Raw genomic sequence first — 72,089 nt, 5'->3', positions numbered from 1 at the left:
AGTCACTCTGAATGAGGACGTTAGAAATACTACAATATTTTGGTATAATCAAAATAACATTGTAACCCAAAACAGTTGAACTGATGCATATTGCCTCCAGACTATTGACACTGACTGCAAATGCAAAAAGTGACAATATGTACGTCAAATCCTCTCAGCCAATGTAGCAAACAGGAAAAGACACAAAATGGAGGAAAGAAATAAGTATATTGCCTACTTTTCCCACACAGAATTCAACAACTACACTCTGAAGTAGAATTCCAATGGTGCACTGCAATTCCTCACACCGTGGGCATAACACAAATTACAAAGAAATCTCCATTTCTGAGCAACATTTATTATGTTACATCCATACTCTTTCCTTATATACAGTAAAAGCTGCATAGTTTAATCATCATTTGAATGAATTTCTATTCAATTCTGTTCACTTTTCAATATTACACAAAGATTATTTTCCTCAAATACATATCCACAAGTTACATAAATGAAACAGTGCACAATGAAAAAAGGAGGACTGGTAAAGCTTTATTCATCAAGTACCACTCTGAAAACTCTTTTGGAATCAATGTCCTAATACAATCGTCCTAGTAAACGGAATCCAAGTTCTTTCAAGGGTTCAAATTTTTGTTTGGTGAACTTGCACCTCTGCAAATACTTTAGAATACTCACACAATAAATAAAGACCAAGATGGGTGATCACATTAAGACAAAAGAAGATATTTCATCTCGTGGCCTGTGTGACAAACAGGAGCATAAAAGCAAACACAAATCATGGGAATTTGAATTTTACTGTGGCATTCCTGGAAGTCAGATCACCCTGTTGCATAACAAACATGGCATTAAGGTGACACTAAAACTCATACAAACAGCAGTGGGCAGACTAACTTTACAGTTAGACATGTGCTGATGGATATCAATTCAATTCAGTCACTGGGCATTTAAGACCAGTCTCTATGGTGCAATTCTGAAAGGTCTATGAAAAATGTGTGCTTATAACACTGAATATTTACTTACCTAATCCCCCAATTTAACTTGTTACACTACAGTTAGGCTTTATTGTAGTGGCACAGTCCCTACATAGATCTGTATGAGCTGTTTAACAATTAAACACCCTTAATACTGCCAAAAACAGTTCATATGAAATGCATTTCATTAGTGTCTGTATGACAGAAGTGCAGTCTTATGGCTCCTCATCCTTTTTTTAGTTGACTATGTACTGTAAGCTGGGTTACATGATCACCCTGATAGGTACTTTGAAAAAGTAAATTCTATGATCTGAAAACAGACAATAGCATGATACATGTTACATTCCTTAGTATAAACACAAATACTACAAAACCAAATCCACACTAAATCAACCATGGGAGTGCCATTCATTGATGTTTCTTGTCACAGTCTGTTTTGTGTACCATTATGAAAAACTGCAGTCAAGAAAAGTGTATCAACTTTCAATCAAATGTACACGGCCTCCCTCTAATTTTGTTAGTTTTAAACAACTGTAAACGACTGTAAACGACCACTTCTGTTAACTAACACTAATGGCCATGAAAAGGGATAATACGCAGGTAAAAAAATATGGCCCATGATGATCCAGACAAATGCTGAATGTTGCACAGAAACCACTATTCTGCTGCACCAACTAGATGAAACCACACTATCAGTTACTTCTATAAAAGAAAACCTTAGGGGCCACAAGGTACTGCCTGATTGCACTGCTGAAAAGTTTAGCTGGAGAGCTGAAATTAGAAGCTCGATTGCTCATGTAAGGCCAGCAGGAATACTCTTAATACTTTGGCTTATTGGACAAAAAAAAGGATAAAAAAAATCCCGATGTAAGAAAACTGCTTTTACACCTAGCATAGAGCACGCCAATCAGTGTCCCATTTGTCTGACATTGTAAAATATGAAAATAATGGGACTTTTACTTCTGACAGCATGTTTGCTATCTGTGCTGACTGAAAAATGTTCTGTGAAAAACTCCCTAAATTCTCTCTTTATTTTCTTTAAAAAAAAAAAAAAAAAGGCATAAAAGTTTCTAAAGCCCCACTAAAGTGTTCAGCCACATTAGTTTTGACTGGGATATGCATTGCACTTAATAAAAAAAAAAACAAAAATAAAAATAAGATTCATTATATACATTTACGCACTGGCCACGGTTCTATTGCATTCTGACATACAAAACATTTCACATATGGCACAAACTGGGTATCATTGCAGAACACACACACATGAACCACAAAACAAATCATATTCAACCAAAACTGCATAAAAGTTACAATTGTTCACAGTTAGGCTGCTTTGAAAACATGTTGAAATAATCACAAAACCAGGACAAAATACTGACAAAAAAAGCACAACAGATGATTGAAAGTATAATTGGACAGTTTACTAGTAATAAGAATACAAATCAAATTTAGAGCTGTCCAATAACCCTGGCCTGGGATACTGAAGAAAAAAGATAGCAGAACTCTTTGCTACCATGCTGACTGGCTACATAATTAAAAGGTTATAAAGCTTAGATATACCCAGCAAAAACAGAGGGTGACGTGGGACTGGGCTGTGATTGTTTTTATGTTTTGCTGAATATTGTCAGTTACCACAGACCAGTGTCAACCACTCACATTAGCAGTGGCTGGCATTCGCACTGCTGAGATGTTTGTCTATGGGAACACAGAACAGCTGTAATTAAAAAAGGCAGTAATATCCTGGAAATCATATATATATATATATATATATATATATATATATATATATAAATAAATAACTTTTTTGGACCTCTCATTAATTGATGTCTTCAAAAATATCTTTGTAGTCCATGGCTTCAATTTTGGGTGAAATAATCCTCAAAAAAACAAACGGTCGTACTAACTAATAAAGGTAAAATATGGGTCTCTGGTCTAGCATTAACATTCAACATATGTCAAGGTAAAACTAAGCAAACAATTTAGAGTAAAAAAATTATAATGACCTTGGCAAAATACACTGAACTGAAATGTAATTTTTTCTCATCTAAACTGAATTGATCTCATTTAAGGCTCTGTGGCTTTGTGCAGTATACATAAAACTCTGACTAAAATCTGATTTCAAAGGTAATGAAGGGAAAAAAAAGAGAAACACATTTGCTCAAGTTACATAACACATAATAGGAGCGTTGAGACCATTATCTTTCATGACTATGTTTGTGAATTGTCCATGTGCAGAGTGCTCTTGGCGTCTGTCATTCTAAGGCTTGCTGTAGAATTGTCTGAGGTAGTGAGAGAGACATTGACCACATTGTCCTCCATACCAGATGTTCCATGATTTCTGGTTTTAAAGTACACCATGTAGAATATTGGTAAGACGATACCTATGAGCAGCATTGCCACTACAGCATTCCACCACTGGATGCCCCAATCTGCACCGTAGCTACCCAAGCGTTGACCCCTAGAACCCAGCCGTAAACCCTCAGACCTGCCTGGGTACACCTCTTCTGGACCATCTGTGCTTTGGATGAGTCTCTCAATGTCATTGTCCACCTCTCTGAGGAAATCTGTGTATTCCTGTGCCTGAGGAATGGGTGAGGGAGAAAGTGCAGCAGAAGTTGGGGAAGGACTGGAAGAAGATCTCGGCTGAGGCTCCTTTAACTCTGCGTTAGCTTCTGTTAGCAGTCCGTATTTCTTCACAGGGATTTTGATCGATTTTAATGCGTACAAGTCCTGCTCTTGGATGAGGTTGTTCACACGCTTTATGTCTGCCACCTGTGTAGAGTTGACAAAAATGAATTCTTAGTATTTTAAAATAAATCTTTTGGCCGCCAACATTGAGACAGACAGACAGGCAAAGAAAGAAAGAAAGAATGAAATATAGAAAACCTACCAATGTGTAAGAACAGGGGGGTGTTTCAGAAAGCGGGTTTAGTGAAAACTCAGAGTTAGTTAATTGTTTTGCTATGAGAATGAAGCCATAGGGCTCTTCTATTAGGAGGGCTCTTCTATTAGGAGGTTTACTACTTATTGTGAGTTAACAAGCTCTGAGTTTTCACTAAACCCGCTTTCTGGAATACCCCCAGGTGTCCTCTGAATGTTTTTGATTATGTTGAAATGTTTATGTAAGGGTGTGGAAGTCTATACTGTACACATGTGTACATGTTGTGATGTATGACTAGGCTAACTGTAAGTGAGTGTATTCATTTCTGGCTAAGGAAACATACCTTACATCCATATTGCAAAGCCAGTTTATTTAGATTGTCACCATGAGAGATGTCCCTTTCAAGCAGCATCAGATCACCGACCCTTTCACGCTCTCGTTCCTGCGAAGACACCTCCCGGCTTCGAGGCCTGAGCTCCATGACATTTAACTCTTCATCCTCAGATAACGCATCTTCCTCTCTGTTCATGAACATGTATACCTGTCCGTCCGCACTGGCATGGACATCTACTGGAGCCTGAAAGGCTCGTGGGAGAGGTTCCCCACGCCGCATTATCAAAACTAGGCAAAAACAAAACCTCGCATTAATTTAGGCTCTGTGGAATATACTTGCAAGGCAAGCTGTCGGGGTTCAGTTTAAATTCCAAAGGTGATCGGGTAATCTGAGGTTGACAACGCTTAGTTCAGACAATCAGACAATTCCCTACAGAAGTCTTACTAACGCTAGGGATACACGGTATATTGTGAGATTTCGGTGCGATATCACACATATAAAACCACTAATCGTATCCCCTCGAGTGATCTTTGCCACCCACTGCCTTTGACACTTGCTTTTCATGACTCTTCGTCCTCGCTCGTGTGCAGTTACACAATGACAGTAATCAACTAGTTTGGCTGAAGTTACAAACACGAATTCTTGAAACACGAATACAAATATACACAGCACCTTAATTTAGGCTGGGGAAAAAGTTCCGAAATATGTCAAATGTGGCAAGAGACATGCAAGCAACATTTCGCTTTCCCAAAACTTTCGTAAATTTCACAGCATACATGAAATATTATGAGTATATTTAAATTAGTTTGTAACCAGATATTTAGAACTAAATTTAAACTACATAGTTGCTATAGCACTTCAGACAATACTCACATTAGTGTTTTACAAAAACAGTTACATGCTCCTGACAAAAATACCCTCAAGTCTAATTAAGGAAAGCAAAGGAAACTTTCAAACATGATAGTCATAACAGCTGCAGCCGCTGGATTGACAGGCATTTGAGCCTACCAGATTTCTGGACTCAGATTGCTCGTATGGCTCACAGAGCTCAATGATCGATAAAATAAATGAAAATATTAACAGTGACTGTCATGTCATCGCTTATTCTCTGAAGAAGTTTTATGAATTTGCACATATGGGCCTGCATTTAAAGTTTACGACGATCGACTCGACCAGTTGGACAAGAAACGAGACGTCATGGTCAAAAAACTTCCCGTCACTTCCCACTTTTCCTCTCTGGATCAAGCTTGGTAGACCTTAAGCGTGGACGGTCCACGTGTCATAGCTAACGTTACTGCCTTAAAAGGTTTAGAGGTAACATATGAGATGACGGTTATATTAAAGCTACGCTATGCTAGTGAGACTGCGCCGGTCTTATAGCTATGATTATCAGTTGGTAATGTCACGGTATTAATAACGAGTGAGGCGTGTGTACTGTTTGACTAGTTAAGGGAAATCAGTACCTCTTTATTGATTAATAACTAAATAGGGATATATACAACATGAACTAAATTTAGAAAATGAAACCTCTTACAGATCACAGTAAACCCAGTTTAAAGCAGTCCCTTCCATATCCACCAGAGACTTAGCGCAATGGTAAATCTGATTTTCGGCTACATTAGAAAATGTTCGCTCGCGCACACACAGACACAATCTCTCTCTCTCTCTCTGTCTTTCTCTCTCTCTCTCTTAAATTTTCACAAACCGACAGAAGAACAACAATAGAATTTAAGAACTGAAAGATTCAGGCCAAAGCCCCTATGCTGATCAGTGGCAGATGTGAATACATTCAGTTGTGTGTGACAGACATGACAACTAAACAGTGGGCCTGTATTTGCCAGTATAAAAATAACAGCACTAGCAGAAAAAGGAAGTGCCACCAGCTGAACATCCAACATATGCCCTCTGAAAAGGAAAAAAAAGAGATTAAAAGTGAAGAAAAAGATAATCAATACAAAAGGGGGAAGAAATGTAATAAATAAATAAAATAAAATAAAATTGTACACATATATGTGAATGACACAAAATGTATGTTACTTTTTATATTGACAACTTGGAATTAATTAGAAAACCATGAAGGAAACAGGGAAGCAAAACACGAAACTGCCCCTACTTCTCTTAACTGGGGAGGCAGGGGTACTATAGAACACAAGTAGCTTGAGTGGACCACTAGATGGTGCCATTTATCTTTCAAAAATTTCCATGTTTCTGTTCAAATAGAATTCATCATGAACGTTTGAATTACTCACTTTTCAAAAGGTTATCCACCTTCTCCACAGTGTTATTCCTTCTTTTTTGACAGATGTGGCTGGTTTAATTTCTTTCATCATTAAACAGTGTCTCACCTCTGGTTGCTCGTGAGGACTATTCAAATAAGCTCCCTGCAGAGGGACAAGGTTGGGTCGTGCTGCTTAGTTATGACAGCGATGACTGTGTTATGAATGTGCTTATGGACAGCTATCGGGCTGTCTAGGTCAGTCCCACTGAACCACAGGTGACTGAGCAGGCCTGTTTGGACTGTGGAGAAGAACATGAGCCTGCCTGGTCTAATACAGAGTTGGACACTGATAGAAAGTGCCCAAGGACAGTTGTCAGTCCTCTGTAAGCTTGTCCTCTGTCTGCTTTTCTGGTTTGTGTAGACATGTGCTCTCTGTTTTTGATGATGGGGCAAAGGGGCAGTCACAGAGTCAGGTTAATGCCAGTCTGTGTGCAGGTTTTATATATGTACTCCCTGATTATAGAGACAGTTGGCTGTTGTTGTTAGACGATGATGATTAATGAGAATGGCAGAGGATACGTTCTTTGAAAGTTAAAGACTTTAAAGCCAACATCGAGGCTGAATGCAGCATTAGAACATAGATAAGAGTATGGATAGTGAGTATTTAGGTAAAGGATTCTGGACAACATAATGATGGAACTCACAAAAGTTTTCAGTTGAAATAATTCATTATTGGAGATAGTTTGCAAATTGATTTTAACTGTATGGGAACGTTTCAAAGAGCACGAAGAACATCATATCTCTCAGTTTCGTTTTCCAGTTCATGACAGGGGAGAGGAGTTGGAAAACCAGGCGAAGTTGAATGTTTGAAAATGAAGAAAAGCAATGAAGTGAAGCAGATATCACCGTACGGCTCACTAACCAGACAGAATTAGACTGATGGCAGGGAATTATAAAGCACAGAAGAGAAGTGGAGAGTTTACTGGTTTTCATCAAGTGTCCAAGGTTGTCAAGACCTGAATGAATCAACTGCATCAAAGGAGAGTATTGTCACGGTGCTTTTCTGTTCATTAAAATGATTCAAATGCTGCAGATTTGACTTAGGTCTGAACTGCTCCTGAAAGAGGAGATTGCATGTGTATAATTCCTAGTAGAAGTATTGGACAATGTATGCACTATTTAGTCCACAGCAAACTCTGACAAAAGCATACAGTGCATTTTTATTTTTAAAAGCTTTCCCTTTTTTTGGAAAGCATGTTATTCCTTCTAAAAATATCAGTAATCTGATATAATCAATCTGTTAAGTGCTTTTCTGTGAACAGCATATAGTTATACGCATCAGTAACATGCACGGTTCTTTGATTATACAAACCAAAAAAAACATCTTACAGATGATTCCAGAGATTAAGAGGAAAACCATTACATATACCAGAACAGAAAAATAATAAATCTACAGGCAGTGTTTTTTAGTAAGGTTCAGCACCAACTGAACATGCTGTTCAGTGTCCACATTTAACCTCTCCAACACAATCCTTCCAAGAATTTGGCATATGTACATTCTCAGTGGCAGATTACGCAGCCGGCATGATCTGATGAGTGAACAAGCTGTCATCTGGGTCACGGCTAGTCTCCAATTTCACGCCCTGAAAGACTTATCGTATCTGCATTGTCCCCATTCACAGATTATTCTTTTATTTCTCTTAAACAAATAAAGTACACCGTCACCAGCTCTCCCTCGACATTCAGGCATGTCTGTATCTTGGTTTTTATATTTTTTATATGGACTGTAAGATGAATGCATGGTAAGGGCAGAGCTGACTTCAGTAGAGAACTGAGCTAAGTGATGTCATGCATATTTTACTGTGTTTTTCCCTCCATACTTGGAACACACATCCACTCAGCTGGAAACCACCGGTGACCTTCATTTGACCCTATCTTACATAGCGGAAAAACTCAAACAAGCTATACAAATGTAATTGTTTCATTCTATCCATTGAAGAAGCTCAGTGTATTATTATTTCTTTTTTTTTAAACGCGTCCTATTAAATCTGATAGGAGTTTAATTTATAAGGACTTTTCTGCCTGTCTGAGAATTATAAGTGCATCAGAATCCCCTTTGAGCTTCTTAAACCCGTCTCTTAAATTGTGTTCATCTGTCGCTGATCTGAGGACAGGGGGACGGGATCATTTCTTTCTTTTTTTTTTTTTTTGTTGGGTCTTTATCTTAGTCACCTGTTAACACCTCATGCTTGTGAAAAAAAAAAAGCCTGCTTAAAGGGAGAAGTGCCATAAATATGAACGACTCCTTATAGCTGTGAATCATATCATTTACATCACATTCAAATGCAGTGTGCAACTCTGAGTGCTGATCAACGGAGCGGCATAACACGCTGTGTTTCAGGGCCACTGAGCAGCATGTCCAACTGACAGGGGAAGGTGGGGGGGGGGGGGGGGGGGGGAGTGGGTCAAATCAAAGTGTACAGTGTGTACATTTTGCCTGAAGAACAACAGAATTGCATCCTTTTAAATGATTCAACGCTAACCTGAAATATTGATTTACATGACAGATGCAGGGTGCACCTATGAGTCTAACTAAATAGTCGCACACCTCATGTTCTTACGACTTTAAGGCGTTGAAGAAACCACGGAGAGTGTTTTTGTTCATTCTTTCATTGATGAGATGCGAATTCTAGGCTGTGTCACTCAGCGCTGAAATATCTTATGTAATGATACTTTTCTGTTCATAATCATTTTCTAGAATATCATAGTACCTTGTTTACTTATCTCTAAAAATGTTTTGAGTCTGAGTTGCAAATAGCTGTAGGTGGCAGTGTTGCATCTTGAATTTGCAACAGACTCTTAAACCAGACTTAAAAAAAAAGTTTATTTCATCAACGCACTGGGAACCATATTATGTTAGAGGGAATCTTTAAGCATTTCTCAATAGTGTTAATAATATCTAATGTTGGGAAACTTAATATAACTTGCTTGAAATTTATTCTGTGTAACTGCAAAAGTCACTGCTAAAGGGTCAGTGAATCAAAAAGACCTCTACGAAGAGTGGAGTTGATGTAACTTTGAAATCCTCAGAGAATCAGCTAACTATCAACAGCTGCTGTCTCTGTTTGATTAATGCTTTGTTTATTTGTTTTGTAAAAAAAAAAAAAAAAATGAAATGGAGCGGAATTGTTGACATTTTTGATTGTTTCGGTGAACTACATGCACACATGCCCACATGCTAGCTAGCACAGGTGATTTGCTGATCAGCTTGAAGCCAGTCGTTATGACTGCAGGAGGTCCATCAGAGTCAGTGTGGGAAAACAAAATTAATCCTCACAGCTCTGGGTCATGGCAACAGGTCAGGAGTTTATTGATTAAACGTCAACTCACCAGGTGAACATGATTCATAACTCCAAGGAGGCCTCACAGGATAATTCGTCAGAGGACATCGAGAGGAACATTAAAACCTAGTCCAGATATGACTACATAACACTTTAAACCACATGTAAGAATCAGCCTGATCTATAGCAAAAGAACATCTCTCCAAAGAGCTGTGCTTTTGCATTATTTGTGGCGTATACCGGTTAGTGGTTAATAATGGTTGTGACTAATTCCTAGAATTTTACTTGTGCTCATTGTTAAACAAGCGCAGATCCTTAAGAGGGCTCAAGACTGTCCACATCCACTACACTGACATGCACACACAATGTCAATAATTTATATAGGAAGTGAAGTGTCATTGATTTACATTATTCATTTCTTGTGTGTACCGTTTCCCTGGGAGACATATAACAATATGTCTCATGTTATATTCTCATACCTTCTGTTGTATGTTCTCCTCACAGCTATAGACTTATAAAAGCAGGTCAAACAATCACTGTATTTGCACTTCCTTTGAGAACCGCAGGTCTAAGCAACAGCAATGTCCCTGAATGTGGTGCACACATATCACAGTTCCAAATGTTCCACGCACAGGAGCGGAGCTAGATGTGTGAGCTTGGCAAGAGCATGACTGTTTTGACGAGTCAACGTATCAGGCATTAGAATCCATACAACTGACCTTCTACTGTCTACACATAGCAGCATGTAATCGTGTGTAGTCACTGAATGAGAAAACACACAGCACTGAGTCCAGGTGGATTTGATCAATCAAGAATGAAAAACAGTTGGCGTGCAATTTGCTGTAGTTCTTCTGGTTGATTTTTAATCACATTTCATCACGTTCATTTGAGATGCTGTCTCCTTTAAATCTGTAGATTACAAAATACTGATGGGAACAGGGATGGAACAATTTTTTTTTCCCAGTAAAACAAAATTACTTTGAATGGAATGTTGCTTCAGAAAGGAACGTAATTAGGAGTTATGCACAGCTTATCTTTCCTTATCAAATTTATTGCGTAAAGATGTGATCAGGCAGCAGCGCCTGGAATAATGTTTGCAGGGCATCATTATATATTTGATTGGCCTTATACACTTCAAGGCCCAAGGTTAATGGGGTTGACAAGGCAACTGTTCGTAAGGTTAAAGGCTACGACACAGCTGAGGATACCCTCAGTACTCACAGACACTCCTCCGCTTTCCTTATCCCCCGAATTTGGGCACTAATGGTTGTGGAAGGGGAAGAGTTACAGGCAGCTGAGGATTCGTGGCATCCAAACAAGCTGCGGGGATGTGCGTAAGCAATCTACTGACTCCACATAGACCACCGCGGGGGCTAGCTGTGTGTCTGTTCAGACCCCTACAGGATCTCCCAAGTCCATGTTGGATGATCTTTGCAGGTCCTGGGGGAAACATTAGCAGTACTGGACTGTGTGGTGGCTGGGAGCAGTCAGTGACACATAACCTTGCTCTGTCACCACCCTCACTCCATGTGTCAACTGATATTAGACTGATTGACGCTGACCGGGCGCTTTCAATGTGTGGGTTTTGCGGCTCCGTATAACCTCGTCTTGACTGCGTTCACCAGGCTGAGGACGTTTGGAGCAGGGGCGTGCTGGGGCCACGTTCAGCTGTGGCCTGTGTCCTATCTCACAACAAGGGCAAGCCACTTCTGCAGCGTTATGGGGATTACGGATGCATTTTTTGATTTGAAGGTTTTGAGCGTCTCTGCGCTATTGCGGAGAACACGAGCGCAGCAATTTTTTTTTTCTTTTCCCCATTTTTTTTGTTTGTTTGTTTGCGTGTTTGTTGTTTCTTGTATGCTGATGAACTTTGATGTAGTTTGACGTTCCATCTGATTCAGAGGACACAAGCTTGTAGGGCCTGACATGTTTTAGGCTTCCTGTTTTGACCTCTGCCGCTTTTCGGCGATGCTCTGCTTTCTTTTTATTTGTTATTTTCCACTTTGGGATTTTGCTTAGTTCACTGGATTTCTAGAATATGCTGTCTTAGTTGCCGAGTAACTTTTTTACTCGGATAGTTGCTTTTGTGAGTCTTAAAAAACTGTAGTTCAGTTTGCCCTTATATTACCATTACTCTATATGTAAGAATTTTAAATGTGAACCACATGAAATATTTTACGTTTATTTTCAAAGTATTGTAAAGAAACATTTTCACTACTTTGCTTTTTTAAAACGAGTATTGAGAAATTTAATAAAAAAGTATTGCTGTTATAAGTTTGGTTTGTGGGCACAGGAAGATTTCTGCATTTTAATCCTTTATAGTAGGTTACGGTGGGTATAGTAGCTTTTAGATATTATCTCTATATTCACACCATTTTGTCAGCTTTGTTTATCTTCCAGAAAGCTTCAAAGTAACACAGAGTTTGCTGCTGTGGTAACCCAGGGCACAGCTGAATTAAACATAAATGACAGCAAAGAGTAGAGAGCTGCTGTTTTCATGATCTCTAGTCTGTCTACTATTAAAATATGCAGTGACCCGCACTGCATACAAAAATGATATCATGAACATTAAGTTCCAGAGTTAATGTTCTGTGCTGCAAGTGCACTTAGAGCATGCTTTAAATATGCTGCATGCCCCCACCTCTTCTCTTTGCTTTCCTGTTGGGACTTTTTCACTCTAACAGCCCATCATTGGGCATGTTTCTTCAGATAGGAAAGTTCACGTCCTGAATTAAATTTCTTTGAAATATTCGCACTGAATGCAATTTAAGCATTGCCTTCACACTAATATTATTGCCATACATGGCCAAGAGAACTCCAAGAAAGTGGATTTTCCAAAGGCAACATGATGCCAAGCACCAATAAGAATGGAGGGATACTGAATGTGTTTGTTTCAATGTACACCACTGGGGAAATAATATGAATTGCCTCATTGACCACTGAACATCTGATTATAAATTAATACGGCTTGCATAATGCTGGCTAGAAGTGTGAGATGACCATAATGAAACAATCGATGCAATCACTGATTCAATTAACATTTCTGAGAATTGCTTACTATACACAGAGTACAATTTGATGAACTAGATAAATGTCATCAGATGACTCATAACTGTGCTTTGGATTTCTGTGCGTGCCTGTGGAAACTAAACGGCCATCCAAAACCAATTCCCACTGCCAGGAAATCACCAAGATTTCCAAAACAACTATCATCCAAAACTAATACTTCAGAGATTCAGCTGCTGCCTGAGATACTTTATTCATTCCTGTATGCAGCTCGTTCATGAAGTTCATGCAAGTGTCCATAAATGGCCAATGGTAATAAATACCCTTAGGAAGAAGCAGAGAAAAGAACACCGTCGCATAGTTTCATCCGGAAACTGAATGATTTTTTTGACATTTGTCAGGTTGTTTTGGTGATTGGTCGTAGGCCTACTTTTGGAAAATTCTTTTCTTGTATTCATACCCATGTGTTGTTGACGTGTATTGCAAAATGTAAAAATAAGTTAACAAAATTTTTAAAACAAACAAAAAAAAAAGTTTGGACTCAAGTGCAAAGGTAACCTAATACATTCAGTTTTATGTCTCTTTGATTGTTAGTTTGATCAATTATGAAACATACAGAATTATGCATGATGAAGTGGCCAATCTCTTTCTCATTTTAAACACACAAATTCATACTGAGAATCAGTTTACGTCCTATTCATTTAAGAGGCTACTTGAAATGCTTTATTTGAAAAGAGGCAAGCTATGAAATGCACGGTGAGAACTATTGAACCTATAATGGTTTTGTATTCTCTGCGTGAGTTCATGTAGGAGTCAGAGACGTCACTGGTTTCTTTTTCCTTCTGATAGGACATGAGGTTGCTCCTGACCTGGGGATTTTTAATAATGTATGCCTACCGCGTTCAAGCTCAGCTCTGTGAGGGTTTCTGCCTTAGTTTAACCACTGCACGACCTCAGCACCACTAATTCTGAATTACAGCCCAGGAAGGGGGAAAATACATGCTTTTAAATATTAATCTTCCACAGGACTGGGGTCCTCATTCGGTCATTGGCATGTGTTGACAACGAACAACAGTTCATCACATCAACACACTTACATGGACTTATCCCACTGCAATTAAAATCTATGTGTTTCCAACCCCTGTGTTTTCAACAGCTCAGACTGATGTATAAATGTAATGTACATTCATTATGAGTGAATGTTTAAACAGTCCTCAAGGCGCTAAGTTGCTTTTACACTGTTAGTCTCCTTCTGTAAAAGAAATGCCCCATCTGTTGACCAGAAAACGTGCGACCCTTAATGGTCTCGCCACGATGAGGTCGAATCAAATGGAAGCACATAGTGTGAGCCATTATCCTGCTGATTTTTATGTACTTTTTGGAGATCACTCACAGAGAAACTACTAGCTGTTGTCCCATTTGTAGCGCTGTGGTTCACAGTGTACTGAAACATCATTTCCTCAATATTATTTAGCTCTCGTTCGAAGTTACTCATTATATCAAGAATAATCAGATTATCAACCATTATCTCATTCGGATTCATAATTTGCGCATGTGGCTTCACAATAAATTGCATAGCTATTACCACTGCTATATTGTATCCAATATTTGAGAGTAAAGCTGGCAAATTATTTAACCTAATTCCAGACACTTTCACCCCTCCCAAAAATAAGCCACAGCCTGTACCATCTGTCATCCTGTTTTCAGAGAAACCCCAAATGAAAGCAGCAGTACAGTTGGTGAGGGGCCTTTGAACACCTTTCTTGCGGTAGTGTTGTAGATGAAAGCCTGGTCAGAGTGGAAGGCAGTTCAGACAGTGGGGGAGGGGGGAGTGAGGGTGGTGAGAGCCGCTGAAAGCGTCCAAAGCTCGAAATTGTCAGAAACGGTTGAAATGAGAGAAATTCTTGCATGAAGACACTTGCTGTGGATGCCCTTTGAATGAACCATGGGAAAATGGGAGGGGAATAGTAAGAAGAGGGAGATTGCAGAGGGGAAGATGATTGCAGTTCCTCTAATCCACAATAATACATCTTTAATTCTCACGTTAGACAACTGATTAAACTGCAGCAAGCCAAATGGCAAGGTAAATCATTTCATCATTTTATCATTTGAATTTGATGGATTAAAAAAATCTGAAAAAAAGAAAAGAAAAGAAAAAATACAGAAAAGCAAAAAAGGAGTGGAAGAACTGAAATGGTTCAATGTTCTTAGCAGGCATCATTGATGAGTTTTTTGGCAGATATGTTGGATATGTCACCACAACTATTTGGAATCTAATTTATGGAAATTAAAAAAAAAGGTAGTAGTCCCAGTGTGCTGTGAAGACATGCACTTCTGATGATGGAAATTTTTATTACAGAATGAACACAAGCGTATTTGATCTAAAAACACAAGTGTTTGGATCTTTTGACAGAGGCTCTGTAATAACACAAATGTTAATGTTACCATAGTCATGAAATCTATGACATGCTGTCTAATATTGTGGAGTAAAAAAAGCGAGAGCAAGAAAGAAAGAAAGAAAGAATGAACGTATGAAACAAAGAAAGAAAGAAAAGACAATACATCTCTTGTCCAGGGTTGGTTAAAATACACTTCCGCTTTCCACTTATGGGGAAAAGAAGGCAGCTATTCAAAGGAATTGTCTACCCTTTATCCCTCTTAGAATACATGCGCCTTACTGCTACCCCTCTTTTTAGGGAGACAATAGAAAAAGACAGAGTCAAATCGAAGGTTAATTGGAGCCAGAAAAATGTCAACCAATAGCACCAGTTTGCCCATGAGGACTAACAAACCCTAGGTTAGGCAACTTCCTGCACAACACATTGGAGCTGATCCATAATGGGCTGAGAATGCACTCTTGAAGTGAGTGAAGGTGACATATCCAGCTTGCTATTCCCCTAAAAGCACAATGTGTGTGTATGTGTGTGTGTGTGTGTGTGTGTGTGTGTGCGTGTGTGCATTTTGCATCAGTGTTGGAGCTGTTATTGCAGAGGCAACCTCTCTGGGAACCGACAGGTGTTGGCACCATATTCCAGACACCTCAGTGGCCCTGACATCTCCAGCCCCTCCAGTTACAACCACATCACACTCACAGGATTGACGGCAAGCTCTTAGCCAGAGAACGCAGCAGGGCTTCACAGAATTATGCCATAAAGTTGAGTGAAAGGAAGTACAAATTAAGTGAAAGTAATAATAATAAAAATGATCATAAAAAAAAACAACCCCCCCCCCCCCCAAAAAAAAAAATAATAATAATAAAAAATAAAAATAAAAAAATAAAATAATAATAATAATAATAATAATAATAATAATAATTCTTAAAAGTTAAGTGTAAGTTTGTTACATTTTTAATTGTTTGTTGTCTTTTAAGAATAGGGTGCTAAGAAAATAAATAAAGAAATAAATAAGACAAATTTTAAAAATAAACATCTGAAAAGTGAGGGGGCTGAAGGAGACTTTTAAGGTTAATTGGAGCCAAAAGTGTCACATCAATCTAGCAGTTTACCAGAGGAAATTGGCCTGGCCTTTTGCTGAGAAATGGCCGAGATCACCACATGGGGTTTTTCTACAGAGTCACCGTTGTTAAATTTGTAATGGGCTTATTTTGTCTCTGACCTGGCCTGCTCTGATGTATAATCCTCCACGGCAGAGGCAGGACCTACTCTCCCCCACAGATTGTATTAAATTCATATCTCAGACCTCCTGGGACGCGGTAACAACTCTCCTCTGTGAAGTTGCTTGCATGTCATGCCTTTCTGTTTGCCCCAGTGAAGAGGTGGACCTCCAAAAGAATATGCCAACCGCAGTTTGTATAATGCTGTCCTTTGCCGAAGAGGTTGGTGGTCTGATAATGAATTGTCCCCGGTTTCGAAACACGCTGGATCAACATATTTGTGCAGGTGTTTTTGAATGCATGCTGTTTTCAACAGACATGCAGTTTCATGAATGATACCAGACTTTCACTCACATGAAAACTTGGCTTAATATCAACTCCTTTTGTGTGTGTGTGTGTCTCCCAATAAGGGGGTGGGGGAGGATAAACCTCCATCCCTGTAGATGATTGTCTAGACTAATGATAATAAAAAAGGATTACTCCTACTCTAAGAAACAGGATCATGCTGAGCTGAGGTCTAATTGGTGAGTTCCTTTACAAAGTTGATCAAGTCCTGAGGCTGGCAGTTAGTGAACTGGTCAATTAATCTTTCTTTTTCCCCTTAATGAGGTGAGGGATTTCCTGTGGCAGCAGCGTAGCACAAAGACAGCCATAGTGCCCAAAGGATGTGGTGTCCCTGTACCAAGTGACCCTCCAATTAAAAACATACACCCCCCTCCCTCGCCCAACCCTCCTCACCAGGTGGCAAATTGGTAAGCCCTGGACTCAAAGGGAGAGAACTTAACCATGACTTCAAATCAACTTTACAGGAAGACAGGAAGGAAAAGAGGGAATTTTCCCCTCCATGAAATAGGATTGCTCTGGTCAGACGTTCTCCCCCACCAGGTCCAATCATTTCTTGGGCTAAATGAAAAGAAACTTGTTGAATCCCCCCTGCTGAGCAACAAAGGGTTTGCAACCCAGAGTAAAGACATAATGTAACTGCCTGACTTTTGGTTTAGGGAGGGGCGAGGAATGGAGGGGTGAAATAAGCAGGATGAATGAAAAGGTTAAAAAGCGCTTGACAGGGTTTATGGAGGTCGGAGAAAATCCATGTTTCCGAAGGAAAGCTCAAACAAGGAGAGATCAGTGGTGGTTTGAAGCCAGAATAGAAGATTATAACAAAAAGAGTTTTTGACTCCAGCTTCCATCATTCCACATTCATAAATCCTTTCCAAACAAGAATCCTTTATGTATCTTTACTACAAAAATGTCTTTTTTCACTTATTTTTCCACTCTGATTCAGTGACCTCACAGTTAGCCTTAAGTGATCTAGGAAATCTGCTTCCATATGCTCTGTGTTATAATTAAAGTCAGTGTCTAATTGCAGAACACAGTGCACATACTGTGCCATGTTATTTACTTCATAACTTTTATCATCGTTTTATACATGTGATTTGGCTTAGGCTTCACAAAACAGCACCACACAGTCCCACTCGCATGAAAAATATGAGTGACTTCAAAGCAAAATAAATCTAAATCCAAAATACACTATAGAAGTGCTCATTGCACATAATAACAAGTTGAGATAGTTTTGGCATTGTAAAATATCCTTTTTTTCTAGCAGCAGTTTACACTATATTTAGTAGATGTTTGGAAAACAACTGTGTGAAAATTCACCTGCTACAGCTTGGAGACCTCTACAAAATGAAGCCAATGTCTGGTCAAGCTTGCAGATCATGTCTTCAGGATGTATGGCATGGCAGCAGTTCAGAGACAGAGCGCTCAGCTTTAACACAAAACTCGAGGGTCAAGACTCCAACCCTGTGGCCATGTTTGAGTTCAGTGCCCTCACATCAAACCTGAGCCCTGGAAGCTAAGAGCTGAGTGTTCACTGATCCATGCTTCCAGAAGGTTCCTCTGAGCAGGACACTACACATCATTTGTTCCAGTGAAAATCATTGCACCATGTTGCAGACAGGCTCCCTCTGGCTACTTGCCTTTGTGTGCAGTAGCTGGATGGAGTAGACAGAGGTAAACTCTTGCACTGTGAAACGTGGTGGACTGCTGGAACCCACAGCTGATGACCCATGATCTCAGGCAACGTTGTCGCTGCTAGCCAGGAAAAAAGAAAACTGCTTGACCTGTCTCAACCCACTCATTTAGTGTGGCTAGCACAGTACTCAGAAAATTTTTAGTAGACGTATACACACACACACTCCACACACACACACACACACATGTATATACTGTATCTATGTGTATGTATGTATATGTACATATATATATATATATATATATATATATATATATATATATATATATATATATATATATATAAAGAGAGAGAGAGAGAGAGAGAGAGAGAGAGAGATGCCCTCTGCACTTGTGTGAACTACACAATTAGTGTTGTAGCTCACACAAGTGCAGAGGGCATGAAAAGAAAGAGTGGGGGGGCATTCTTTTCCACCAGTAGGTGGTAGTCACAGTACATCAGTGCTCTGTGTGTGTACATGTGCGAGTGTAAAATAAATAAATAAATAATTAAACTGGGTATAAAAGAGGTTTGTGGGAGAGAAATTATCTTTCCCATATGGTCCACCCTCAAGGACTCACACTCTCTTCCAGAAAGTGATCAGTTCTTGAGCTGAACATAGGCATGAGGCTTGTGTTTTGAAAAGGCAGTCTTATGATAATAATCAAGAAACCAGAGAACAAGGGAGGGTGAACATTATAAAAAACTCATTCACATAAAGTAGACATGCTATTACAGTTTCAACCCCACCTTGAACCTACATGTACACTCTTCTATTCCATGCATTATTGTTTAGAAGTAATAATCAGTACAAACATGCAAACAAACACCAAAGTATTTTGAACTCAAACTGTTTAACAGAGCTAGACAAGGCAAGGACAGTTGTAAGGAGAGGTCATGGATTTTTTTTTTCTGCAGAAAAACTGGCACAATCCAATTTTCATTATTTCTTCAAAGAGAGACAGAGGTCAGAGAACAGCGTGGCCAGTGTTGGTTTGTCTGTAATATTATTAACTGTGCCATGAGGGCAGCATGAAGGCAGGAGGTGAAGCTCTATTTTCTCACCTAGAGCATTATACTTGCATAATCAGATTATGGCTCCAGCACAACTTCCTCAGAAGTTCACTTGCATGGTGAAGGACCTTACTCATATTTGATGGGAATCTAACCATGAAGGAACTTGGAATTTAGAATTCTTCTATTGCTTATCGTTCTTCTCTTGCTGTTGTATTGCGTTGTCACTCTGTAAATAACATTACGGGTTTCACTTTCGGCATTGCCCTTTTGACCCGCCGTTTTCACCCAGCACAATCTTTGAGACAACAGGCTAAACGTCACTTTAGCTTGTGATGAAGGGAGCTGTGTGGGTATGGGCTATGTATACTTTACCATGATGTCTGCATGCGGTGAGAGTCACGTTCGAAGGAAAGTTCTTTTTTTTTTTTTTTTAGGCTGTGCCTTATAGAGTGTGGACTCGATGGAGAGTAATTATTAGTGGTGAGTGGAAGGCCCTAGGGGTTGCAGGGTGGGTTGGGGGAGGGAGGGACGGGGGCACAGAGTTCGGTGAGACGGAAAGCACGCCAATCCCACTCATGCTTGATGCTCAGTGAATCTGAAAGGTCATGTCATGTTTTCTGGCAATTGACTCGATGGGTTTGGATTCTGCGGCATAAGGCTAGGACAGCGTTGTATGTGTGTGTGTGTGAGTGTGTGTGTGTGTGTGTGTGTGTGTGTGTGTGTGTGTATGGTTTTTTCTGCACTGCACGTTTACAGGGAAATGTGCCCCTGGGTTGTTTTTCGCATTGACCTTATTACCCTGCACCATGACAAGCCTGCCACTGAACTTGCTATCTCTCTCTCTCTCTCTCTCTCTCGCTCTCTCTCTCTCTCTCTCTCTCTCTCTGTCTCCCTTTCCCTGTCTCTCTCCCTTTCCATGTCACTCTCTCCCTCTCTCTTCTCTTCTGTTCACTTTATTCTCCGTCAACAAAAACTTACATTTCAGTTCAAAACATTCATACAACCTCATGTATAAAAGTACCAAAAAAAGAGAGAGCACAGGACAACGTATGCATTATGTGGTTTATTATGGATCCACAACACATGCACTTCTGTACCCTTTTCTTATATTTTTACACAGACAGAGTGTGACAGAGGGTGAGAGAGAGGGGAGGTGGGAGAGAGAAAGAGAGAGGGGAGGTGGGAGAGAGAAAGAGAGAGGGGAGGTGGGGGAGCGATGAGAGGGAGGAAAAGCAGGCGTTTTTCAGTCCCTATCCATCTAAATGAAAAGAGACAAACACGCAGGGTGAAGACAATATTAGCTCATTTAATTAAGGCTGATCACAATCATCAAACACAGACAGCTCACATCCAGCAGCCAAGTAAGCCACACAAGACCACCGCCTGGATTTGGCACTATTCTCTGATATATCTTCTGCCTCGCAGCCATTTCTCTGAGTGTAATTTACCAGAACAATGTAATGTTAACCTTTCCCCCTTATTCATCACTGGGGACTTCAAACTCATCAAGCTAGAAATAAAGAAACACATCTGTGTCTTTTACAGAGGGAGACTTTTCAGTGGAAAGCTTAACTTCTCTGGCAAATATGTGTACAACCATTGACTACTCACCTTTTAGGTTTTACTGTACATTGTACAGATGGCCAGAATGAATGCTTACAGAAGCTGATAGATGAATTAAAAAAAAAAAAAAAGATATTGAGGTTTCTGTGGGTCTACTCTGATTCTGTTATGACGTGTGTAAAATGCGGTGATACATAGCTTACATTATGATCATTATTGAACACTGCCTCATTGAGAACAGCAAGAATCTCATTCTCTCTCCCTTTCTCTCACTCTCCCTATCTCTCTGTCTCTGTCTCTCTCCCTATCTCTCTGTCTCTCTCTCTCTCTCTCTCTCTCTCTCGCGCGCGCGCTTCCTCCGCTCTCCAGCGGATTGGTGGCGTGGTTCCAGAATCACTTAGATCATTTTACCCGGGGCACAGAGGGGGCAGCGAGGAGCCACTGACCCCCCGCTTGCCTGGGCAGGGCTTTACGCCTCGCTGCCTTTCCTGGTGTGACATTTTCTCCTGTGTTTGCCCCCCCTCCCCACCCTATCCCCACTCCCCCTCCACATGCTTCCCCAAGCCAACCAGGACTTCCACAACGATGCTGGGAAAAAAATAAATAAATAAAAGAGAGAAAAGCTCCAACCGATCATTGTCTGTACAGATATCAATCAAATGAACAGCAGCTGGGGTCAATCTGCTGTCAGAGTCCTCTGTGCTCACTGACCCAACGTTCATGCAAAATGACAGTAATGATAGAATGTCACAAATGATATCAAATCTCCTAACTTTTTTAAAAGAGAAAAAAAAAAAGAAGATTGTACTACAGAGTGTGTACCTGTCCCTTTGCTCTGTCCCATGTCGCTTGACCTAACATACTCTTGATCTCTCGACAGGATGTTTGTGTGGCCCGGAAGCCCTCCTCCTGTGAAGACAAACACAGCCCCTGCTATGGGTCATACAATGGTCATGACATTATTAAAAGATCAATTGTGCCTTAAAACATTGCCGCTCCACTGTAGCAGCCTATGACTGGAACAGATGGGGCTTACGTTGAGCGCCTTTAATATCTATTTAAAGAGGTTTACAGACAGTGATCTAATGAGACAACTACATTTTCAACCTATGGGGGGTTTTTGACTCAGCTTTGACCAAAGCCACTGTGTGTCGGCTTCTCGCAAAAACGTGAGGGTTGATTAGAAAGGGATTGTTTGGTGGCCAAAAAAGAAAAGTAATTCTCGTAATGCATCCGTAACATAATGTAAACGTGACAGGAACTCCTTACACTTTTACCAATTTTTTAAATGAATTTTTCTCTTGATAATTTTACCATCGCAGACAAAGAACGTCTTAATTTCTCAACCAGCCGTAATGCTTTTCTGCCCATTTATTTTAAATACCAATAAGGAGAATCCAGTAAAGTTTATTCACACAGAGGCATTAGTGGAAGAGAGTGGTATCTGGGATGCCACACAAGCTGGCATCCTCTTGGTCGCATATTTACTTGAGACTCCAGGGAGGCCAGTGCTGAGTGCACGAAGTGCAGATATTTAAGGGGCAAGGCTACGGTTGAGGGGGCTCAGATTTGCTTCATACTCTCCAAAGCCTCTGTCAGGGGACTTGACTGAAGGGATGGGAAAGGGGGGGGGGCAGGGGAGGTAGGGGCAGTGTAAAAAGCAGGACACGCTGTGCTGGGATCAACACGTGTCTGCAAAAGCCTGGAGGTTCCACAACAATCTGTTCCACTTGGTTCGCTCCCGCGCTCTGACCTCGATTTTTTGACTGCCACCGCCGCCGCCGCCGCTGCTGTCGCTTCGCTGGAAGTTCCTTGCACTTTTGGGCTTGTGCAACTTAGCCAGTCTCAGTACCAACAAACCACCCGGTCATTGTGTGTCTATGTGTGTGTGTGTCTAAAGTGTTTGATTATGTATGTGTTTGAGGAGAAAGTCAGAGAGAACTGCCTTGTGGGATGTGGAGAAAGTGAGCAGTGAAATAGCAGACTCTTAGCCTTTCTGTCCTGGGCTAGAGGAGCATCAGCACAACTTGGCAGTCCTGAAAAATGACACTTTCAATTGGGGTCAATTGGACTCCTGTCTCTGGATCTGAGACGGCAGCTTAGCCTTGGGGTAATCACAGGACGGGGAAGTAATTGGCTTTCTGGGGGGAAGAGGGAGTCCATGCAGAGGCGAGAGGAGTACAATGCAACACTAGGGGTCAGTGGCAGTCCATGATAGGCAAGCTAGCCATGGCCAAAGCCTCCACAAAAAAAAACAAAAAAAAACAACAACAACAAGCAGTCTGTTGCTGGGTGGCTGGAGACAGAGAGACAAATGAGACAAGTGATTCGTCATGGGGTGCCCAAAAATTTGTCCAGATAAAAGCAGGACATTGTACTTGGAAACTTAGTCATGATTTATGGTTAAATTGATAAGAAAATGTAGGAATCATTCATTTCAGCAGCATGAGTGGAGGATATTATATTATTATTACTTTAAATTGTATCATTAGCGATAGAAGTAGCGGTAGTATTGTTAATAAATAATAATAATTTTGATATGTTATTTTTGTAGGATTATTAGTGCTATTGCAATATTTCATATTGTGGGTGTGTTTGAGAAAATAGACCACTTATTTAAGAAGAATATGTACCACTGCGCTACCGTGGTGTACCTGTCAAACCACTGGGGCTTCCTTCCAATTACTTCCACCGCATCTCTCTCCCTCCCTTCTACTCACCCCATTTGGCTTCAGACTAATTATGGCTGAGTTTACAGAGCATTTTTGTGGTCCCCTCCTGTACTTCCAAAGCACTACAGTAAAACTGTGGTGACATGGAGGTCTGGTAATTATCTAATTGTTTGAGCCATGCCTTTCTTTGATTTATGGTGTTGTATCAGTAGCTGACCTGATTTATAATGAGGTCCCCCCACATGTGAAATTCTGAACCTGAATTATGTGGCACCAGCCCAATTATTTCTCTGCGAGGCTCCAGCTCCTGTCGACATTGATGGCGTGCATTGCAAATAGCTGCCATCCCAGCTTCTGTCTAATCACAGTAATATGATCCATCATTTTGGAATGGAACCTCTTCCTCCCTCACCATTTTACTGTCCAGATCCCTACAGTTCACGGACTGTGCCAACGTTCTCCTCAGAAACAAGACATTGTCATTTCAGGGTGTCTGTTTTAAGGGTCATTTGTGAATTTCTAGTTTTACCTGTGGTCTGGGTGAGAGAGAGAGAGAGAGAGAGAGAGAGAGAGACAGGTAGCTTCCCTACTCATTTGGGTCTACCTGGAAGACTGACAGTGGATCTACCTGCTGTCCGCTAATCTGTCTGCAGAGAAGGGAGCAGCAGCAATAGCAGAGACAAAGCGCCATCTCTTCCCATAAATCCCGCAAGCCTCCCATTACCCGGTTCAGGCCACAAAGTCAAAGAACTGGGCACTAAGTGGAGCAAGTTGCTTGGCACAAGGACAAAGCTGACAGAAAACATAAGGCCCCCCACACGCAGCCTGGACAGCAGGGGGCCATGAGCAAGTGCACGGGGTGAGGAATAGACCTGGTCTGCAAACTCACATCCACTATACAGATGAGATGGCCCTCTCAAATTAGCACTGAGCAGGGTGACTGCTGTAGCGTTGCCTGATGAAGAGACGCACGGCTGCCACTATTTGCGCCGCTAAGGCATTCATCAAATTAATTACTGGTGCGCCCAAGCACCTCTCTGATACCTCTTTATTTTGAGTCCTGTAAATGGGGCCTCAGACAGGGCCTGACAGAGAGCCCTAATACACCCACAGCCTCTCCAAGCACATAATTAATTGAAAACTTCGCCAGCTTGACAAATTGGAATGATGAATCTATCTTCTATGAATAGCTTAAGAGAGAGAGAGAGAGAGAAGGTGAGAGAGAGAGAGGGGGGAGAGAGACAGAGAGAGAGAGAGAGAGAGAGAGAGAGAGAGAGAGAGAGTATGAAAAGGAGGGGGAGAGAAAAAAAAATGCATAATCAGTCAAAAATGTAGACGCAACATTTCTCTCTATGGCTTTGCCTGTGTATTGAAATCCATTAGGGGTGAGAGGAAAGCTTGGCGGCATGAAAAGACTCTCTCTCTCCACCCATTTCGATTGATAACTTTGGCGTTTCGATTTAATAGAGCGGTCAAGGTGGAGCTGTTCCTTTGTATAGTTCACGAGAAATAAAGAGAGGAACGATCATAAATCACATGCTTGTTTAGTTTTTTCTCTCTTCCATGGAAAATAAATGGACTCCCTAATGTCTTTCGAATTCAAACAATGTTTATGCTTCATGGTCACTGCTGTTTCCCTGATTAATGTCTCTCTAATCCTCCCCTAAACATAACAAAAAACATAAGATGCATTAAATATAAATAAAAATATGTAACAAAATCAATACAAGATATATATGTAAGTAAACGAGTAATTAGGCACAAGATTTTCTGAAGATCTGATATTCCAGAGAAAATATAAAGCATTGATTTAGAGTTTATTAAAGACAATAAAATACTCACATGCAGCAGAGAATGCAAATCATGCGAAGCTATTTTGAGAGAGAACATTATGCATCACTTGATTAATTATAGAGTTGTCTTAACATATAAAATGGTGGTGTTCCCTTGAGTCACATCGTGACCTCTTATTAGCTTCACTTACTCCAGTCCAACAGACTAATCCTGGAGGAATCTCCATGGATAATGAACCATCCAAGGGCAGATCACGTCCACTGGCCCTGTGCAGGGGCATCTATCAATACGACAAACTTCAGAAGCTCTGATGAGACATGGACTTAAGCATGAGCTGTCTATCAATCCACAGCATAGAGATGAACACTATGTCGTCAGAAATGTTCAGATCTAATAGATCTCCTCCATAGTCATTAAAGGATCTTTACATTTGTATGCATGTGGATATTTGAAAATAAAGCTTTCCTCTTTTGCCACTGGGAGAAAAATGAAGATGTTTCAGTGCGGCCTGTTTTCTCATAAGACAACATTTGCATCTTTTGTATGAAGGATTATTTTTTTCTCTCTCTGTTAAGGGTGTGAATATTGAATGTAAGCAGGTGGGTGTATGGCCAGAGTGTGTCTGGTGTTGACCAGGTGCACCAGGGTGAATAATTTATTCGCTGGTGAGACTTTGAACTACTGCCCACGGGGACCTGCCAGGATGTGTCAAAAGGTCCTGTTAGATTTGGGCCTGGGATTTGGGGGACGCTATATTTGTCATTACATCATCTCACATTACTCTAATGAGGTTTACATGAAACGGGCAACATAACCTGGAAATTTCAAACTGCCAGCAAGTCAAAGGTGTATTTCCTAAAAATATAAATTTAAGTGTGTTTCTATGTTCAAAAGCAAAAAAGGTTAGCAGATACATTTGAGTGTGCGTGTAAGATTCTCCTCATGCGTATTTATATGTGTCTTTGTATTTATATGTGTCTTTGTGTGTGTGTGTGTGCGCACGCACATGTGTTTGTGTGTGCATCCGCTCTCCTTTGTGCGTCTATGCAGAAAATATGTGAAGGTTGCCGATGTGAAGGACACACCTTTTCCATGGTAAGTAGTCATTCTTAATAGGTTTAGGCTCGGTGGTGAAATATTGGTGTGCCAAACCTGTATGTGACATTACTGTCATCCCCCTGGGAGGAGAACAGACTGATCTCAGTTCAGAGAGAATCCAGACAGGACAAGAGGGCTAAATAAAGTCTCAGATGGATGGAACAGAGCTCTCGCAACAGAACCTGCTAGACAATAAGATTTACCGTGCCCTCTGAGAAGTGCTTACACACTCTCCACAGAAATCTAACAGCGTTACTGAGATGTCAGCTTGCCTCAGACCTCAGTTTTTTGTTCAGTTGTGTAAAATATTTATGTGAAAACACTGAATGTTTTGTTTTAAGGCTAGTGAAACTCATTTTGATGGTCATTGTCATTTTTAGCTTAATTTATTGTGGGAATGATTATTTATGACAATTTCTTTATTAGTGTGTCTTGAGTGACTTTTTGAGAATCTGCATTCCATCAAAGGGACCAATATGCATCAATGGGATTCATCTGAATAACATGGATAAAATGACCATTTTCTGTAGTCTGTTTATAGATAAATCTTAAAATATGCACATCCTTGCACAGTGCAAGTTAAATATGTACAAATGTTTGCTTATAATTTAATTGTTAGGATAATGCTTTTGATAAACTTGATGAATTTGAACAGATAATTTGCAAGATATCCAACTCACCTCACTTTAAAAAAAGATAAATATTTCCTTCATTCCTCCAGTTCTTCCATTAGTCTATGGCGTGTGTAACCTGGTGAATAGATTGACTGTTATTTCACATTTACAGGAGCTCGACAGAAGCAGTGTCTTGGAAAGCTGGCTTGTGCTTGGACAACAGAAGTGCTGCAACAATACCAACTGGGACATTTGTAGAGTGAGAATCAAAGACACCTGCTGACATACATTCCTCGTTATTGTATGTTCTTAACTGTGCTATGCTTGGCTGATAGCATGCTGCCAGTCTTAAAAAAATCTATATCAGTGAAGATTGTCACAGCTTTCTTACTGGATTTCAAAATGTAATGCCAGAGAGAAACCTTGGGCTACTGAAATGACTTATCCAAAAAACCCTGAAAAATATTTAGTTTCAAGGAGGAAATTGTTGAATGACCCCATACATTCATTCCTTTAAAATGTAAAAGTATGCCACAAGGCTGTTTACACAAAGTGTCTTTGTCAAGCACATTGCAAAATAAACGAACAAACAAGGAATGTGTTACTTTGGACGCATTGTTAATTCAGTAAACGACAAATGATTAGACCTTCAAAGATTTACACCACAAAAAAGCTATCACTCTGTGACCACAATAAGAGTGATCTTACAAGTAAAAAAAAATCTTTGAAAAAATGCCATCCTAATGAATTGTAATGCTGCAAAGTTCAAATCATCAACATTAAACTTTACACATACACATCTGTGCAATAGTTATATGTAATACAAGTTGCCTTGAGGCCTACAAAATCCGTATTCATGAGATTCAGCCTGAAGCAATCACTGCATATTACTTGCATTAACTCAGAAAATATTTATTCCTCATAATATCAACCATAAGAGTGCTCTGGGAGATGGAAAAATAATAAATTAGAGAAAATCTTGTTAGCAGGGATAAGTTGGGTTTTAGGGGATGGGAATGTCAAGAGTGTTTTCTGGGGAAAAGAAAGAATCAGTTCGCATGGGATATTTTTAGAATTCAATTTGTTTAAGTTGGCGTGACTAGACCATTATGATGGGGGGGGGGGGGGCATGTGGAGCTGACAGGGCAGTAACAACACAACCTGTTAATAGTTCTGTTTTTACTGGATTATTTTTCATTTTTTCCTCTTAAAAATACAGCAGACTTCGTAATTGAAACCACAAAAATCACACAGAGATGCATATGGAACCTGTTTTGTCCGTTATCTGTGATGTGAGGTTGATACACAGATTGGCTGAAATGATGGGCACCAAACCAATCAGAGCTAAAAGTATGCTACTACAAGCCTGTGATTCCCCCTTGACTGTGTGTAGAGCTGTTTCGTACCCTGCACAAAAATGGGAGGATTTAAAGTGTTGTTCTGACAGTGTTGGCTCTTGGAGTGAAGCGGCGCATTGATTGAAATCCCTGCCACAGAGCGTGACACACAGGTTTTTGCCTCAGTCTCCCATTATCAGCTGAGCCTAAGGTACGATCCCTAATCCCTCTTCATCAAGTCCGTGTGGGCAGCAGTCACTGGGATGTGACCATCAATTAATCACCCGGTATCCCCCAAACAACTACTGGCCTAAAGCAGCAATGTAGAGCCTCGTGGTTTTTGAACACATGCACACACACACACACACACACACACACACATAGAGTAACCTGTGCGCACAAAACGTCTTTCGTGTCACTAAGATCGTTTTCAAAACATGAGCAGTGGTCGTCACAGAGAGGAAGTCACCATGGCTGAGTGAAGACATCAACGCTTTCACCTGAAAACTTGTTCTGCACCTACTCGCCGACATATATGAAAATAAAAGCAAGTTTTGAAAATAACTCAGAGTAATGACAATTATCATTTGATCAAAATTGCTCTCATTTTTAATATCAGTATCATAGGCAGTATCAGGACAGCGATGCTAGTGTGCAGGGTTTTGATTTGATGATTGACTGTGATTTATTATCTGCCAGAGCTCCCAGTTCAGCCCTCAAGTCCATCTCTTCACTTTCACCAAATGAGCCCCTCTCATCTCTGGCGAAGCCGCTCTCTCAGAAACTCATCAGAAATCTTCTGAATATTAAACTTGTCTAACACAACACAGATAAAACATGGGGTTGATCACCCATCTTTTCATTGAAAAGCAGGTAAATGCCTTTGGAGTGCTTTTTCTACTCCATCATGCATGCTCTCAAACACTTTCAGAGGAATGAGTTACTTTTGACGTACTTAGATATATAAAAAAGACCATGTAAATTTAAGCATCTGAAGCCCTGTGACTTAGAGCGATGCAGAGCGGAGGGTTGCTGGAGTTCATAAATGAATAAAAATTTCCAAATGAGCATGCTGACCTTCTAAACTCCATGAAATTAATATAAGCAGACATCCTGCATGCTCAGAGCTACCACAAAGCTGGGAAAGATCACTTAAGCTCTCAGAATTTCCTAAAAGTTTTATGAGCTGACTTTCTAGACATATTGTTGCCTCTTACTGATGGTGGCAGGGAGTAATATGGAGGCAAATAAACCTTGACTGGTTTCACTTAACCTTGTTGTATCAGAACAGGGGAGAATACAGGCATATAATGGCATATGATATTCCCCTTGGTCTGAAAACACAGAACACAGCCCAAACAAACAACTCCCTGTCCTTGATTAAAGTAACCCCTTAATTTCCCTAAGCTCTTAGCTGAAAACAAACAAAAAGCAATGGATGTTGGTGTCTATGATGCACCGTGCTTGACAGTTGACAGTCAGTTAATTTCTTATCTGCCGTGAACTGCACGTCTCCACCAGTTATCTGCAATACGATGCAGCAATATCATGTTTACCCCGTCCTTAGTCAGCTAAGTCGCTTTGTTATTCGCTGCTAAGCTGGAGCTCAGTGCCAGCAGGCTTTTCCTATCACACTTGAGCGAAGACAAAACAAATTACCAAAATGTAAATAAAAGGAGATAGCCTCCCGTGTGGGTGTGCTGTGACAATTTCTGGAGGTCCTCTGGTGGCTGTTAGACCGGTATGTCCAGAAGAGGAGTTCCCAGGCAGCAGTGGCAGCGGCAGCCGCTCACTCTGTGAAAGAGTGTTTGTGTGTGTGAAAGAGAGAGAGCATGTGAGTGTGAGTGCTGTAAGGGCTAGTCATTCCACATCACGGTGTGAAAGCTCTCTCTAACTCACCTGCAGGGCTTTGGCTGCTCCACTGATGGTAGTGAGCCAAACCAAATCCTCTACAGAATTGCTTCTCTGCTCTGCTCAACACCGTAACCACCGCTGCAGGCAAACCACATCAACAGAGCTAAACAGCAGTCTGCTAGTCCTTTTAAAGTCACTCAGCAACATGTATAATTCCTGATGGTATGCTCATTAACCACCCACCACTGGATTGCAATTGTGCTATTCCTGTACATAGAAACAGTAACCTTAATATTACCTGACCTTATATTATGTAGTTATCTGTTTTATAACTTATAACATAGTGCTGTAATCAGGGCGCTGACTATCCTGTATATCTAATAACTAAAAAGCAGGGAGTTGGAGAGGGTGGATTTTAAACAGGGTGATTTGTGATTAGTGGACCTCCTGACTAGCACAGGCCTCTGCATCCTCATGAATGTTAATGTTGGCATAAAAGGTAACACATTATACCTGGAGTGTTCTGATCTGTGGGGTTCTTAGGCAGCTGGTGAGTGTGAGTATGTGTGTGTGAGTGTGTGTGTGTCTGTGTGTGATATTAATATGTGGGAGCCAGAGGCAAGAAAGAACAGGAAATTACTCTGTGAAGAAGATGAAGCGAGGGAAGATGCCACAGGTCTGAGCTGGGAGTTAGCCGTCAGAGAAAGGCGGCCATCACAGGTTAAGCTGCCCCGTAAGAGAGAATTTTTTCTACAGAAAACAGGCAGGTTGATAAAGTAGTACACACAAAGATATTTAATGAAGAGGAAAATGGCCTCTCCCACAAGGATGAACTTGTGCTAATGAGTTTCTCTTTCAATCTGTTAGAGAAGATTTACTGCAGTAATCCTGGCAGGTCTTTGACTTTGCTGAAAAAGGAGATTAGGTAAAGTTTTTGGGTTTCAAGTTTGGTAAAGAAGGAGGATGTCTGGAGGACATATATGTGCCAACTACACAGGGTGGTACACATTCCAAAAGTTCACACTGTAACTGGCCTCAGATACTTTTTTTTATCGCTGATGTGAAATTCTTCATAAACTACAAACTAATAAGCCATCTGAACAAACCTGGAAACAATATTATGATTATGATTATGATGATGATGATGATGATGATGATGATGTTGATGATGACAATGATTATTATTATTATTATTATCATTATTATTATTATTATTATGTTTTTGTTGTTGTCATCATTGATGGTGTTGTTTTATAATTTCTTGATTGAATGCGTAATTGAATTTGTCCGTTTTGTGTTTGTCCATGAATAAGAATTCCCCCCTGATCTTTGAGATTTGAGGAAAATTTTTGGTTGTACTGAGAATTAGGAGAGGTCCTGGGACAGCCTCAGTCAAAGCTGAGGGGAACAGTAGATGGCAGACTTGTCCTAACAGAGACAGAGAAATCCATGCAATATAATCTCAAACTCTCAAAAATCACAGTCTGGATCATTGATATATTGTTATGAAAATCATTTCTGTGCTTTAATTAACTGCATCTGATGAGTAAAGACTCAATATGAAGTTGTGCTCTTTGTTCCTCTTTGTTCCTATGGCAGTGAATAGATTGTACCCTCTCAGAACACAACAATCGTTATTTAGCATGCATATCAAGGAAGCGACTTTTTTTTTTTCTGTTTTAGTACTAACTTGGCCTCTCAAAAAGACCAAGGTGCTCAGTTTTTTTTAACATACTTCCTTGCATTCAGATTACATTTACATCATTGAAAACCACAGAGGCAACACAATTGAACATGTCCTTCTTGACAGCATGCCTGTGTAACAGAACATCACTGTCCTGCACTTTGCTACGTACGTTCTATTTAATTGCATATTGCAGAATGTGCCACAGATTCTGAACAGAGGAAGAACTGTCAAGTGGAACACCCACATCCACCACAGAGGTGTCATAAAACACTTGGATGAACATACATGATTTGCCTTGAGCAAAGTGAGTAGGACAGAGCACAAAGCGGCGTGGTACACTGAACAGATAATGAGTGACACATTCAGAGTTATATTCACGCAAAGCTCTGAGAATGGGTTTGGTGAAACCGATACATACTGTCTGACTGTGTAAATGTGTCCTCTGTCAGAGAGAATGAGAGACTGTAAGAGTGAGCTGATTCAGTGAATGCACTTATCTGTGGCCATATTAACTCCCCATTGAAGCATAAAGAAAAATGTTACACTCTGATGAGCTTTCTATGAATAAAATGTGCCAGGGGTGATCCCCATTCGTGTTTCAACAAGCCAAGCCTTCAACACAAATCTGAGTGGAGCACTGGAGTCCATTTGTTAAAGTGACGCTCTTCCTATATCTACTGTGCTATGCTCAGAAGTCTTTAGCAGGGCTTTCTCTGTCTTGCTCTTTCTCTCTTTTTCTCCTTCAATCACACACACACACTCACACACACACGCATACAAGCACAAATGTAGTCTACTGTCAGATTAAGAAAAATACCATAAGACTGCACTCTCAACAAATGGAAAGCATATGAGATCAATGATATCAGAATTTCACCCACAAGTATGTCACCTCCTTGTGTTGCACACAGGGTAATTTGATAGGGATTAGCATTTTGAGATTGTGAGCATGGTGGTCTTTGCCATCCTCAACAAAAGCTTTGTTTTTCTTTCTTTCTTTTTTTTTTTTTTTTGGTACATTTTGGGAGGTAAACCATAACATCTGGCTATGTCATAGTAACCTCCTCAATAATTAAAAGCTGCAATGAATATTGCAGAATCTCTCACTCAGGACATCTCAGTGGAAACAGACCATTCAAATATGGACACAGTGACAGAGAAACCAGAGTGGCAATAGAGGGAGAATGGATAAAAATGAGTCCCACATCTCTAATGCATTATTAGGCCCTGTTTATGGTGTATCTGTGTAAGGCAGTCTCAGATACCACCGTCTCTGCTGTATAATGCATTCACTATTCTAATAGAGATATTCTGCAAAGGTCTTTTGTTAGGCATGAGTATGACAATGAGTAATTAAGAATCACTTACAGTAGAACTTGGGTACGTGAGATAAAAACAAGTAGCATTACTTTGATTATGATGCAATAGGCAGACAACTCCAAACTACAGTGAACAAATAGGCTTCATAAACAATGTTTAATTTTATACTACCATATACAGTATGCAGTGAGATTAGATTTGAGTGGATTTCATATGTAACCTCTGCTATTTGAAACTGAATAACAGAAAAGTCATGGTCAACATTTAACTTTTCAAAACAGAGGTAACCCAATGATGTAAAGTAGTGTCCATTGGAATTATGTGAGGCCTTCTTAGCTATATAAACACACACAGAAAGCTTTTCCATGATGACTGCCAAATTTTCAACACTGGACAAAAACCAAAAAAAGGGTTTGTGGATAAACATAGATGGACATGGATGAAAATTGGCATTACGTCTGTTAATCAAAGGACACAGACATGCTCAGTAAGTCACAGGCAAGCTGATTTCAACTAAGCTTCGAAGGTCAAGGTTTGCCAAGAGCCTCAAAGTGAAAAAAACAACAACAAAAACAAAGACACAAACACAAACATCCACACACACATATGCATACGTGCACACACACACACACACGCACACACACACACACACACACACACACACACACACACACACAGACAGAGAGAGTCTGGGGTACAATAAAATTTCATGATGCGAGTCAGCATGCTGCAAAATAGTGGTAGCAATTTTCGCATTTCATCAATGATTTATGTCTTGTTCAATGATTTAAGACAAATAACCTACATTGGTGGCATGTTTTTTAAGGTAATCTTTAAAATGTGTCATTGGTGGAGTTTGTTTCTTCCTGACGTCTCACAGTCACATTAATATATATTATGAGCTTATGAAGAGAGGGAGAGTGTGTATATTACAAGCTTACGTACAACACATTGCTAAGGAATAGCACAGATAATACACAGAATTAACAGAGACAGGAGCACATTAACAGTAAAAGAAATCCTAAAAGAAGTCCTTCTCTCACGAAGTCAACGACTTAAAGTTTGAGATGGAGGAACTGAGTCAACTCAGCACACCTGACCCTGAAATTACAATCTTGTCAGAAGACAGTGTCAGTCTAGTCTTTGAAGCTGTTAGCAAAGTCTGTGGGTAAACATCTCATTCTCTCTTGAGCAAAGCAAGCAGTAAATATATTTTTTCTGTTGCCAAACTAACATGTTCCAACCCTTCCTGCTGTAACTAACAGCGTTTCTGATATATGTATTTTTTTTTTTTAATATAGACCATTACATCCCATCATAGATCATGGGATATTAAAAAATATTTTTGACAGGGTGGTCTGTTCCACTGATCCTGCTTTAGGAATATAATGCGTAATGAGGAAAAAATGTAACAATGAGAAAAAACAAAAAGGTTATCATACAGAACCCTCTGGCTGAACTTAACACTTAACCTCTCTTTTGAATGTAAGCATTCCCTTTAGTGGATCAGATGACAGACTACGACGTGTGTGTCTTCACATAACACAAGATGAACTACGTGAATATTTGCTTACTTGGATGTTGTTTACGTGCAGCCGGGGACAAAAGCCTTTGCCAGAAAAAAAAAGGGGGTGGGGGGGGACTTGGGATACAACTTCCTGTGTACTGGCAAACACGAACTCACAAATAGATCATGAGCACAGAGTTATTTTGAGGTTTAATTTTCATCCGCACTGAAAACAAGTCTTATCATGTGTAATACATACCTACCTGTAAAATATCTAGGGTTTTTCTTTTTTTTTGCAATTCCTTCAAGAAAGAGAATTTGGCAAATGGAAAGACACTTTTTTTTTTTAAATCAAGATATCTATTTATTTTTGTACAAAACAGTCATAATAAAAATGAAAAACAACCCACTGGGTTAAAACATCGTATTGTTGAATAACAATATGCCATTCTTTCACATCACAACACCTCTAACAGGAAGGCTCAACTGTGCTGATTACTGTATATTTGTAAATAAGGTTTAGTTTGGGTAAACAAAAACAGCTTTCATAAAATCAGTGATTGGACCCAATAAAAAAAAAAAAAATTACTTAGCAATGTAAAGACTTATTTGTAATTGTGCAGCTGATCTTCAGTCCCAATATTTGAGATCCATCATTGTCAACAACTGCTCTTTCTGTTTAGACCAAAAGGCTGACCTTCAGCACATCCAACAATTGCAAAGTCATATCTGTGTGTAAATTCCAAGGAAACCTTGTTTTATTCGTGTTGATTCTGAAAATCTATTGTGTACCACCTCAGAATCCATTAGTATTAAGGCAGCAGTGTAGTCCTATACAGAAAATATAAAAAGATAACATACTGTAAACAAGGCACAACAAATGTGTGTAGCAAAGGCAACCACGCTTGTGGGTCCAGATCCATTAAATACAGCACATTACATATCCTGGCAACCACGGTTTGACCTATTTGACGGTAGTATCAAAAAAAGAAAAAAAAAAAAGGTTTGTCTTGCTGATGTTCTGCAAGTCCCCATGGTTAAGGCAAAGTTAGAACTGTAATGAATTTATCAGCAAAGTCATCGCTTGCGAAGTGCAGGATTCCACAGAGGCACGTACAGCAGGACTGTTACGTCTGCATTCATCCATCTGTAACCCAGTTAATGTTTGACATTCCCAATGACATTTGGTTACAAAGTAATCTCAAAAGGGTGTAGAATGGAAGATACCTAGTAGTGCAAAGAAAATCTCAAAGCAGAAACTACAGCTGAAAGACAGTGCTAATTCCCACCTCTTATCTAACGGTATTTCTCATTCAGATTGGGCTACTTAAATCTAGAATTGCACGTGCCCATTAATTTCAGCCTTTTGTTGACGACAGAATGGCTATTGATAAACTTGAATCCATTCACAAGTCACTTAATTAGCAGAGATCTATTATACATAGAGAAGTAGCCATTTTGCTGCAGTGGATATTAAAAAAAAAAAAGGAAATGTAACGGATTCTTCAGAACATATAACTGTCTCAATACAGACACATCCGCATCTTTAAGAATTTCCTAAAAGAACACATGACTACTAGAGTGACAGCTGCTAGCTGTACCAAAGGAAAAAACAAAAAACAAAACAAAAAAAAACCCCACCCCCAAAACTGAGGTTGCAAAATGCTAGCTACGTTCATGCTTAAACCACTAACGCTATGATAAAAAAGTCCTCTTTGGCAAGGTCATTTTTTTATACATATTTTGAAAGCCTTTTTTCACAACAATACTGAAAACACTGTCAAGGCCTCCTAAAGTGCACATGGGGGTCTGGAAGAAGCCTTGGGCACTTGTCACAGCTTGCAGTTCACAACAGGTTTAAAGCTGTCGCCCGCCTCAGGTTAGCTATGCCGAAGCCAAAGTTGCATTTGGTTTCAGAATTCTCATGTAAACATTTTCACAACTGAAACAGCCCTGATTAAATGTATGGAGAATTTTGTTGAGTGGATACCCCTGACTCATAAACCTATACAGTGATTTTAGATCTCTAGATACCTTTCTTTGTTTGATATGGTAATGTTGTTAGACAGCAGCACCATGATAATAGCTCTGAAGCACTGCTCATATTGTCTTTGGAATGAACAGTTTAAGTGCCTAATTCAGCAGAATAAAGAGTACAGTAGAAAAATAGTATAGAACCTTAAAGAGTCATCACAATGTCCTTGTCAACCTTTATATCAAATACAGAGAAAACAGTCACTAGTGTGCAACGAAAGGCATGCTCTTCTTTTACGTTTTCGACTTCATCCGTTTTGGATGGAAGCTTCACTGATCCTTTGCGAGGGATCCATCATTCAAATTGAGAAAACAGGCCGGCCATTCTCACAGTAAGGATCTACCTGTTTGCACAGGAAACAAGATCATGAGCATACAAACAGGAAAAAAAAAATCCACAAACTAGATGAACTACCTTTTCTTGTAGCAAAAATGATTGGACAACTGACCTCTGAGTAAACTGGGGGCGGCTGGAATCTGAACTCCTGCATGTATGCGAAGGCCGGTCCTCCCAGCTGTCTCTCCAGCTCATCGTACTGGCAGGAGGAGGTCTGATGTTGCTCAAATTCCTCTTCTGACACGACATCAGCATAGTTAGGGGGGGCTGAGAGGTCAAAGAAAGAAGTAAACAGGATCTTAGTTTAGATTCTCCTTTTAGCACAGTGAAAGAAGTGGACTTGTCTAGATATTTTGGTCATGTCTTTGGCCAACTTGATCATTCCCGTAGAAGAATCTTGGAAACTGCAGTGAAGATTCACTACTTAATTCAAAGTAATGTCAAAACCGTTCCTCATCCAAATGTTTTAAGTGACTCAGACAAAGAAAAAAAAGTGATTTCACATTGCTGACATTATTTCAACTAATGGTGGACGATACACTTTTCCCTTTTGAAAGAAAATGCACTTACAGCATTAACAGCCTAGTCTGGATGAATAACATGCAAATGAAAACTGCACTTTTTTACCATAAACAACAATAAGAGTTCATTAGCGCATCAGCATACCATCAAAGACTTTATATCATGGCAACACATGACTTTTCTGTTATCAAGCTAATGACCTTGAGGCAAAATTTAATTATACAGTCGTATGAATCACACGGACTTCACATCATTAACTTTCAAAAACACTGTCAACAACAACACGTCACGTCGAGAGGGAGACGATGTGTTTTATTTACGCCATTTACGGCACTATGCCAGTTTAGAGGAGTGATGTAGTCATTTGAGGCCCTGAAATTTTCCACTTGGCAGGCATTTTAACTTTCTTTCTTTCTTTTTTTATGTTGCAGCTTACTGTACATTGTTGAGAAACAAAAAAAACAGCCAAGAGACAGTTTCTCAATTTCCGAGGTAAATCTGACATTGGATGAAATCACTTGTCCTGACTTGTTTATGCAATGTTTTTGTTAGACAATTTCAACAGAACTTTATGACAGATCCGTATTAATTGTCCCAACGGACTTACCCTCAGGCACATCAGGGAGAGCTAGGCTAAGCCAGCTAAGGTCCATACTGAACTGGCTGTTCACACTGAAAGTGTGACTGGCAGAACCATTGAAGGGTACAGTGCCAATGACCAAAGGCAGCTCCACCTCCAGTTTTTTGGCACCTGGTATCTGAACCATTACCTTGGGGGGGGGAGTAATAAAGGTATTATTTACAGACTTGTAATTTTCCCTTTTCCCTTTGTCGGAGACTGCTCTATACAACTTCACTATATATTGTTATATCTTGAACTAACATTATTCTGAAGTAACATAAGAGAAAATGAGATTACTAGAGACAGCGTTACACAATCGTTTACCAAGAAAGAAAAAAAAAAATCTGGTGAATCTAGCTGACGCATTGATTGCCAAACAGCCTCCTTGAAAAATGTATGATAACCACATTTAATGAGATGTTATGAAATAAGACGGAACAGAAACACCACTCACAACTAGGGAATATTCCACTCTCAAGACAGGAGAGTTTAGGATGGAGGGAGAGACGGGAGGAATCTTCAGGGCTTTTCCATTCCATGTGTCAAAGCAGCCTGGGGGGATATGGTTTCCCTTCACATGGGCAACCTCTACTTTATGTCTTTTTGTGTCTTCCTTGACCATGTATGTTTGAATTTGGTACATCACAGCCTTTGGCATAATGAGACGAGAAGAGCAGTTCTTAATCTCTGCAAAAATCGGGATAGACTCTCCTAAACGGACAAAAGGGAGGGAAAAACTGTGCTCAGGAACCTGAGAGCAATTACAATTACTGAATTTTAATAAGCTTTGTCTTTAATAAGTGTCTGAAAACACAAATGAGTGAACGATTGCATATTTTCCTCATCCTGAATGAACTTTTCTTTTTAAAATAACAAAATGACATTAAAGCTGAGAAATTCTAAGCTTCTCTTACCGTTGCAATAACCTTTGCGTTCAATTCTGACATTAAGGGATATGGGACCTGAGGTGAACATCCACCAGCCAATCAACTTCTGGTCGCTTTTTGAGATGGGACACTGAAATCAATAGGTCCAGACTGCGTTAGAAGGCATATTTTTGGGAGAATGCATCCTCTCTCTCTTTTCTTTTGTGTGAATCATTGCATTCTCTAGCTCTTTACTTCAAGAAATGCTGTGTTTTCTATTGGTATAAAAATATACTCATGCTGGCTTACATAGTTTTGGCCTTGAGAAGAGCACTCAAGAATATCTAAGATTTCTTATCTCTGATAAACTAGTCTAAATAAACTTAAGTAATCATAGAGAGCTGTAATATAACATATTCAGTCCCTGTAACTGTGATTGTGCTGTTGAGATAAAAGGATTTTTGGTAAAAGTTGTGACAACAAATCCTATGTGCCAGGAGAACATCAAGCACATTTATATGAAGCTGAGACAAAAACTGCTGATTAACTGCAACATTATTTTTTAGGGCTGACATTCTGTCGACTGGGTCAAAATCAGCCTTTTTCCACCTAATTTTGTTTTGGTCTTGAAGCTGCCTTTAAAGTTTGGCACGAAAAGTGGTATACAGATATTTGAAAACTTACCCGATAAACTGGTGAATTGATGTCGATTTGGTTAACAACAGGAAGTTCTCGACTAACGTGTACATCTGGATGGGATGGACTTCGTAATATGGCCCTTACTGTATAGAATACATTGCCGTACTTCCCAGAGAATGAAGAAACCAGAGGACTGTAAGACATTAAAAAACAAGCAAGGTCAGATCCACTGGGGAACCTGGTACTGCAGTTAACAGTATTTCTCAAATGTTTTAACAAAACATCAGTGTGTATCCAACTTATTGTGTAAGAGTACTGACCGTGATAGATAACTAATGGACAGTTGGGCTGAAAAATGTAATGTGATGTCACAGTGCATTTAGTCCAACAATGTTCTGCAAATAAATATGATCCCGTTCTATTAGCACTCACCTCTGAGGGAGCTGAAAATCAAAAGGGATCTCATGTCGTCCAGCATTAAGACTAATGTGTTCACCATCTGAAATAACATTGAAAAAAATATTCAGTAACACTGACGGATACAGGCACCTCAACTTATACCCTTATTCTGTGACTAAAGCAATACAACATTCCCACACAAAACATCTCAGAAAGCATGTCCTCTGACGGCCAAGGTCTTCACTGGTAAGTTTCGTCTGGAGACTGAGATCTCATGTGTGAATGAAATGCATAATTAAAAATCTGCAACACAGCAGCTCTTGGTTATGGAGACGGAAAGACATTACCTGTCGATTGCATGAGCATCTGGGACAGAGACAAGCATTGTCTTTCCTCTGTACAGGTTCCTGCCATCGTGACAGCTGAACAAGGTACTGGTCCATCAAGCCAACGTGTCCTGGCATATCCTTCAGCTGACATTTTGATACTTTTGATATTGATCTCTTTAGAAAGCTCGAGCAAAACATGTCCAGACACAACATCACCTGAGCTATACCCATTTCTCTGCTCATTGTCAAACAGTATGCCCAGGGTCTTCACTGTACCAGTCATCTTTGGGTCCTAAAAAACAATTGCATACAAATTATTAAAAGCCGGTATACCTGGCATTATGAAGTGGCATTTCGGTCTGTTTTTGTACTAACTGTCAGAAGTCATAGATATATCGCACAGAGGTATGCAAAGGTGTTTGGGATTAAGAGAATTCTTTTTAGAGAACAACTTCTTAAAGAGTCGTCCATTTGCATTGTTTTTACCAATTTGTTGGCATGCTACTTTGCGTTAATGGAGCCAAATCTACAATGAATCACATGTCCGACTCTTGTTCTGTTTGATCCTAGTTTTGAAACTTTTTTCTTTGAACATGCCATCCTTGTGCGCAAGGTCTAGTAAGGTACGTAGTGACTTGAGGCACAACAAGTGAGCTGTGGGAATCGGCTGTTAAGTAAGTGTTATGAGAAAAGCAAACAGGACTGTTATGAGAATCAGATCTTACCAATTATGTTTATCCAAGAGCTTCAGAAAGGTTTAATGCGAACTTGGAATCCTTAACAACGTTTGTCAGTTACAGTTCCGGATAAAAACATGCTGAAACAATTTCAATCGTTTTTGATGATAACAATACCTTACAACAGCGTTACTAATGTCATTGACAGTAGTTTTGGAGAGGAGACCTGACAAATTCAACTAATTTGTTCGTAGTCACTGCAGGTTTAGTTCAAAGACGATGAGATCCCAGTGATATAATATAGCTTGACTTCTGAGTCAATGAGTAATTCCAACCTGTTGAGATTCAAAATCTTGCGCAAGAACTGACTAGAACGTAATCTTGTGGCCACACCCCTTAAAAACACATTTTACAAGATTATTGGTCGATTTACCTGACATTTCAAGATTGGGGAGGGACTTCATTGTCTGTGAGTACTTTCCGATATTTTGATTGGACACAAATCTTCTCTCTAAATGACGGAACAAGTGCATGTACAGAGAGTGCGATATTTCACGACTTGCATGATCTGCTGTTTTGCTCCAACGAGAGACGAGGAAGCACGCGTGAACAGTTTTGTGGTTGGTTAGTGCTGGACTGTTAGCCAATCATATGTTGAATAACACCACGTGGCCATACCCCTGTAATATAATGTCCCTTTAATGTCATGGAAACGGGAAGAAAATCTGTCGACAATAGGTTGAGTGCTAAAATGGATGGTACTCAACGTTTTAACGAATAGATGACATTGCAGGGAAAGGCTACTCTGAAATGAAGTAAAAAAAAAAAAAGGTTACTATTGTCCATCTTTGTAAGTCAACCTTGAAAATCATCACCGCCGTAAATCCTCAAATGAAGCGACGGGTTTCTATTCATGTCTTTACTTAATGTCTCTCACAGGTTTACAGAATGAAATCTTTTCAATTCTGTACTCCTCAGGTCTGACACTCTTGCTTAAAACAGCAATTTGAAACTCTCTCTGAAGACAAATTGCATGTGAGTACTGTACATTAAAAACGCCCTTTCTAGTAGTGATCGTATTCTTTTCTCATTCTTGCAACATCTCTCTCCTCTTTCATTCTTAGTAGAACTGTCCCCTTTTAGCTCATATCTGAAAGATCTTTCTTGTCTGTTGCTCTGCACAGTGATATGCAGGCACACCGCACTTTCAGAGTCATGGATTGTGACAATTTACCTAAGCAGTTTCAGCTTTTGCACTTTGTTCCCAAAAAGTGAATCTCAAACAGTTTAAAGCTTACTGTGTGAATGCACTGAGGCATATCGCAATGTCACTGTCACAAGCACCCCTGTGATCTACATTTCAAGCTCATTACGAATGCTTGCTTATATTTAGGTTAATATGTTATGTGATGCTGAGGAGACTTCAGGATTTTGTGTTGCAGTTGTATGGTGTCATAAATGTTAAATAAGGTTATATCCATGTGTTCTTTATCAAGTGCAGACATTTCCAGGGTTGTCATGCCTTAACGTATTGAATCTAACATTCCAGACCCAACTCTCGATGACTCATTTGATTTGATATGTGAATTCTTTTCAGTTATAGTGCTGGCTTTAGGCCTGTAGTGACAGAAAGACAACTATTATGCTTCTCTTACATCAACAACAACAACAATAATAATCATTGTTGCCATCATCATCACCCAATAATTGGTTTGCTTATTTGTTTGTTTGTTTTTAGTCATAGAACACAAACAAACAAACAAAAAATAGAAGCGACTGCAAGCACTTCAAATTTAAGGGAAAGGTGGCTCTTTTGAAATTAGAGGGACACACACCTCTCTTTTGAGATCTCTGCCTGCAGAGTATCTGAAGTTTTGGTTTACACTCCTGCAGCTCAGATGCTCTATGAGGAACAGAAGGGGAAGAGGAATAAATATGCAGAAATAGAAAAGCGATATTTAGGGGTCACTGGGGAGTTAAGGGAATACAGATGGAGGGAGGGGCAGGGATGTGAGTGTGGGGAGTAGGCAGTCGGGGTGGGGAGATGATACCAGAGTAAAATGCTATTTTGGGGGGTTAGGGTGGAGTTACAACAGCAGCACCCTCAGCACATGGAATCTATCTTTACAGGAGAGAGGAAAAAGGTGCGGGATATGGATTAATTTAGTTGTTTATTTTGGCACAGTGGGGGTGTTGTGTTTAGAAGAGTATTGGATTGACATCAGATTTTTTTTAGTGGTCTGTTGTTATATGCCAAATTAGCTCTAAAAGCAGTCTGAACTGTAACTGCTCTATATCGCCACCCAATGGTGATTATGCAAATACCATGGTGTATACTGAGCTTTTGACATGACATCATGTAAAAATGCAGTAACCCAAATTACAGTGCGGTGCGAGAACACAGAACTTTTGTTGCCCTATTTTTTTTTTTTTTACTACATTACTGTGATATTAAATCATTCATACAGTGGAGTGAATATACTGGATTTAAATGCACAAAAGTTCTTGCAAAGATTTCTTTTCTTTTTCTTTTCTTTTATATTTATATATTATGCCCATGATTATGAAACCAAAAAATCAGCATCAATTAGGCCTAAGCTTTATTTTAAATACATGCCTTTGTTTGAAGAGATTCCAGTTAATCTTTTTTTTTTTTCAACCTATATGTCCTCATTTGTAAGTTTAGCCTTTGGTTTGTATTTTTCAGCGGGCAGTTCACAGCAGGAGAAGAATACAGCTTAAATGCTTAGTTGAAAGGTATAGTGAAGCTATATGAAACCCATTTATTGTAGGATAGAAAGCAATGTTAAAATAGTGAGATGTAGTGCATGGTTTGATGAGATTATTCGGCATGAATGAAAAAAGCCAGGTCAGAATCAGGTCACTCTATGCAATAATCTCAGTTACAGACGCCATCAGTACGGAAAATGCGAGTGTGTGCGGCTTACCTAGAGTGAGTGGTTGTGTGTGTGTGTGTCTGTGTGTGTGTGTAGCGCATGGACCACTGCAAACTCCCCTGTGGGCTAATAGATTCGAGATGACATGCTCTTCGCTTCCATGCTGAATGTTCACTGAACTTTCTGGCAGAGAGGCTGCCTCTAAAGTGGGTTCAACCAGAGGTTAATATAAACAAACAGCAGAAAATGGAGAGCCGGGGATTATTAAATGTTGGGATGACTGACAAATCCCTCATTGCCATTAGCCCTTGGCCTCCACCCTTGCCCTGTTTTCCAAAAAATACTGTAAGGGGCTTGGATGATTTTGTGTCCTTGGCCTGCCTTATTTAACGCTGGCTAGGGGGTTGAAATATTCACTACATGCAGGCTAGCTGTTAGTTAAAAAAGACGGAAATGATTTTTTTTTTCTCTACTGCAGCTGTACAAGCAGCTTCTGTTTTCACATCTCTGGCACAGGTGGAATACATCTTGTTATTTTTGACCTGTGTTTGACACATAATATTCATCTGGATAACAAATAGTTTTGAGTTTTTTTTTTTGTTATTATTATTAATGTGTGATTCAAACCATGGTTGTTTTTTATTTACAACAACATTTTCAAACTAATATAGCTCACATCATTTATTGCTGTTATAGTTTTCGTGTGTAATGTCTCTCTGTGCTTGTACAGAACAGCTCCTCGGTGAGACCGTATTTTTTGTCATGGTTCCAGTGCACAATTTTTTGGACATTTCCTCAGGGGTTTGTTTTATCATTATGATATGTAATTAGATTAATAACACACTTGAAAGTAACCTGTTTTGTTTGTTGTGACAGATCCTCTGTACTGCCCTCTTGTGGCCCTTTCTCTGAATAGCAGAGCATGAGGGCAGTAAACGCTCATGGATTTTTCTGCCATTCGTCTGTGTGTGCACGGATCATTAAAGCAGGAGAAACTCAACCATTCCTGTCAAAATAATTTTCTTATTATTATCCTGTGTGTAGTTCTAATCAATAGCTCTGTTTCTAATCCAAGCTCTGTTGGCTCTAGCTGCGTCCATCCATTTTAAATGGAGTTTTAGTGAAGCTTGCCTGATTGTGTTTTCCTTTCTGCGATTAGAAACATCTGTGGCAGCGCTTTGAAAGTGCTGGTTCACAAAGAAAGAGTTAACTTGAGGATGAGAATTGTCCCTGTCGGACCGCTGAAATTTATCACTGCCACAGCCAATGTGCAAATTTTGTGATGTCGGCAATGCATTGTTAACAGTGATTGTCATCTAATTAAATCGTGGCTCGTCACAAGAGATGCTTTTTATGCTGAGATAAGCAATGGGAGTCTACTCAAGCGTTCCCAAGATCAATAAAGATGTTCCCTTTTGGATTACGAATCGTCTGAGGGTTACATGGGGCATTGGAATTAATTAGGAAGGAATTCTTATAACCCCCCCCTACCCCACCCCACCCCCTTTGCAACTTTCTTAGTAAAAAAAGAAAAGAGGGGCGGGGGTTTGGGGGATATATTTAAATGGGCTAGTATCTGCTTTCAGTTCACTTTCATGTTCATTCTTTTAAAGATGCCTCATCTGTCTTAGAGCAAATTACGGTGTTAACAGTGAAACTCATTTGGAGCTGCAAAGATGTGTCCTTCCTCCGTGCCGTATTATTCAGGCTTGCAAGTTATTCTTTGAAAAATACAGGCAGGCATATACTGAAAAAAAAGGAAAAGAAAAGAAAAGAAAAAAAAAAAAACCAAGGTGTACTTGTTGAATATCACAAAGAAGTGCATTAAGAGCGAAACATCAGAGATGGACTGTCTTTCACTGTCCCCCTCCTGGACCTTGCGATCTCTCCATCTTTGGTGTTACGCTGAACTTAAGCTTTTCATGTTCCGAGTACGTTCCCTTAGACATAGATGATTTGAGTGTAGGTAGAGAGAGCACACACCGGTTCTTCTCCCCCGAGTCTCTTACATTGTGAATGTTAACCCATCATTTAAGAAACCTTTCAGGTTTTCTCACAGAGGCTACTGTCTGGTATGTGTGCGAGTGCGTGTTACTTCAACACAGCAATGCTATTTTGAGTTCAGTGTCAATCAGCAGGGCTAGAGAGGAGGATAAACAATGGTGATCTTTTGTGAACCGTGGCAGAGTGAGAGCGATGTGTCTCGGTCACGTTTGCAGGAGACAGAGGTGTTGATGTAGGCGGCTGTATTGACGGAGGCCTGGGTGACTATTCACCTGGGTGGGTGCTCCTTCATCTGTTTTAATGTGTTCAGTCTCATTGACTTGACATTAGACAGGGTCTCTCTCTCTTTCTCTCTCTCTGCTCTGGTCCTCCAGGGACACCTCAGGATGCTGAGCAAAACTAACAGCTTTGAAATGTTACAGGAGAGTTGTTCTACAAAAATGAAAGAAACAGTACAGTGGAAATAATGTTCTAATACAGTAATATCTGTCAGATGAACTCACCTCATTTATTTCTGTGTGTAACTTTGTCATGTGTATATCTACGTATTGCTCCTATGTGAATGTTTGAAGTTATCTGGAAAGGAAAGGAAAGAAATAAAACAATGGAAAGATCCATTTCTCATTTAATGCCTTTTTCAAATATAATCACCAAGTTTCATTTGCTGATAAATAAGTTGCGATTTCTCTATGTTGGTGAAAATCTGTTCTGCCTTGGCTTTAGTTTTGTATGAAGAAACAGAGAGACAAGCTCACTGAGAGGACCTTCTGGTGGTTGCTAGATTGAATGTGATGCACCCATTCAGCAGAGTTTGACCCTAACCCTGCTGTTCTGTCAGCATCTTACACACACATATTCACACACACATCACACACATCCTCCCCACCAACCCTAGCATTAAAAAAAAGCTTACAGAAACACAAAGAACAATGGAGATGAGAAACATGTTATCAACCCTGTGTCTTTCAGGAAGAAGAGTGCTACACACAGGTGTGAGTGGAGGCTCGGTGATGACTGGAGGTTAAATCTATTTTCACGCTCTGTTCCTGTTTTAAACTTTAATGGCATTTTAATGTGACTGTAAATCTGGAGCCCAGCTTTTGTTAGGATGGAGGAAAGACTGTTTTAGGGCGGGACAACCATCCAAAGCTAGAGCCAGGTGTAATGTTTTCTTTTATACTGAAAACAAAAAAAAAAAGAAAAGAAAAACAAGAAAAAAAATTGTGCACTGTTAAGTCTATTTATCTACAGATAGATAGATAGATAGATAGATAGATAGATAGATAGACAGATAGACAGATAGATAGATTTGTGGATAGATTTCTATTGTATATATTCTCTCTCTCTCTCTCTCTCTCTCTCTCTCTCTGTGTGTGTGTGTCTCTGAATGTGTTTGTGTATGTATGTATGAATCAGAGTGAATTGAAATGATTGGTAGAATGTTTCCACTTCCAGAATTTTCCCTGACAGATGAGAGCACTGTCTCAGGAGAGGAAAAGCCGATCTGTTCTCTTTGGTACATAGCAGCCGTGTTCCTTGATTTCACATCAGCTCTGTGGCCCCTGTGTTATTACAGCTGTTATGAAATCCTGACAAAGGAGTGAATTCCTCCCTCTCTTCCCACATAATTGCTTTTTAACTGTCTCCCAACCGTATCCATGGAAACATAAAAATGCCACACAGAACACAGAGGAACTCTTGTTATTGCTTCACTCAATTTCCTCCATCAAAATTCACGACAAAAAGCGAAAAAGAAAGAGAGAGAGAGTGAGAGAGAGAGAGAGAGAGAGAGAGAGAGAGACAGAGAGAGAGAGGAGAAATTTCATCATCAGAGCCTAATAATTGAAGGCCCTGTTGGAGGCCGCATGTGAATGAGCCAGGCTGTGAGCTCAGCAGACAAAAGAGAGATTCTCTGTCTTTGTGGACACATACTGGAAACAAACACAAGTTCTTCTCTAACCGAGATGTCAGTTCAAACCCAAGTGAGCTTTTAGTTATCTGGTCCTCAATCTTTTTGGTCAGATCAAGGGCAGCTCTTCCATAGTGGAGTACACAAAACAAGTGTATGTTGTTCCTATACAGACCTTTTAAGCCAGTTATTTTCTTCCACTCGAAATGCATTTGCAGTTTAAGACATTAGGCATGTTGATGTTTCACGAGGAGGATTGCTAACAAAAAATTATTGGCAAATTTCATTGAGACACGAGCTTGTGTTCTCATAATTTAATTTGTTGATTTTTTTGGTACTTGTTTAGGTAGTTTTGGTGGCATTATTTTACACTTAAATGTGTTATCAAAGAAGCAGAAAAAAAAAGTAGAATATTCTGAGTGTGCTGTTCCCGAGAGAAATACACGGGAAGACACACTCACTCAAGAATACAGCATTTCTTACATACACCCCTATGCTAATACACACACTTACACAAACACACATTTACAAACACAAGCACAAACACATTAGAGAATAGAGGACTGTGGCTTCTATCCAAGTATGGGCCTATGCACTTTAATATGTGTGTATGTGTGTGTGTGTGTGTGTGTGTGTGTGTGTGCTTGCACGTGTGTATGTGTATGGGTCTGTGCGCGCATTTGTGCGTGTGTGTGCGCGTACGTATGTGTGTGCGTCTGTATGTGTGCGTGTGTGCGTGCGCGCGTTCACTCGCGCGCGTGTGTGTGCGTGTTCGCATTTGAATGTGTGTGTTCTTATGTATTAGGATATAGTATTGGGATATAATTGCTAGCTTTAAGAAATAAAAAGGAGAGACATTGGAATTAGTCCCTGAGGATTGATTTCAGGCCTGCTCAGGTGTTAGCATTTTAAATGAATTTCTATAAATTCCAAATGATTGATAGCTGTTATCTGCACTGGCTCTCCCATGGTCTCCATTGCATAGTTAATTGAAGAGGGAGTACAATAATTAACCACGTCATTCTTAATGCTACAGGGTGTTTTTACTGAGTATCACCAGGCAAGACAGGGAAAAGCTATGCAATCTGTGAACAAGTTCTATTTTCAAGGGGATACATAAATTCTGGTGCTTCGGTCTTGTTTCTAAGCATTTGTGGAGACACATAAAAGTGTCCACAGCTTCTCTCAGAACTGTGTGATATATTTATTACAATACATTGCGCTGTACAATGTTTTAATACAACCATTTGTACACAAATATCAAATGTAATTTTGTGGCCCATAGACAACAATAGGAAAATACCTATACTCAAAAACTTTGGTATGTCCCCACAAATTTCTCTTAGAAACCAAGAAACAAAGATTAGATGGATGCTGATTTTAATCTAAGAGATACCAAAGTGCGTAAAAATTTGATGGCACACACTCATATCTCTCAGACCGTACATGTGTACAGAGTGTGAAATGAAATGCTTTCCTATTTTTACGGTCACAGCCAAGCGTCCTTCACTCAGATGTGTCCCACTGACCCCTGAGGCTTCCCAAAGTCTCTTTCCTGATCCCAAACACCAGCAGTGAGGATGGAGGGGGTAGGATGGGTCAGACCAGGACTTGGCATATGCCTGACTGGCCTCTGACCCTGGAGGTAACTCATGTGTCTGGGTCACGCACACTTCGCTAACCCAGTTTCACTCTGACAAGAGTGTGACAGCTGCCCAACACCCTCCCAAAGTCAAACACACAAACACTCACCCTAATTCCAACACTTCCAGCTCAGAATTTGAATGTCAAGTTATTTTTTTTATTCACTCCCTAAACTTTATACATTTCTAAAAGACAGTAATTCTTCAATTATTTGTGTTCCATTTGTCGTCTGCTGCTTTATTAATATATCTCTAGCTTAAATTATGAACTGGAAATTCAATCATAGCTGCGCATTGTGTCCGTGTCAGTGGCCAAGGTTATCGTTGTGTTTGCTGGACAACTTGAACTGCATGCACTTTGACTTTTCTCAGCTTCATGAAATCTTAATGTGTTTCTGACCTAAATGATCTGACCCCAGTCTTGCTGTTTTTGTCTCCTGCATACTGAGCTGAGTGATATGGAGTGAAATACCATCTTTTGTTGTAAGAGCATGTTACATAAACTCTGCACAATGAATTGAATGAATGATTCTGTTTGTCCAATGCTATAGGAAAATCATTAGATCTCTTTAGCTCTATGGCACAAATCTATTAGCCTTTTCTGTTGATGTGTGTGTCATTGTAGAGGTGGATTGTACTAAGTGTGCTCATCAGTGTATCACAAGAATATAATAGGTTTGGTCAGATATAGACACTTACATTCTGCACAGAGCTGTTGAACTCTTTAGTGTCCTTCAGATTATTTTGATGTTTAGAACAATTGGATGTCTCTAGTACAAATGTACAAATACATTTCTAGCCCTGGGTAAGCAAACACTATAATATGGTGATATGCTGTGTTCTGAGTAAAATTTACCAGACATTTATATTTTTTGGTTGATCTATATATCATTAGTTTCCTGATTTTTGGTTGAGTTAGGCCTAATGGCTCAGTAGAGAGATTCTTAGTCACGTTCAATAACACACTTCTGTGAACTGAATTCTCTTGAAATGTATTCTATGAAGAACTCTTAATTTGTTGACTAAAACGCACAGCGGGCAGGTGCCTTGAGTCGAGTGGAGATTAGGACTGTTGTTGTATGCAGTCATGCACATTAAGTTAGGACTAGCCTGTTGCTCATTTCCTTCACTTTCATCAGAAGTCTAATTATATTGTCTTATTAGAAAGCCTTTCCAGGCTTGGCATGTTATGTTCGTTAATCCATTCATCCTATATCTTAGGGAATTCCAATCAATTGGACCCTCTAAATGTTTTTGTCAGATTTCTCCATGACTATTTGAGGCTGTTTTTTTTCCCACCTTTGAGCTGTTTGGCTGCGCACACACACTGAATGGATGCTGAGCTCTGTTCGGTGCTGAGCATAAGCTGTGTGGAGTGTGTGGAGGAACCAGATCATCAGAACTGACAGCTGATGTCTTGGGGCCAGGTTGAAGTGCTGTTGGGGTGGGAGACTGGGAGCCCAGCACCTGCTCCTCTCGTGGTAACCTCCTCGCGGGGGAAGGTGGAAAGATGAGAACCCTCTCCTTACCTCTCCTCCTCTCTATACTCACAGTTCTGCCTGTTCTCCTTTTTTGGTACTCTGCATTGACCTTGAACACTAGCTTGTCTTCTAGGACATCATCATCACCATAATCATCATCATCATCACCATCATCATCATCATCATCATCATCATCATCATCATCATCATCATCTTCATCACCATCATCATCATCATCATCATCACCACCATCATCATCATCATCGTCGTCGTCGTTGTCGTCGTCATCATCACCATCATCATCTCTGTTTCTCACTCCCCCCAAGGTCACAGCGAGTCCTCAATATTGTATGGATCCCGAACAATAATGAACTGAATCGAGAAACATGGTTTTCCCTGGTAAAGAGAAACCATGGTAAGAAATAGATTTTTTTGACACTTACAAGTTGTTTATTTGGAAACTCACTGTCAACACAGATTAACTGATTTAGTTTTGACTGTGCCTTCATTTAGTGTGTTATCATTGGTTAAAAATGCAAAAGCCAACCAACAAAAAAACTAAAAAGTGAGTTTCATTAAAAAACAGTCTTAAGAAATGCCACTGTAAAAGGATTTAACTTCCCTGCTGTTCAAACTTTACTCTCAGTTGTTATATGATTAATGATTAGATATATTAAGTTTAACAAAAGACATAATACTCTCATATCAGTACATGTATTTCACAAATTCTAGTCTTCAGCTCCCTCAGTTTTATCTTGTTCATCTAGTGAAAATGGTAAAGGAAGTTCTATATCTGCTCGAATTTTGAGTCAAGATGTTTGTCTGCTATATAAAAGGGCAAAAGGACAGAGCCCCGCCTCTTCTGCTGCACTGTGTCTATTAGCTCACTGTCATAGTGTACAGCACGTCATTTGAGTCTGTTACACTGGCGAACGGCCTCGTTACCCCTGCGTGTTGTTGTGCCGTCTGACCAATTACTTTTGATCTTAAGAGGACATGACATTTGTAGGCTTTGCACTCTGAAGTGACTGCACATGTTAAAAGATGCATCATGCCTTTTCCCTAGCAAATAATTTATAGCACTGGCTTCTGGGGGATTACACTTTGAACTTAAAGGTACAAGGTTTAAATATAGGTCCTTAGAGTGGCAATGTATAGCTTTATACATTTTTGGGAATTTCAGTGTTTTAAAGTTATTTCTTCTAAACGTTTGACTAAATCGCTAAGCGCCTGTGATGAAGGAACATTTTTTTCATCAGGTTTGCGCATGTCACAAATAGTCATCATTGTGTTTGTGTTCATATGATTTGTATGATATGTTTTCTGTGCTGTAAATCTTTAAACATCTTCTGTGTGCTACTCAATGTGTAGAGAAAGCTTTCAAACTGTCACTGTTGCACTTTTGAACCCACCGATGTTTTATGAAATGGGATATAATATTCTCTTTTAAGGCATATAGAGAAATACTGCACAAATATAATTATCTAATTGTGTTAGTACAGTTGAAGGCAACAATAAATTTAATAAGAAATAATGAGGATGTGTGAAGATGAAAAATTTGAACTGTAATTTGTCTACATGGACATGTTGGTTATGTATACTGTAACTCATATAAGGCGCGAGTATTGTAAGTCATTAAACAATGTTAAATCTTTCCTATTTGACTTTTCAACAGCACACACGTGCACACACACACACACACACACACACATCTACACGCACGCGCACACACACAAACACACACACACACACACGCTCACACGTGCACACGTGCACACACACACATACACACTTTCGGAATGACTTTAGTATAACAACAGCACTGGGTCTAGGGTGCTGATTAATTTGTGGCAATAAGTCATGTTCAATAGTTTCAGTCGCCTCCTCTCTCTTGGTCTTATGTATCACATTTCCTTACCTAGTCCCATATTTGCAATAATTCCAGTCATTCAGATTGTATTCATCGTGTTTCATTGGCACTGAATTGGTACCTGTCTTGACTTACATTTCCAAGGTCTTTTTGCCCTTAATTTGTCTGCCTCCGTCAATGAGCCACAGGTGGGAAACCCTGTTTTTTTTTTATCTCCCCCCTTTTTTAATGTTTGTGGTGTAAACACAGCATAATGAAGTCTATGCGTCTGCAGAGACTGATGTAGCTGAAATTGAATGGGAAAGACCACAAGGCAATGCAAATGGCTCTTTTGATCCGTCACCAGCCTGCAGATTTTTTTTTCTGTTTTTACTCGGCAACTGCTAATGGGTAATATGATGTATCACGTGTCATACAGACATTATTAGGTATGCATTCAGAGATTCTTGTTCACAGGGATTTTTTTCTGCTTATTCAGCCGTCTGAATGTACGCCTTTCATACACAGAATGACTCTGATGGATTGATGGAGAAAAAGGCGTTAACAGGGGGAGAGTCTGTTCTCTGGCAGAGGCTCTTGTGACATCTGTTGATCAAAGATACAGCTTTTCTGATCTGTCTACAGCAGCTCTGAATCAGGGTTCTGGCAACATGAAAAGCAGCAGAATTCAGAATTTTCAACAGTATTTTTCACATTACATGCAATACTGAGCCAATCAGTTGCAGTGTAATATGAAGGGGTAGATGTGTTAAAACTGTAAAAAAAACAAACAAACCAAAAAACAAAAAACAACAACAACAACAAAAAAAAAACAAACTAAGAAGACAGCATGACAAAAAGCATATAACATATATATAAATCTGGGAAAGGGAGAATGGAGAGAGAGGGGCGGAGCGTATGTGGTATATTGATGCAGTAGTTTTAAGAATAGATTAGATCATAACGGTCCCTGTTACTCTGTTGAACACTCTTAGCCTTAATCGTCTTCATCTGGTAGGTATGATGTAAGATCCGACCCCTCTCCTCCCTAGTACCTCCACAGGGCAGGCGTGCATGGAGGCCAAATTGAGTTCCTTTGCGCTTTGTCAAATACTACTGAGTGCTTGGGGAAACAAGTGCCCCCTGGTGGTAACCAAATGAACCAGAAAATAGATTTGGATTGTTCAAATTGGATGTTCAACCAGCCAAAGGCACTCTGCCTCACATGTTTTAACATTAATTGGCTTTGCAAATAATGAGTTGACAAAATGAAATGCAGCTGATATTTACAAACTGCCAAAAAACTCTATCTATTGAAAAAAAAACAACAACTATATATATATATATATATATATATATATATATATATATATATATACATATAGTGTGAGTGTGTGTGTGTGAGTGTAAGAATATATAGATTAAAGTGTTATGGTAAGTCTTGTATGTAAGTGGAGAGAAGTCACTTTTTGTAGTTCTGTTTTCCCTTTTTTTTTTCATTTCTGACCTCGGAGTGCAGAGTGTTTTTATGCTCTTACACTGATTGGCAAACATAATCAGAGGGCATGTCGTTTTGCAACACGGACACACAAACAAACATAGCTGGGTTGTGCCTGGCTGTCCGGCCAGATGGCTGAGGTACTGCGTGTATATTTGCATGTAGGGGTCAGTGTAATAGAGATGATAGGAGCGAGGCAGAGCAAGGCTTTAATCCCATCAGCAACACTGCATTCCCATAATGAGAAATGAATAACAGGAGCATGTTTTCAGATTAAACGGAGCAGTTAGGACCATTAGATCAGTTTCTTTGCTGGCATTAGGGCAGGGGATCAGGACCTAACCCTCCCCACCACCATCACCAGCACAAATCCAACAAACTGGGTCAGTATCTATTGAGCATTAGCGCTGTGACTATGTTTTCTGTTATTTTATCTCCAGTACAAGGCATTAACTCTGAGGTCAGCTGAGCTGGTATAGGGCAGGGTTGTTGGAAGGGCAAGTTGGGGGTGGGACGCTAGACACCTTTTTGGATTTGACTTCAGCCCTGGAGGATGGATGTTGTCAAACGTAACAGGGCCTAACGCAGAGCTCCTCACTGTAATCTCTCTCCATCCTCAGGCTTTTCCATAAACAGAAAACACCAACACTGATGACATCTGCTAAATCTCCACGGTAACCTGTCACAAGGCACTCCCATTAAATCTCAAACGCCAGGTCAGCTTTAAAATAAAGCTCTGCAACTCTCTGGTCCAAGAACAAATACCATGTCTGCTCATTACTTTAAAGTATATCTGAATCTTGTATTCATAGGGGGAAAGACAATTTGCCTTAATGTTGTTTGATTTTGTTATGTTTTTTTTCACACCCATAAAGAGCAATGTGAGAATGCTATATTTTAGTTTCTGTAACTTATTGAACTATGGGTTAACTACATTGCCTAAGCAATCTCACACCTACTAACAGCTGACCACTCTTCCCCAATCTCCTCTGCCCATCTAATTCGGGACAGGATATTAGACGGCAAAATGCCAGGAAATCTCACAGGAAATACATCACACAGGGTGGGGTACATTTCTTTTAAAAGACACTTTGTAGAGACAGAGTAACGCAAATCTTTTCTGTTGCTGCGTCGGCATTTGGATGAACGAGCTGGGACAAACTGTCTGAGCCATAGATGGCAACAAAGGTGTGAGGCACAGGTCATATGGAGGGTGTGCATGTGTGTGTGTGTGTGTATGTGTGTGTGTGTGTGTGTGTGTGTGTGTGTGTGTGTGCATGTGCATGTGAGTGTGTGTGTGTGTGTGCGCGTGTGTGTGAGTGTGCGCGTGAGTGTGTATATGTGTGTGCGTGTGTATGTGTGTGTGTGTGTGTGTGTGTGTTTGTGTGTTTGTGTGAGTATGTTGTTGCCGTACACGTGGACTCAAATGACTTGACGCAGATTCGCAGTAGCTCAGGGATCATTTGCCCTCCAGCTGCCCGGCAAGAAATAATCAGCCCAACACCAGAAGGACCAATTAAGATCAATGTCCTTAATAACCACACCCTGGATTTGCCAGCGAATGAGATCATGGCCAGAGGTCAGGGGCTGGCTGAGATTAGTGTGGCTCCGTTTGCCTGGGTGGCCCAGGGTCCTGCTGAGGGACACTGAGTTTTGTAGCATGGCACAGGAAATGATTTGGGATTTTAGCCCTAGGGTATTTCCTCACCATCTGATATCAGCTTTAAATCATGCTTGCATAGCTCTCTCTATGTGTGTGTGTGTGTGTGTGTATGTGTAACTATGGATATATGTGTGAGTGTTTTGCCTTGTGCATAGCTCTTTATAGTCACTCTTGGTCAGTCATCAGAAAAGGAAATATTTTACTACTTAACGATATATCTCTAACAGAGAGGTCTTGCAAGTAATCATCACAACACAAGTCAAGCAAAGTCAGTATTGTAAGAGCACAAGAAAAGAAGGACACGAATAAGGACTTAAATACTTGTCGATTAAATGGTCAAATTTTTGTGGCAGTTAGGTTTTGTTCAGTGAAATGACTTTCTGTCTGGCTGTATAGTATCCGGCGGAGGTGGAGGGTCCTCTGTGTCGAACTTAAAGACCATAATGACTGTCAGCTTTTGCACCTGATGGCTGTATTTCAAGGATAAAGCTTTAGAAAATGGACACACTGAATAGTGCCATCTGACAAAGAATTACATCAATATCTGCGTTATCAGTACAGTTTGAATGGGGAGGAAGAGGGGGATCTGGATGTATGCATAATGGTGCTTAATGGAGCAGGTATAATAGATGAATGAATTCCTATTAATGACACATCAGCAACCTCCTCTCTAAGCTGATCTCAGAAGAAATGCCATTAGCTGTGGAGCGTGCTGGCTTTAGGTAAAGGGAGAGAGTTAACATCTCGAGAAAAACGGGTTGAAAATACTACTAGGGTGGAGGAAAGAAGAGTAGCAAGAAGTCAGAGTGCCACGTAAACCTAGATAAAGGTGCTTCTGGAAAGAGCTCAAGGTGTTGGCGAGAGACACTAATCTATACCACTGTGCCGATGCTATTCCAACGGCCATGGTGTCAGCAAAGGTTCACGAGCAGTCTGTGATGTCACCGAAAGTGACAGCAGCTGCTTTGTCCGGCCTGGTGCACACTCGGTACCGTTCCCCCCTACTTACTCTTAAAGGACCAGGACACCCATGGTAGAGGCTTCTGGATGAGGTTGAAGTGAAGTAAAAGTCAAGTTCTAAGCTTGTCAAAATTTCTATTAACAATGTATTTTTCATCAGTATCCAGGTAAAAGAGTCTAAACACTGTTGTTGGTGTAACCCCATGGCCTCGTGGGAGACATAGATTGAATGGTTTGGCCCTGAAGTGCACCGGCATGTCTTGCATTGAAACTGAACAAGTGAAATCCCCGGTGCAAGACGATGCACAGTACATGATGATCCTAAAGCAAACAGTATGGCATACTTACCTCAGCTGTCAGACAGACACAGGCATGTGTGCATCTCTCTCTCTCACTCTCTCTCTCTCTCTATCTCACACACACACACACACTCACACACACATGCTCTCTTTCCTCCCCCTCCCTCTCTCTCTCTCTCTCTCTCTCTCTCTCTCTCTCTCTCTGCATGTGTGAGTGTATGTGTGGGTGTTTGTGTGTGTGTGTGTGTGTGTGGGTGTGTGTGTGTGTGTGTGTGAGAGAGAGAGAGAGAGAGAGAGAGAGAGAGAGAATCTTATGGGCAAGTCTTTGTCACTGAATAATTATTTTTAAAAAAAAGCAATAAGTAAGATAATGGGGTAAAACAATTATGTATGAACAATAAAATACAACATTCCTTTATTAAATACTATACTTTATGCTAAAATCCTACAAAGCAAATAAAACTGGACATGAAACTTTGGATTTAAGAACTTTGGGGATGCTGTTTAGAGCAATGAGTTGATGGTATGGAATGTTGTACAGGCAAAACTAATGTTGTATTTAATGTTGTACACACTCTATACACTCACACATCACAGTTGTCTGCTTAATACTGCTGTAATTCATGCATTATAAGGCCAGGCCAGCAAATGTGCCACGCATTAATCAATACCATGGAATTGCAAATCACACGTGTAATGATTCAATGGAAATATATCTTTGGAGAAATGCCTTCAATGAATCAATGCTCTCACATGTTAAAGCAAGAGGAGGTTATATATTAATCGATTCTGAGAATGTCGGTTCTTTAAGAGCATGTCCATCAAACAGTCATGCGTAAGTGGGGAAAAAAAAAAGCTTAATGTAACTGCATATTTAAGGTGTTTTCTAACACCCTTGTAAACAAAGCTGCTGAGCTTTGAGTGTAAATATCCCCAAACACACAGTGAAGACTTCGTGTTTTGAATGGAAAATGTGGTTATGCAACTATTTAAGTGTATTGATAAGAGGTTCATAGGAAAGAGGACGAGCAACACAATGCTGTGGTCATGAAAACAATGGCAACGTGCCTATGTTTGACCCTCCATTCTCTTACAAGTGTTTTCAACTCCTCTTCTGTTTGAAGCATCTTAGAGAACTTTCTCTAAAAACAGCAATAGCCTACACAATGAGAAAACTGTATTCTTTATATTTAAAACTGTACTCTGTATATATACAGAGTTAACTTTAAGGTATTTCAAAATGGACCTCAACCTTAACACTACAGAATATGTGAACTTAGTTGAACTACTAATTTGTAACTGGAGATCTCTCAACTGAATTTATGTGGCTATCAAATGGTTTTCAATTTCAAATGCATTTTTGTGTAAACTCACAAAACTTGAATTAATTACAGTCCTACCACTATGCTACCAGACGTTAAATAGAAAAACACTGACTATTAAGAGTCCTTATACAGGTACCGCTCTCGTATTGAGGTTAGATCCTGTATTTCTGGTCAGGAGTCACTGCCTGTCTAAATCAACATTTAAACATCCATCTGTGTGTCTTAAGAGCATGTTATTTACGCTTTAGTAATGTTTTGTCATGTCCTTCAATTGTGACCTTCAAATTAAAGCGTTACTGAAATATGTTTAGATGGACATGGATGCTACAGTGCAAATTTTGGAAAAGGAAATGAGAGGGAGTCTGTGCAGAAAAACACTGCTGCTTTTATTGTCTCAACTGCAATTAGCACTCATTCTCTGAGCATCAGAGTGATGCTTAATTGGTTCTCTGGCCACTATCTAATTCACTGTCAGCATAAATTAATTGGATAAACTTGATAACAACATTGTTGCTTAATGGTGTTTGCCAAAGTCAAACAATCAGCAAACTCAACAAGTGATGGTTGCTCATGCTCTATGGTGTAACACAGAGACAGATATTAGTTTCTATGGCAACTTGTGCAGAGATGTGTGTATATGTTTGTATGTGTGTGTGTGTGTGTGCGTGTGTGTGTGTGTGTGTGTGTGCGTGTGCATGTGCATGTGTTTGTGCATGTGTGTGTATGTGTGCGTGTGAGTGTGCATGCATGTGCGTGTGTGTGTGTGTGTGTGTGTGTGTGTGTGTGTGTGTGTTTGTGTGTGCATGCGCACACGTGTGTGTGTGAGTGTCTCAATATGTTGCTTTGCAGTGCAGAAGCGACAACAGCTGTGTGTATGATTGGCACCCCAATCTGTTTTGAGTGACAGGTTGAAGCAGAGAAGCAGGAAGCAGGCCTGTGGTGATTTCAGTGACCCCCAAGGTCACTCTTCAAGCTCACTTCTCTCAAAGTTCATACCACTAGACCAAACTTTTTGTCAAGACACAGGGCTGGTCTTTCCCTCCAATCCATTACTGCAGGTCGACTTGCTCAATTGGTTCTTTGCTTGTCTTTTGTTTTCTACTCCTCATTTGGTTATTTCCTCTTCTGGTTTGAGAGGATAAATCATTTTTTTCTTTTACTGTTAATCTGAAAAACTCTGAAAGTGCTCTACTTCCATTGAAATCGATTCTCAGAAAAATCAATGTCTAAATATGGAGAGGGGAAACGGAGCAGACCGTCACTTCAGATGGGATTTCAAGTGCGGCAATGCATAATATTTCCCAATCACTGTGGTCAGATGGCAAGGTTAAGTGAAGACTGACCTAGAGTCAGAGAATCATGATTGTTTATCCTGCTATTATCTTGTCTTTCAGTGGAATTACAAAGAGACTTTCATAAGAATAATATGGGGTTAGGATAAGGCAATTCTGACTCCAGACAATGTCTTTAAACACACCAACACACGCACGCACGCACACACACACACACACACACACACACACACAGACACACACACACACACACAAACACATTTAATGGAATTTCTCTCCAAACAATTGTGCATGCCAGCTTCTTTGGATCTGAAGGTCAGTTAATTGCTCAATCGCTTCAGCTTAAGGCTGTCCAGGTCAGTGAACTGACGGCGGATAATGTGGCTGGGGGCTCTGACCGGCTTTCCGGGGCAGCGTGGGGCATCGGCCGACGGGTAACCAAAAGAAAGCTTGTAGTGTTTACTCAACTCTTTCCATACATAACAGCCATTAAGAATCAGTTGTTTGCAATCACAACTCATAACAATAAAGGTTGGTGCAACCTCCTCAGCGACCTCAATGAACATGTTATTAGCTTTGAGAATAAGAAATCGAATTATTAAAAAAAAACATCGTTTTGGTTTAATGCTCTGTATCTGCTCTCTTAAAAGTATTTTGATGCATTTTTAAGCATTGTACATTTATATCAAGTTTTAAAATATTTTTTGTACTATATTGTTGTGCCTATAGAGGGCAGTGAAGACACATGAAACGACTGAGATTTGGTATCTACACAAGGAGAAAGAAACATATCCCTTTGCTCAGGGCAATATGTAGTAGCTTGCACTCATATGGACTTGTAAAAATAAACTTAACAAGACTGTAAATTACACCTTTTTAAATATACACCAATTACAGCACAATATCACATTTAAAATAACCTCCTCAACTGTAACAAATCATTCATACATGAAAATGTGCCGTTAAAACATTTGTCACATGGGCTCATAACATTTTCTTTTTTCTTAGTTTTTTTTTAGCAAACCAATGTAGAAAAACATTATTGAGAAGAATTAAAATTGAAAATAAAACAATAAATTTACTTCAGTAGTGATGCAAATTGTTTAAACCAACATTAAGCATAATAGGATTTAACATAATATTACGGTTCAGTCTCTGATGATGGAAATTAAATGTGAGTTACACAAAGCTCTGACAGATTTGGTGAAGACTTTCTTTTGAGAGGTGTCTGTTTTCTTACTAAAGCCACTTCTTGTACTTGAGATTAAAGTCAAAAATAAGCTGTAGATAGGGGGCAGAGAGAAAGAGAGAGATATGGAGAGAAACTGACAGCATTTGAAGAACTGATCTCAAGAAGCTTAAATTCCACTAAGCCCAAGCCAAAGCAAATCTTTCAATCATGTTCAGCCATGCTGCACACACACACACACACACACACACACACACACACATACACACACACACATACACACAAACAGATGCTCACACACATGCGTGCACACACACACACACACACACACACACCACATTAGCATACACACAAACAAGTTCATGTATATATGCGCGTGCACACACACACACGCACATACACACAGTGTGTCCTCTGGTAGTGACCAAGTGGACAGTGTTTGGTCACTTACTGTGTGTCATTTGATTGTTGTGTATCACAGAGGGACAGAAGGTCTAGAGATCAAATCCTCCTTGATACTGTCGGATCTCTGATTCTGAATTCCCTGCCCCTGTAATGTGCAGGATTAGAGAGGTAATGTGGCCCATGGCGCATTAAGGTGACATGGACCTAATTGTTCTGCTCAGACTGACCTGCCTGCCTTTATACTCCCAGGGCAGGATGACTACAGGGTCTGTGTGCCTGCTCTCCCTGCTCTGTCTACTCTGTCCAGGATCTGGCCCTTTTGCCTTTGCTGGATTTTTATTAAATAGACTACATTACTGCAATATCAGATACAAAGCTTTACAGTGTAATCAAATGGCTTTTCTTTGTCTCTCTTCTATTTTCTGTTTCGTATGTTCACATACAGGCATTATCTGCTCCCGTTGAGCTTTATACCTGATTGTTATTGCAGGGCTAGTTTCAGTCAGAAAAAAAAGTGTGTGAGGTAAAGCATTTACCTAAGGTTTTGTTCTTTATAATGACACCCCATTTCATCTCACTTGCTCATCTGTAGTAGACCCTTTTCCCCCCATTCTTCTTAACACAATGGGAGCTGCCTCACCAATTCCTAATATATTAACCTGGCAGTCATCACTTCGGGAGGAGGGTTGTTGTGTCACACAATGAGCTGTTCAAAATGAAAGATAGAAGACAAGCCCTGGTCGCCATGGCAATCCTCCAAACACTCCTTTAAGCAGTGTTTGGTAATTGATAAGAAACATAGCCTGTAATTTATATTGTATGCTCGCATTACCAAAAGGCATTTTTTTTTCACCCTCTCTTTACACATAATTACTCATCTGTCTTTTAGTATCTCCAAAATGTGCATGTTCAGTAGTATTGTAAAATGCACCAGTATATCATATTAAGTCATAAATAATGTGCCAGAGGAATTAATTAATTCTACACGCAGCCGCTGCCTTCTTTCTTCCACACAGTGTTTTACATTCAACTATGTCAGCATTTATTGATGCCCACTTTAAACAATGACATATAACATGCATTTTTTTAAGGTGGACCAGTTTGCGCCGTGAGTAATTCTTCAGTTGATTCAAAAATCACTTGTAGGTCTTTAGGAAGAAAATGTTTTTACGCATGCCTGTGTAAACTGTAACAAATAAAATCTTAAACAAAATCATATCAACGCTACATGCATATCTTGGGATAATTATAATCGCTACTAAGATGGCAATGGTATTTTTTCTGGTCTGAGTGCTCGGGAACAGTGGGTAGAGTAGGGGATATCATGGTGGTGTTCCACTATTGTAAGTCTCTAATTGACAAGTGTATTGAACTGGGTAGAAGGATCTCATTAATCCTATGAAGAAACTGACTGGTCAGAACACTAGACATCTAAGATCAATCACGATCACTTGGACACCATTGACAAATCTACCGATTTTCTCACTTGTTGTGACTGCTTCCTTATGCTGTTGTCACTTCAGTGCTCAGCCGCAAACCGTGTTAGAGATGTTTTCATCAGTACCACAGTGAATTCGCGAAATGACTTCAATTATAGCACTGTGTTACATGGCTGCACACTGATCATCAGAGAAAGTCTTTGGAAACTTAGAAAAAACGTACGTTACAGAGACTCTTGCTATTGTAGGCAAGAACAATAAAAATAACTCTGAGAGGGATATCTCAAAAGATGTGAAAGATGTGAAAATACTGGACATTTACCTCCAAACGCTAGCGGTTTTATACATCATTTTACATTCCTTATAACAACAACATTTACCGATAGTTCAAGAAAAAAAAAACAACAACTCTATCCTCTGCATTGTCACATGGTATTTTAAAGGAGGGTACAAGATTCTATGTCCCTGAATTGTTGAATTATTGTATTATTGAATTTTCCTTTCCCTCCAACCCATCACTGCTGTGGAATCTTCTGTGATAATTCCCCAAACACCACAGCGAGAATAGTACCACGCAGGTATTACCAGATGGGAAAAACCTAGTGTGACTAATTATTGTGTATTTCTCTTTAATTATTGTCATTTATAACCACAGAAAAAATAGCAGTAATGCTTAACTGAGCTGGAATAAAGCCACATCTACAAATTATGGGTTAGAAGGGCTCCTAAGCTCCTAAACCCTTGTGTGGGAAGAAACCTCAGTTCATGGTGCCAGACTAAAGCAAGATTTGCAATTGAATGCTTTAGAATGGAGATAAAGATGTTGGACTTAGCTACTCTATTATATGCTCACAAGTGTGAGATGACAGCATTATGCAGTGTGAAATACAGTATGAAAAGTGAAGATGAGCATGTATGAGGACGTTCCCATCTCAGTATGACACGTTTTCCTCTCTCACTGTTTGAGTTGGCTGGTATGATGAGTAATCCCTCAGTGGTGCTGCAGCAGCTTCCTAAGGATTTTATATACATATATGTAGGCCTCAAGGCCTCTAATGATGAACCATGACCTGTGAGTTACTGTACATTGAAAAGCGGTTCTGATGTCTATTCACATCAGCCTAGATTTCCCATGGGTGATCCTCCGGGTTAATGGACATATAATCTGGTAGCACTTCATCTGGTGGTTTACTGAAACTGACAAGACAAACCATAACTAATTATGTTATTTGGGCATTGTTTTCTTGTGATATACATAATGTATGCAGGCTAATTTCTTTGATTGAAAATACAGCAGTTATTTTAAATGTTCATAAGAACCAATCAGCTTTGAAGATGCCTTCAACGCAGCTCAACTTCCCCCCAAGGCACCTGCACCCATTTGCAGAGCACAAATGTGTTAACGACAGGGCTAAGGGCTTTGCCATCTTTCAAACAAGGTTATGTCCGTATTCGCATGTTAGACTCATTCTGACAGGTTGTTACAGATTAATGCTTGTAGATAAGAATTTTTTGTTTAAAACATGTAATTTCTCGTCTATTGGGTTTTTCAAGTTCTACCTTTTTCTTTCCTTGTTTTGCCTGCTTTTGTCTCTCTCTTTTTTTAAATAAATAAGTGATGTTGTCTTTGATGGCTGCTCAACAAAGAAGGAGCTGTCTTCAGCTGTAACCTCTGTGCACTGGAGTCTGGAACATGACATGTGTCAGGCTATGATAAATGGTGCTGAGACTCAGTAATTTCACCAGGAATGCCCTTGAGATGCCCAAGACCCTGATCGCAAATGTTATTCTTGAATTAAACCATAAAAAGAAATCCTTTTTCCCCCCTTGACATGATAGGAAACACACCGAAAGAAAGGAAGAGAAAAAAAAACTAATAAAGTTTCTTCCTCTCTGGCATGAACATTAGCGTGCATGTCTCTGGAGTGCATATGTGTGTGAGCGTATGTGTTTGTGTGAAGGGAAAAAAAAAACATCTCTAGATACATTTGAGTTTCATAGCTTTATTTCAAAAATGTTTTTATGTATTACTGTCTTTTAGACAATAATATTTCTCTTCTCATTCTTAATTTAATTAATCTTTTTAAATTATAAATTCGCTTTTTTTCTTGTTATTAATATACAATACATGGAATGTACCTTTTGTTTGCAACAAAGCTCCAACTCCCCATGAATAGCAGAGTGATATTTGATCCATGCGTTTTTACTGGATGGATATGTTTTGTAATGGTTCTTTAAAATATTAGATTGAGTTGTTAAGGTGGTGCGCTGCTGTATGCCAAAATTTATAACAACTAGGCTTACTCCTTTTGCTTATGCCTCACTGATCAAACAGAGGAATATAAGCAAACACAAAATGAAAAAAAAAAAAAAACCCAAAACAAAACAAAACAAAACAAAACACAAATGATCACCAGCAGTCTGGTTTATGAAACTAACCTCCCCTCTCCCATTTATGGCAATTTGGCTGGCAATTACTCCACAAACTAAAGCTAAGCATCCCTCTCTCTCCTGTCCCCTCTGTCCTTTGACAAATAGGGCGGTGTAGGCTTTTAATTGGAAGGGAAGGCATTGCAGATCTATTAGGACCGGGCTGGGGGAAAACGGATGAGGCCGTCAGGCGGCTCAGCGGGGAGTGGCGGAGCGAGGTCCCCCATCGCCCAAGCCTATCCATAACGGCCTGCCCGTGCCACATGCTTACTCTGTCAGCTGCACAGTGCCACACGGCCCCCAGGGGCGGCACTAAAACTCCCCGGCCAATGCTGGGGTACAACCTCTCATTGGCACAACTTGGCTTTTCCCCATTTAGAACACCTTCACCACCGCAAGGACTCCTAACTCCAGGCCTACCGACAAACCTCTGGCTTCCTCAAATCAGCCACTTCCAGTCTGTGCCATGGAGGGCAGGTGGCAAATGGCAAAAAGATCTAGAATATATTTTTTTTTCAATTCGCTTGAATTGTGATACATCTTTGTGTTTATATAAAGAACTGTGTAAAATGCTTCAGGAGAAAGTAACATGACCTTATCTTCAGGTTTAGCTGTTAAAAGAAATGATTGTACTAAGTCACGATGGTACCCAAATGTCAAAATATTCTAGAAACTCTACAAGCTCAAGGTCACATTGGTAATAAAATCAAGGCCTCTTTTTTTAATTATTAAGAGGGCTCTCAAACGTTGAGTCAATTTTTTTTCTGCACACTTGAATAGAATGGAAAACCACGGATCATTGGATGACTATGACGTACCAAGGGGCCATTTCTGGTCAAACACAAGGTTATACATTTGATCAATAAAAGCTATTCACAAACTTTGGTTATGATTTATCAGCAATTAATCAGCTGCTCTCTTATCACTGAGTAGATTAAATTACTGTCCAACTGCACTGCCACTGATCATTTCACAATCTTTTTCTCCCTTGATTGTTATTGTTGCTGATCCACTGTTTCTGACTTTCAATGTGATTGGTGTTCTGTGAGCAATGATAGCGACCAGTGCCCAATGGATTGGAAAACTCATTGTTGACACTGCAAAGCCCCAGTACAGACATGCAGTGTAGACATCTGATTAGTTGACTGAATAATCTGACGTACTAATGTCTCTATGGATAATGAGATGATTCAGCATTCAATACAGTCAGGGTCACTGTAGTGAACAGTTCATCCGGAGGATGGGTGTCCACCCTGGAGGGGGGGGGGGGGGGGGGGGGGGCGTTTGGCTGGGAGCTGGTGAGTTCAGTGAACTCGCTGGCCCTCTTTTGGATTTTAATCCCGATCAATATGTGCATATCTGCAAGAGGTTTGGTCGGCAGTGGCTGTTTAAGCTGAAACTAAAGTCCACACTCTGTCTTTGTTTGGAATAGTATCCAAAGTTGGTCAGAGAGGTCTCCTGGTCCTTCTGGTCTTCTGAAAAAAAAAAGAAAAAAAGATTGCTTGGTTTTGACTGTGGCCGTTCAGCTGACTGACTTCAATTTTATACCTGCAAAGTTTCAATCTAGCCTGCTCCCACCTCCCTTAACATTCAGTTCCCCCCTCCTCGCCTTTTTGTTGCCTGCCTTCTCTCTCACTTCTCAGGATTACTCTTAGAGATCGCTCTTGTGCTGTTATTTTCAACTCTGGCAGACTGGGGGTAGGGGGGTGGGTGGGGGCTGGGGGCGGGGGGTGCTGTTACTGCTGGTTGTTGGGGTGGGGGTGGGGGTTGTGAGGTGGGATGGGTGGGTGGGTGGGGGTTCCCTATGTATTCTGGAAATACTTCAAAGAAAAGCAAAAAGGCAGCAATTTTCTGCTTGAATATCCCTCTGACTAAATCCATTGATCATCCTCGAGGTTCCTGAGAGAGAGGGAGTGAGATGGAGAGGCGTGTTTTATCCTCTAATAACTCCTACCTTCACCCCTTCCTGCCTCTCCGTTGTTGTGTTGTTGTTGGTGGCACCTCTGCTCTATTCCTCGGAGAGCCAGTGAGATTGAAGTTATTTTATGCTTCGGCTCCCCGGGCCCCAATTTGAAAACTCTGCGTGTCAGTTTTCACACACTGGTGTCATATGGCAAGGAGCATTGCAGTTTCTTTCTTTTCTTTTTTTTTTTAAACCTTTTTTTTTTCTTTTTTTTTTCTGGAGGCATCTGGAGGAGGATTCCTTCGAATATGACATCTAGGTCAAGCAATGCACAGCAGCACTGGGTTCAGAAGTGAGATCGCACAAGAACATATTGCAATACATTGCAATAGTGAAGATATTACTCATAAATATAATTTGCTTCTTTTTGACTGGTGACCTGATACGTTCATCTACTGATCAGTTTTGATCAATTTCCAACAGTTACCGTCTTTGTCACTGATTAGTCGTTCATTCATAAATAATGTTGAATAACTTTAAATACATATTAAGAAGTTTTAGAGGTTGATGGTGCCATGGATCCTTATCGCCTAAATGAGTTAGCGTCAGAATTGCACTGATAGAGTAAGTAAACAGATGGAGAACTGTCTTTCTCCCTCTGGCCATGATCTGTCTGCTGGTACGGACTGACATGAAATGACACATAAATAATCTGCATCTGCAGTGTTGACAAATGATCACAGAGAGCACAGACACACACAGACACACACAGACACACACACACACACACACACACACACACAGACAGGACTCCTCTGAGCTCCTCTCTCCCTCCACAGAAATAGCTGCTGTCACAAATGATCGAGATTACAAGATTAGCCCTCTTGTTCTTTTTCATTGAGCTATGAAAACACTACAGTGTCTGAAAACACGAGGTTTTCAAGTGCTTCAAGGTTACCTCCTTCTCTCTCTCTCGCTCTTGCTCTCTCTCTCACTCTCTCTCTCTCTCTCTTTCCGTATGCCATGACAAGCTTGGGCAAAACTGAAGGGTAAGGTGAGGTGGGAAGGGGGTGGGGGAGTTGGGGGGGGGCAGGTAGTGGGGGTGGGGGAGTGGGGGTGGGGGAGTGGGAGGGTGGGAAGGGTTCTGTCAGGTCAGGCGGTTGCAGGGGTCACGAGTCAATCCTAGCCAGGTTGGGGAAGGCTGGCACTGGCACCTCTAAGACACCTCTCCTCACCTGCCAACATGCACTGTCTCCAGCAGACTCAATAAACTGCAGCTAATTGGGAGGTGATGACAGACAAGCCAGGCTCAATTTGTAGTGGTTTGGAAACGACCCTCTCTCTCTCTCTCTCTCTCTCTCTCTCTCTCTCTCTCTCTCTCCCCTGCTCTGAGGCTCACACACACACACACACACACACACACACACACCCTGATGGTGGAGAGCACGATTTGAACTCGGCTCCAACAGCAGAGCTGGCCCCTGGCATTGCTGCAATCCACCTCAACCACCATGCAACCAGCAAGCTGCAAAGAAAACATGGCCTCTGAATACTTTTTTTTTTTCCCTTTTCAGATGCATGGTGGTATGGTGCGCTAACCTTGGTTCCCCAATGATACGAGATGAGATGAAAGGCATTTTTTGTGGTGTGGGTTAAAGTGAAGCAACCTTCCACCCACTCAAAATACAGCTGTTTCATTCTTTTGTCCTGAAGGAGTTCCCTGTTCCTGATTATCTGCCAATACACTGCAAATGGTCCATACCTGAAAGTGTACTCTGTCAGAGTTTTCAGTCTTTACACTGTTACGCCTTATTGTCTTGTAAGAATAGATGAGTGCACTGTGTAGAGAAAAAGGAAAACAGAGATATCCAGCTGTGTTTTGCATAAGAAGGCTGCTAGTATGGCTATTACCTCTGATCTTGCAAAATTTCTGCAGGAAGAAAAAAAACAAAACATGGCCACGTGGTTGCTCTGTTTTTTTTTTTTGTTTTTTTGTTTTTTTCTAAAGGGGTTTTCCATATTGGTCACTTCAGCAGATGTTGCTGCATTGAATGAATACTCTCTTAGATAAGCTCTAAATAACCGCATTTATTTATTTATTTATCTATTAATTTATTTATGTAGCATTATGCCGTTTGGCCCATGTTGTTCACCCTGTCCTTGTTGTATGGTGGTTGGCTGAAGATGCCCTTCCTTTTAGAGCACCAGTGTTTATTTTAAGAGTTGAACTCTCTAGCGGAAAGGATCGATACCATTCAAGCGTGTCATATAAAATGCCCAATTGTAATTAAGCGCAAGCTGCTGAGCGCTTCCATTGAAACGTTAATGGTAGGACTGGTCAGTGTAATGTTACAGGAAGGTCTGACATATGAGCTTACACAAGGGTGTCTTTAAAACTGCCCCAATTAGCTGTAACTCTGATTCATTTGTGGTAGCAACAGCCTATCAAAATACAATGTAAACACAATATTCATACATTGCAGCATTTAACAAACCTAGACTGACAGTAACAATCGAAGTCAATCACATGGGGTTTGCATTGCAGAACTGAACGAGCGGCTATGGTTTTGGCAGAATGGAGATTTTAATTGATCGTTTCGGACTTGGTAAAACTTATATGCGTTTCTTCCCTAATCACCAGAAAAAAAAAATAAGACGATTATAACCAACCACAAAATTATCCACCGTGTTGCTTATTTTCAGCTCAGATAAAGATAACATTCTCAGTATTATGTTTCATCCTTCTCTCTTTCTCTCTCTCTATCATCCACTCATCGTTCGTCCCATCTTCTCTTCCAGTTTGAACACATTTAGCCATATAAATCTCTGAGAGCATTTACGCCATGGTAATAACTTTCTTTTCCACCGCTTGATTGCTGAAGCCTTAGCCGTGACACTTGTGATGCACTCTGCCAAGAACATTAAGTATCCAAAAGTGATAAAGCTTCAATTTGCTAGACCATTAGACTAATTACTGCAATAATTAAGTAACTACTTGATTAGAACTAATGGGTACCTAATTATCCAGGAAGGAAGGATCAGGTGGTAATTAATAGAGTCAAGCTGATGCCTTATGACTTAGCGTCCCCGATTACTAGACATTAGGGACTGAGAGTGGTAAAAACAAACAATACCACATAAGTGTTTGGTTAGACCCCTGTATCTGAGGCATACATTCTGTTAGTGAAGCTCAGAGAGAACAGGAGTGTGTGGAGTGTGTGGCTATTCAGAGGTAAATTTCCTGACAACCATGTTTATTGAGATTTCACTCTCACTAATGTTTTATGTACTTTTGTTTGTAGTATTGAAAGACTAACAGCACAAAATTCCAGTGAGCACTGGAAGTAGAACTAAAAAAACATCAGTTTTTTGTAGAATCAGCATTCCTTTGCTTTAGATTTTTTTTCGTTGACATTAATAACAAACAGGTAATACTTATGTCTCTTATGGTGATGTTTAGCACTTTTCTCCATTTGTAAACCTCATCGCAGTCTAATAGGCTCTGAGCTACTTGAAACTTAGCATGATGAATGTGTAATACATTTCAAATGATATTTGATCAAAACATGGTTTTCCTAAGATTTTGCCATACAAATTTAAAGAGCAAGTCTTTACTCAGCAATAACAGAGCACATGTTCCCTTTAGATGTTTAATCAAAAGTACCGGCCTAAATGAAATAAATAATTGGATTTTAGTTTTAATCACATCTCAAGACAGAATCATTTTAGGTACCTCAAACATGCTGGAAGATGGATGGAGACAAATCTAAAATTTATAGAGTTATAGCATTAGCATAAAAGGTATTATCTAAACATATAAGACTTTAAGTAAGGGTGTTGAAAAGGTCATTAAATTTTAAAAACATCAAATGCAAGGAAAACCTAGGCATGATCTGTCAATCCATCAATCCGTTTGTTATTCAATGTATAATTGTTATAAGATGGGCAGTCGTCAGGGCTGTTCGCTGTATGTAAAATGTATGACTACGAATGCAAGTGAGTCTTGAAGCTTTCTGATGTATAGCTTCTTTATTAATGTTTGAATAATGTGTGCCTGGAGGGCGGGCTATAAATTAAAATAGAGAATTGAGATATAAATTTTTATGAGGAACCCCTCGTACATTTCCATTATGTATTTAAAAATGAAAGAATTGCCCAGGCCTCTGATTGAGCTTCTCAATTGTGTAAAATCTTGAATTTGTTGAAACACATATGGATGGGGGAAGAGTCAATTCGTAAAGCGCTGACTTTTACACATTAGGCTGACAGCTTCCCATTAGTTACATCCGCACAAATAACACAAAGTACACCCAAACAAGGCGCTGGAGGACAGAATCCAACGGAAATCATTTATTAGAGATCAAACCAGTATCTGTGATTTTCTTGATGTATCTGTGGAGGTATTTCTGTATTAATGACCATGACTTATTCTTTCACTCATTAAACTCAAAAATAGAGCTAATCCTTTGGAGAAGACTTTTATGAGGTGATATCTAACAAGAGCTTTCATCCCTTATATGTTTCTTTCTTTCTTTGTCTTTTTTTTTTCACTTACACTGGTATTCCATCGACTGACATTAATAGAGTGGCCTTTGAGTAGTGATTAGCTGTGCCTGAAGTCTTTGTTCAGATCAGCAATTCAT

At 40.0% G+C, this 72,089-nt stretch overlaps 2 protein-coding genes across 2 annotated transcripts; both read right to left on the bottom strand.

Annotated features, from left to right (window-relative positions):
* Positions 1-2,917: 2,917 nt before the first annotated feature.
* On the bottom strand, positions 2,918-5,109 carry lysmd4 (LysM, putative peptidoglycan-binding, domain containing 4). The gene is made up of 3 exons (XM_030766509.1): positions 5,054-5,109; positions 4,190-4,467; positions 2,918-3,737 (listed from the first exon to the last, which is right to left on the bottom strand). Exons 2-3 carry the CDS (start codon positions 4,457-4,459, stop codon positions 3,174-3,176), a joined length of 834 nt encoding a protein of 277 aa, XP_030622369.1. The 5' UTR covers positions 4,460-4,467; positions 5,054-5,109; the 3' UTR covers positions 2,918-3,173.
* Positions 5,110-37,128: 32,019 nt separating this feature from the next.
* On the bottom strand, positions 37,129-41,397 carry LOC115805606 (arrestin domain-containing protein 4-like). The gene is made up of 9 exons (XM_030766240.1): positions 41,309-41,397; positions 40,602-40,875; positions 40,288-40,354; positions 39,901-40,048; positions 39,265-39,367; positions 38,805-39,061; positions 38,336-38,498; positions 37,319-37,473; positions 37,129-37,213 (listed from the first exon to the last, which is right to left on the bottom strand). Exons 2-9 carry the CDS (start codon positions 40,864-40,866, stop codon positions 37,169-37,171), a joined length of 1,203 nt encoding a protein of 400 aa, XP_030622100.1. The 5' UTR covers positions 40,867-40,875; positions 41,309-41,397; the 3' UTR covers positions 37,129-37,168.
* Positions 41,398-72,089: the final 30,692 nt, after the last annotated feature.

Source organism: Chanos chanos, chromosome 2, assembly GCF_902362185.1.
Source record: "Chanos chanos chromosome 2, fChaCha1.1, whole genome shotgun sequence".
Taxonomy (NCBI): domain Eukaryota; kingdom Metazoa; phylum Chordata; class Actinopteri; order Gonorynchiformes; family Chanidae; genus Chanos; species Chanos chanos.
The sequence above is the reverse complement of the archived record's forward strand: the minus strand, read 5'-3'. Positions and strand labels throughout refer to the sequence as shown.

Bases quoted from the DNA above. Each gene is read 5' to 3' on its own strand.
- lysmd4 (XM_030766509.1), bottom strand. From the start codon at position 4,459: ATGCGGCGTGGGGAACCTCTCCCACGAGCCTTTCAGGCTCCAGTAGAT. The intron at 3,738-4,189 runs GTATGTTTCCTT...AACTCTACACAG, and splicing joins CTTTGCAATATGGATGTAAG to GTGGCAGACATAAAGCGTGT.
- LOC115805606 (XM_030766240.1), bottom strand. From the start codon at position 40,866: ATGACTGGTACAGTGAAGACCCTGGGCATACTGTTTGACAATGAGCAG. The intron at 39,062-39,264 runs GTAAGAGAAGCT...TTGTCCGTTTAG, and splicing joins ACGCAAAGGTTATTGCAACG to GAGAGTCTATCCCGATTTTT. The intron at 38,499-38,804 runs GTGAGTGGTGTT...CCCCCCCCCAAG, and splicing joins GAGTGGAATATTCCCTAGTT to GTAATGGTTCAGATACCAGG.